Source organism: Glycine max, chromosome 15 (genome assembly GCF_000004515.6).
Source record: "Glycine max cultivar Williams 82 chromosome 15, Glycine_max_v4.0, whole genome shotgun sequence".
NCBI lineage: Eukaryota > Viridiplantae > Streptophyta > Magnoliopsida > Fabales > Fabaceae > Glycine > Glycine max.
Genome location: NC_038251.2, coordinates 44,656,824 through 44,728,912, shown reverse-complemented (window position 1 = coordinate 44,728,912; position 72,089 = coordinate 44,656,824). Strand labels below are relative to the sequence as shown.

The 72,089-nt window shown below is 33.4% G+C and overlaps 5 protein-coding genes and 1 long non-coding RNA gene across 17 annotated transcripts in view; 2 read left to right on the top strand and 4 right to left on the bottom strand.

The window, feature by feature from the left end:
• Positions 1-2,671, top strand: part of LOC100786569 (nudix hydrolase 16, mitochondrial) — a 4,559-nt gene extending 1,888 nt beyond the window's left edge. For both annotated transcript variants that reach the window (XM_041009696.1, XM_041009697.1), the window contains exons 2-4: positions 462-576; positions 1,377-1,460; positions 2,216-2,671. In XM_041009696.1, coding sequence (XP_040865630.1) covers positions 462-576; positions 1,377-1,460; positions 2,216-2,473 — 457 coding nt within the window. In that variant the 3' untranslated portion in view covers positions 2,474-2,671. The remainder of the gene's footprint in view (positions 1-461; positions 577-1,376; positions 1,461-2,215) is intronic.
• A 164-nt stretch (positions 2,672-2,835) lies between these two features.
• LOC100792935 (E3 ubiquitin-protein ligase KEG) lies at positions 2,836-10,827 on the bottom strand. 8 transcript variants are annotated; one of them, XM_041009695.1, is made up of 8 exons: positions 10,300-10,827; positions 9,954-10,115; positions 9,591-9,711; positions 9,330-9,464; positions 8,017-8,120; positions 7,718-7,822; positions 7,009-7,245; positions 5,894-6,034 (listed from the first exon to the last, which is right to left on the bottom strand). In XM_041009695.1, the coding sequence occupies exons 3-8, from the start codon at positions 9,615-9,617 to the stop codon at positions 6,025-6,027; spliced, it is 618 nt and encodes a 205-aa protein (XP_040865629.1). In that variant the 5' UTR covers positions 9,618-9,711; positions 9,954-10,115; positions 10,300-10,827; the 3' UTR covers positions 5,894-6,024. The 8 variants fall into 8 exon arrangements, with proteins under 8 accessions (XP_040865626.1, XP_040865627.1, XP_025981498.1 ...); XM_026125717.2 differs by having other exon boundaries at positions 5,859-6,034; positions 7,164-7,245; positions 9,954-10,827; XM_026125716.2 differs by having other exon boundaries at positions 9,954-10,827.
• Positions 10,828-29,726: 18,899 nt separating this feature from the next.
• LOC121172695 (E3 ubiquitin-protein ligase KEG) lies at positions 29,727-32,540 on the bottom strand. 2 transcript variants are annotated; one of them, XR_005888654.1, is made up of 5 exons: positions 32,403-32,540; positions 32,137-32,241; positions 31,586-31,667; positions 30,127-30,455; positions 29,727-30,040 (listed from the first exon to the last, which is right to left on the bottom strand). XR_005888654.1 is itself a non-coding variant. In XM_041009698.1 (3 exons), exons 2-3 carry the CDS (start codon positions 30,400-30,402, stop codon positions 29,825-29,827), a joined length of 492 nt encoding a protein of 163 aa, XP_040865632.1. In that variant the 5' UTR covers positions 30,403-30,455; positions 31,586-31,792; the 3' UTR covers positions 29,727-29,824. The 2 variants fall into 2 exon arrangements, 1 of the variants encoding a protein (XP_040865632.1); XM_041009698.1 differs by lacking the exons at positions 32,137-32,241; positions 32,403-32,540 and having other exon boundaries at positions 31,586-31,792.
• A 1,204-nt stretch (positions 32,541-33,744) lies between these two features.
• LOC121172683 (uncharacterized) lies at positions 33,745-34,687 on the bottom strand. The gene is made up of 3 exons (XR_005888655.1): positions 34,372-34,687; positions 34,007-34,127; positions 33,745-33,880 (listed from the first exon to the last, which is right to left on the bottom strand). It is a non-coding gene; the product is annotated as an uncharacterized lncRNA (long non-coding RNA).
• Positions 34,688-35,697: 1,010 nt separating this feature from the next.
• On the bottom strand, positions 35,698-37,639 carry LOC102666908 (E3 ubiquitin-protein ligase KEG). The gene is made up of 4 exons (XM_041009621.1): positions 37,473-37,639; positions 37,234-37,383; positions 36,450-36,786; positions 35,698-36,367 (listed from the first exon to the last, which is right to left on the bottom strand). The coding sequence occupies exons 1-4, from the start codon at positions 37,637-37,639 to the stop codon at positions 36,206-36,208; spliced, it is 816 nt and encodes a 271-aa protein (XP_040865555.1). The 3' UTR covers positions 35,698-36,205.
• A 16,735-nt stretch (positions 37,640-54,374) lies between these two features.
• Positions 54,375-58,380, top strand: LOC100792404 (putative disease resistance protein At3g14460). 3 transcript variants are annotated; one of them, XM_006598038.4, is made up of 2 exons: positions 54,376-55,996; positions 56,030-58,380. In XM_006598038.4, the coding sequence occupies exons 1-2, from the start codon at positions 54,539-54,541 to the stop codon at positions 58,151-58,153; spliced, it is 3,582 nt and encodes a 1,193-aa protein (XP_006598101.1). In that variant the 5' UTR covers positions 54,376-54,538; the 3' UTR covers positions 58,154-58,380. The 3 variants fall into 3 exon arrangements, with proteins under 3 accessions (XP_003545830.1, XP_006598101.1, XP_040865623.1); XM_041009689.1 differs by having other exon boundaries at positions 54,651-54,862; positions 54,961-58,380; XM_003545782.5 differs by having other exon boundaries at positions 54,375-58,380.
• Positions 58,381-72,089: the final 13,709 nt, after the last annotated feature.

Here is a 72,089-nt window from a genome sequence, read left to right as displayed (position 1 = left end):
GAAATTTTAATAGGATGCATGCTGTACCATAAGCTTTCTCATATCATCTTCTTTACTTTTGAATGGGAGAAATGTGTGATTTTTGAACAGGAAAAATTATTGTTTAATCCAAATAACTCAATTTTAAAATAATTGAACAATTTTTTGATACAATCTCATATAACAATATGAATCTGGTTTTCGTTAGTGTAATAGCGGAAAAATGGAAGATGTCTGTTGATTGATTGATCATTCATTTGATAGTTATATGAGAGAATGGATGAAATCACTAATCTTCCCCCCTCCCCCCGAGAAGTAATTGTCATGTTGTATGTCATGTTAAGCTTTGTGATATCATCATTTTTACTTGTGAATTGGAGAAATGTGTGATTTTTGAGCAGGCAAAATCATTGTTTAATCCTAATAACTCAATTGTAAAATATTTTTTTGATTTTTGACTCATATTGTTACTACATATGTAGGTGTGTTCCATTTAGATATAAAAGTTCTAATGATTGTGGAGACTCTAGTTCCGAGAAGATTGTTGAAGTGCTTATGATTAATTCACCAAGCGGACCTGGTCTTTTGTTTCCAAAGGTATATGGTTCTGATCAAGTGAATTAGGTCGTGTCTGATACTTAAGCTCTTTGATTGAATTGTCTGATGTAGGTGATAAAGGATTTTCGGTACTCTAGACTTTTTAAGTTCGTTTACGAAGTATTGATGAAATGCATTATGGCCTATTTAGGATCTTCGGTTTGAACAAATTTGTTTGTAGGAAGTAAACCACAAGTTGAAGACTTGAATTCAATGTTATTATATATGCATATATGCAGATGATATAGTCCAATTACAGTTCAACACCAACAAAAGCTATGTTCTAATACATATGAATGTTGGGGACTCTTAGAACTCAGTTGGTCAGTTTCTGTTCCAATTTTAATGTACATTTCATTGTTTATTTAATTAATTTAAATAAAATTTTATTTGTTTTGGACGAAATGGTAAAATCACAGATTCTGTTCTCTATACCGCCATTCTGGATGACAAATTGATTTGCCATTCTTTTCTGAATTTAAGCAATACAAAAATTTGGTACCATTTATTGCACTATAAGACTAACTTTTAGTCCCTTTAGTAAATTAGTTAATTAGACCTTATTGTTAATTTGTTAAATACCTATACTGCTGAATTTATTGACGAGACATTTCTATTAAATTGCATTAAATGCTGTTAAATATATATGTTGCTGCATTAAATGCTGCTAAATACCTATACTTTAGTTTTGAATTGTTTTGTAACTCAATATGCTTGAGATAAGTTGTGCATTGTTTTCTGAAAGGGCACTAAATGATGATGAAATTTTTGATTATTGTGATATTGTTTTTCCATTAAAGGGAGGTTGGGAGAATGACGAAACTGTTGAGCAGGCAGCTGTAAGGGAAGCTGTAGAAGAAGCAGGAGTTCGAGGAGACATAATGGTGAAAAACTTATTCACTCATGAATTTAATTGACTGACTTGAGCTTGTGTAATAGTTATTGTGCTTCTGTAATATCTTAAGAGATTGTCTTATCTATATGCTTTAGTGTCAGTTTGTTTAAACTTATTTGTTGAAAAAAATACTTAATTTAATAAAATTAGCAACTTTATGTTTTTTAGTGTTTATCTAAACTGCCTCTGCTTCTGCTATATGTTTTATCTGCTTATTAAATAAGCGCTTTTTTAAAAAGCACTTGTTTTAAAATTGTTTATTAGTTTAAACATACTGGCCTTAATGGTTTCATAGTAAGAATCTAGGATCACCTAATAAGATAAGGCTTTTGTGATGATTGTGAGTTGGTGTCACGTCATTGATGATAATTGCAATGAAGTTTTCTCCAAATACTTGCTGTGACTTTTGCATCTGAGTGAAAACACAAGAGACACATCATCATTTAAAGTTTGGTGAATATGGCCGTAAAATATGATTGAATTCTTTTATGGTTGCTTGCATTTTTTGTAGAATTTAGCATAAGTCAGTGGTATTGTACATGGTTTTGGTCTCATATATTTGTTTTAACATGCAGTCAATCCTCTAAATCTTCTATTTCTGTCCCTTGAAATTCATATTTTTTATTTATCTTATTTTAATTGTAAACAAGCTGATAAATTATTTACATTGCCTTGTATTCATTCTTGTCATTTGGATGGATACTTGCAAACCGATTGTTGATATTTATGGCTATTGGGTGTCAGGATTTTCTTGGACACTACGAGTTTAGGAGTAAGACCCATCAAGATGAGTTTAGTCCAGAAGGTTTATGTAAAGCAGCAATGTTTGCTTTATTTGTTAAGGAGGAACTTGAGTTATGGCCTGAACAAAGTACCAGAAATAGGAGATGGCTAGCTGTGTCGGAAGCACTTGGAAGCCTCCGGCATGCATGGATGAGGGACGCCCTGGAATGCTTCTGTAAATGGCAAGAGGATAAGTTGGCGAATGGAACGAAAGAATAAGATGGATTTGCTGACTAATTACATTTAGTGAATTGTATCTTTGTGGTAAAAACACTTCTCTTGGGGTTGGTACCATTACTTTAGGACAGTTAACTCTAAATCAGAATTGCATAGTAGTTATTGTTTCAAATCTGGATTGATCTCTGATTTGTTTTTCTTAATTCAGAGTATATAATTCATAACATTGGTTTTAGTTGAGACTTGAGATGCTTATTCTCGTTGTTTGAATTGTTATCTATTCATATTCATGGTTAGTGCTTACTCCGTTACCTTGAAATATTAACAAGAGTAGTTGCATATGTCCAGAAAGTTTACCCCCATTACTTGCTCAATTTCTTTTAGTAAATAATAATGTGACTATGTGAGGTAAAAAGCTTTCGATTCCTTAGTATTTTGTCAAACTGAAAGTCTGACACTGCATAATATAACAAATTTCTTTCAAGAATTATTTAACTGTACAATAAAGTTGTATAATGTTCTGTAAAAACAAATGAATGGAGTAAAATATTTAAAATATATATTATATGCAAAAATATACATACCTCAAGTTATGAATATAAATGGCCTAATCTAAGAATAAATAAATAACTGTCCAAGCCAGCAAGCCGACTCTGCCTTCTAGCTTCACTTCTTTCACTCCTGTATATAAACTTGAAGAACTCTGGTCAAAATAGTATTCCATCTTTCAAAACTAGGCTATAGTTCATAGGACATCTAATTGCAAGGACCGTAAAGCTATTTATTTCTTGGCACAAACTCAGGCTCCGAAAATCTCATGATCAAGTGCGTTTAGAGAATCAAATTATGACACAAGCTTTCATGATCCTCATGTAGTCATATGTAGCACATCAATTTTCATCAAGGACAACATCAGCAGGGTCTCCTACCCAAGGCCTCCCTTTCCCTCCACTGAAACTTTATTCTTACCTTGCCATTTGCATCTACTCCTACCACCCTTCCCTTACTGGAATGTGTCACCATTTCCCATCCCCACCGTGGGGTCACCAATCCATCTTTGATCCTAACATTGTCTCCCACTTCAAATGGCCTAACCTGTTCCATTTCCCATGCTTTACATAATCATAGCCTCTCCATAAAACAGAAAGCCACCCACAGATTCTCATCTTCCATCCGATGTACCACTCCTATGCTTGAATGAGTCACCTCTCCCCAATGGTGGGTTGGGGTTGAAACTAAATGCTTTGACCTTAACCCAATCTCCAATGCAGAACCCCTTCTCTTCCACCATCTCCACTTCTGATGGGTCCAACATCCATGCTTTTGATCCCTCTGGCGTGTATATTCGAAGCTTTCCATCAGCATTGATGGCTTGTATCGTTCCAATGCTCGCATGGGTGTGCCCGGACCACCCAAATCTTGGTTCCTTTATGTTAAGTTTTACTCTAACTTTCTGTTCAACAAAGAGTTTGTGAACTCTTTCAAGATGGGAACTAGGTCCTACCCACCTTTCTTGCTCTCCACAAAAGGCAACATAAACATCTGTTCAATTTCCAGGTCTGCAGGGTCTCCTCTCCACAATCCTGGCAAACCAAAGAATGCCGCCTTCACTTCTCCATCAGCATGAATGCCGGTTAAAACACATTGAGATTCAGGCCGAGATCCTTTCCAACCCCACCTTGGTTCCACCAAACCGGTTCTGAGCCTAACATACTGCCCAACTTTAAAGCAAGGAACCTTTTCAGTTTCAGTATAATGAGTCAAAGGACTTCAATTTACGGAAACAGCAAGCCAACTCCAAGTACCCAGAATCCTGAACACTATGCACAACAGTTATACTACTAACACCATTCAAGTCACTGCTTGATCTGCTTCCCGGGCTCGGTTTTGAGCAAACCCAATCACCAACTTCAAATCCTGGAAGTTGTTCCACATCCCCAGGAGAAACTTTCCACAAGCTTTGCCTACCTACCTGGAACCCTCACCTCCAATGAGACCGTTCAATTTTGAGTTTGGCATCGTTATACTTCACTAGAAACAGAAACCTATTTCTTTCAAACTTAAATTTTAGCCTTATAAGGTGGGATAAACGAATTTGGCTCAGTCCATCACCCGACTTGGGTGGATTGAATCCACACAAGAGTGTACTCTGATGAAGGCTAAATCCTAGGAAATGTCTACATGGTTTTATAAGTTTTCTATCCAAACAAAAAACTCAAGTAGCAACACTGAAAACCGTATTAGGTTCAACTTTGTTAAAAGTGACTATAAGTAAGATATCTTGTGCAAAATTTAGAAAAAATAAAAATTAAATTCATAATCTTACATTGAGTGCACCATCCAAATCAATTCTTGCTGTTTTTCCAAAAGTAGAGGGTGATTCGTTTAACCATCCGAGCCGTGGCTGGTTAACAGATGGCATCACACGAATTTCTTGCCCCACCTCAAAACGTGGAACTTTCTCACCATCAGTGACTGAGAAAGGAAAAAGCTCATTCCTGAAGCAAAAGGCAATACCCATATCGCCATCCTCCTCCAAGTTATGAATTACTCCAATACTGTTTCTTGTAACATCCTCCCACCCATATCTTGGAGCAGACACTGAAGCTTTAACTCTGACCCAATTTCCATCCTGCAGTTGCACAAAATAACAAACTAAATAAAGTTGATCATATAACATCTCAGTATATATGAGAAGAAAACTTAAGGGTTTGTTTTACTTTGACAATATGTTTTCCTTTTTCATTTCCTTTTTTCACTGTTAATTATAAAATTGATGCCTTATTTTCAATTTGTTCCCTGTTCTCAAGATTTGTACAGGAAATAGAGAAAAAAGAAAGTTGTTTTAACTGTTTCCTATACAAATCTTTAAAAACAAAAAAAACAGATTGAAAACAAAGTGGCAGTTTTGTAATCAAAGGTGAAAACAGAAGACATTTTCTTGAGGTAAACAGGCCCTAGATTGTTAGATAAAGGTCAACAACAATAAGAATTACCACCTTAAAATCTTCCACCTTCTCCATGTCTGATGGATCTGCTTGCCATGGAACAACTCGGTTTGGTATATCTATTATTAAGAGACCATCACCCTCAATCTCTCTTATTTTTCCAACACTATGATGTGTCTCACCTCCCCAAGCATATCTAGGTTCTGCAACAGATCTCTTCACGCATATCTGATCACCAATCTGTAAGATAAAAAATTGTTGATGCAACTCATGCAGGAGAAAAATAAACTGTCATAAAAGGGAAACTAGACTAACTTGTTTCTTACCCTAAAAGGAACTACATGCTCAACCTCTTCCGGTTCACAATGCCATGAGGTTGGAAGATAACTCAGTTCTATTAACAGACTACTATCTGGTCTGATACAATATACAATGCCGATGCTTTCCAGTGTCACAGATCCTAATCCGTACTTTGTAGATGTAAGAAAAGGACGAATGCGAACCCAATCTCCAATCTTGAATTCTTGAACACGTTCCATCTCTTCTGGATCAGCTTTCCATCCTCTGGATTGTCCAGGAAATCCAACTCGGATGATCATCATCAACACATAATACTGTTCCAATGCTGTCACGAGACTGCCCAGGTCAACCAAACCTGACATAGATAATTAGTCATTAATATCACTGAAAAATGAGTGCAAGAAATGCAAGCATATGTCATGCACAAGGCACAGATAATAAAATCTATATAGTAGATAGTCAACCATAGGTTCTTCTCTATTCTCTTTTTCTTTTGCACAACATCCGTTACTCCTGTGTTTAAAAAAATTGAAAAAGAAATTACATATCAGAGTGTTAAGACATCCACCCAAAAAAGGGAAAAAAAATACGAAGATTCCACCCAATGAATTGGCTCTCCAGTCAAGTCCAATATCCTGTAAGAACCATCACAGGGGCATGGATTCTTCAAGGAATGCTATATATCCTAACAAATGAAATATAGTCTACACGGATTAAGCACCCGACTTGCTCACTAGAGTACTCTATCAGAACATTTTATTTCAAATTTTTTTTCTTTCATAATCTGATTTGGTCCCCCACTAGCCAGAGTTTACAATTCATGATCACTATCTGGAAAGTAAAGACTGCCTGCAATACATGTTGGACTAACACAAATGATCTGCAATAAGAACAAAGGCCAAATATACATCATTTCCAGACATCATATGATGTTTTAGGAAGTGCTTGGCCTAATTTATTTTGGGTTTCTCTTCTCCTTAATAAGAGAAGCTGGACTCAAACAGAATTCTAATCCCACACTTCCACTGTGGGACTCAAGTCTCGTACCTTGCAATTGGATCCAAATATGACCTCTCCAATCTATTTAGATATTTTAAAGGATCATAGAAATCCCTCCAACAGAGGCATGGACACAAAGAAGCCATTATATTATATAATGCTTAGAATTGGATGTTACTGACTCATGGATGATTGGTGCTAGGGCTAATTAGTTCTGATTTAGAAGATGGTTCCTCTTGTAATTCATACTGTACATAATATAAACATATGCATGTACTGATGAAAATTCACACATACTTTTCCTCACTTATATTTCATATAAGATTTAACCTTGGCTTTTTTACATCCTCTTTAAGCTGCACATGTTGTCCCCTGTCTAATAGAACGACTTTTACAACTTCATTGGCCAAAACACTATAATACTCTCCAGAACAAAATGAAACAATGAGATTATCTTTGTCTGGAACTCTCTGCACAAAGCCCACCTGCTTCTGCCGATCACCTTCCCACCCATTTGTTGGAGTTATGGAAGTTTTTCTAAACTTCACCCAGTCTCCCAATTCAAATCTAAAACAACAAACAAAAATTATAAAAAAATAGTTGGATGTGGTTAGAAAATAAATATGATATCACATCTATTGAATTTATGGAGCTTAAGGTAGGAAAGGAGGGAAAGAGAAAAAGAAGGAGCTAAATTGTATTGTTTTCTCGGTGAAGGTTCTTGATAGTATTCCATTAGATTACAGACACTGGCACTTATTTTAACTATGAATTAGGTCACTTACAGGTGTAGTTCTATTCTACTAGTGCAAAAAGCACACTAAGACAATAAACTCCTAACCCTAATTAAATAAGGAAAATAATTACAAAACATAATGAAGTTAGGAAACAGCTAAAATTTCTTCCTATATTCGAGAGGTAATTGATATGACAAAATTCAAAGATTTCCTACGATATTCTAAAATATTTTAAGACATACACTGAAGATATTTCGAGAACAGTAAATAAATAAAAAAATAATAAAATGTTGTTGCCTTACATTGTAGGAGAGAGACAAACTCCTTTCTTCATGAGTGCCTCCATCATATCTTCTGATATCCATTCTCGGGGAAGGACATCCAAGATGTCACCTAGAGTCTTGCCACTGTAATAAAACATAACTCTATAAGTCATAGGAGGGACTTTCTTTTGGAATGGAAAAATGAAAGTTGCCAAAGTTTTCTAAAAGGATGGACAAAAGTTTTTCAGATGGTTAAAAGATGAAAAAAAAAATGTAATCAAAATCTAATGAGAATGAGTGCACAGAGCTGCAACTTGGCAGTAGTTTCTGACTAATACATCAGCATTAGGATTCCCAAGCATACAATGAGCCAATCAAGATTTTCACGTATCATTTTTGCTGTTTCTGCTGCTATATGGAGAGCAGTGTTACCATCATCATCCTGAGACAAAATAAACAGCTTAGAACTTTAAATTAGAAACATAATAGCAAAACTTATTTCAGACAATAGGCGGACACTGGAATGTCAACTTTCAAATATTTATAGCATGTAACAATTTTTTGTTAAAAAAACATATTCCACCCTGTTTATCCTTGTGCATGTACACAAGCCAGCCTAAAATGTAAAAGATAGATGTGATAAAGACAACAGTAAATCAAAACTAATGCATACTTACTGTTTAGGATAAAAGGTAGATTTAAAGTTTATGCACTTTTCAATGTTGGTACAGAAGTTACGCTAGTAACACTTTAACAACCCCTGAACTCTGGCTCACTATTGAGGAGTTAAAATTAATGGTGAGGTTTCATTTGTAAAACTTCATCCTCCAAAAGTTCGGTGCAATCTAAAAACTGTCATCGAGAAGATTTTAGTTCCAGTCAGGAGCTACTTGTAACTGCCTAGTTGTCAATTTTAGAGTTCACCATAAAATGTTATGAACCAACTCTTAGTTTGAGATATTATGTACTGACTTTTATAAGAGGATACACCTCAAATTGTTAAATTGCAATTTGTCTGACAGATTAAATGCCTGCAATGGAAGCAAACACTAAACTTTCAAGTTTCATCTATATCATTAGATCTCAAATATTCCCAAACAGATGACAATTGTATAAACTTAGAGAGACTTCAATATTCCATTCTACATTTTCAACAGCATATGTAACTTTTTGAGTTCTAATAAGAATCATGTCCCTTAGATTAGTCAGTCCCCCAACCATTTATAACCATATAAATTATCATTAGGCTTAATTTACTCTGTGACGAAGAGGCTGACTACAGTGAACTGGAGACTGAACTCAGAAATCAATCAGTCATATGATGAAGTTCAATTCCCAATCTACTATAATCAAATAGAAAAATCATTTTATAATGTATCAGAGAGATCAAAAAGAGGAAAAAAGAAATCAGATCAAAGCACCATATCTTCGTTTTGAAACAATACAATAATAAGAGATATGAAACTTTGTCTTTATATTTACTTTTGGAATAAAATTTTAATTTATGACATTATTAATTAAAATTAACTAAACTACTTTGATTGGTCTTGATGAATTAATTATTTGTTTCTTATATAAAGAACCAACAGTAGTATAACACTTCGTGTAATGCTGTAGTTAAACAGAGTAAATTCGGAACTTGAATTAAAACCTGCAAATTACAATCTGCCCCAGTACATAGAAGTAGTTCAACACATGACTTAGCACCCCTAGCTAAGGCTATGTGAAGAGGAATGCCATTGTGCACATTACGAATGTTCACATCAACACCAGCAGCAAGAATAACCTACTCAACACCAAAAAACAGAAGTTAGTTAACATCAGATACAAAAGGCACATACTTCAGATACCAACATGATATTGAATATTGATGGATATTTAATCATTCTAATCAAGAATCTGGTTTACTCACCTTAACCAATTCAACATCGTCAGTCATAACAGCTGTATGCAAAGCTGTCCACCCGTGCTGTGAATGTTGAGCATATGGATCTGCTCCGCAGCAAGCAAAATTTGCACCAATTCTCTCTCCTCTATATTTTGCATGAGCAAACAAAATCAGATGATTTAACTATTTTAGAAAACAGAAGCATTATTAATTATTAGCATAAATTAGGAATACCTACTAGAAGAAAATGTGCACTGAACTTTTTTTGGAATAAAAAAACAGCAATAACAACAGGTATGAATAGAAAACTATAATAGCCCAATCAACAGACAAGATGAATTTTTAAATCATTATCAAGTATCAACCAATCATCCCAGATATTCATACCACTTTCATGATCTTTCTTGGAGGCAGCAGCCATGCACAAAGCAGTGCTCATAGGGCTTGGGATGTCAATTGATTCAGCAATCTCATCAGAAGTTGCAACTTCAGCAGTCCCATGTTTGAATTTAGATATCATTCCAAGTTGTCACACACAAGTGCAGCGGGCTGCAACATCAAAAGTGTAAAACTAGATGATCACAGATGCATGTGAGGCGAAATGATATCTATATTCAAACACCCACACAGAAGCAAGAATGCATTTAAAATGTTGCAATCCCATATAGAATTTCCAACATAAATTCCAACAAATATGAGAAGAAATAAAACACCCAAGAACTAAAAAACTAACCCCAAGAATTATGATAAAAAAGAAGCAATTTCCTTTAAAATTAGCTAAAATACCAGCTTCAGTGGTATTTAACTTGCTATTATATGATTGACCTACAGCATATGCTTTCAGTTTCCTAGAAGCAGTAGTAACGAACGGATTCATAAAATATTTTATTATCTTTACAACTTAAATAAGGACAAAGAAGAGGTGACCATGGTTGATTCAGACAGGAATAATTGATTTTTTTTTTTTCCAGTTTTCCCATCAGCAATATCACAGTGCAGAAATCTTCTACTGTGGTTTATTCAAAGTAAAAGAATAGACTACCATCTTTTACATCTAAGAAACCATTCCTTTGCCCTAGATATATTACGACCAGACCCAACTTACTCATCAGGAAAAACAAAACAACTGATACAGGTATAAAAACTCAAGCTTCACAAAGACATTTGTCAAAGTATCCTGATGATATCTATAATCTATCAGTATAGTCTAGCATGAGAGCAAAAACAAATGGAATATAACGCCAACAACTTAATAATTACTCTATCCAAAATAAAAATAGTACTAGTGATAAGAAATAAGAACCATATGTAGATCTATTCTCTATACAAAGGTCGTCAAATAAAACAATGATCATATCATCATACTATTGTAAGTATTCATATATTATGTAATTTATAAATAAATAAAAAATCTGTATTTACAAATATGGTTATTCTGAAACTTGATTACTAAATTATTGTAATATAAAGCATTACAATATGATTTTTTTTCCTTTTGCTCACAAAAGCTCACACTAAAAATATTGGCTTTTTATATTTTATAACCTTTGTAACCGCTCTTTTAATGGCTAATAATCATATTTATTATTAGAATATATGTTACAACTATTAGGTTTATCTCTTTTATGATAATTTGATGTAATGTTTGCCTATAAAAGACATCATATTATTCAGAATAGAATTATTCATTCTTCATATCTCTATCTTCTCTTTATGCTACCGTGGTATCAAGAGCTAGGTTAAGAGAAAGACAGCAGTCCAAGGGAGTGAGAGAGACAGTAGTCCAAAAGTGTGAGAAAAAAAAGAGAGAAAGAGAGAAGAAAATAATTGTCTCCCCAATGTCTTCTGAAAATTTTGTTCAACAGGCCATTCCACGTTTTGAAGGTCACTATGATCATTGGAGCATGTTGATGGAGAATCTCTTGTGATCCAAGGAGTTCTGGCAGGTTGTTGCAAATGGTGTGGCAACACCAAGTGATGATGTAGCTCTTACATAGGCACAACAAAAAGAGTATGGAGTGATGAAATTGAAAGACTTAAAAGCCAAAAAATATTTGTTTCAAGCCATTGATTGTTCTATCCTTGAAACAATTCTTTGCAAAGATACTTCCAAGGACATTTGGGATTCAATGAAGAAAAAATATCAAGGCTCCTCACAAGTGAAACGTGCTCACCTTCAAGCGTTGAGAAGAGACTTTGTAGTCCTTCAAATGAAAGAAGGTGAGTCAGTAACTGATTATTGTTCAAGAACCACGGGTATTGCTAACAACATGCAATTTCATGGTGAGGAAATGACTGACGCATCCATTGTAGAAAAAATTCTATGCTCATTAACACCAAAATTTGATTATGTTGTATGCTCAATTGAAGAGTCAAATGATATTGATGATCTTTCTCTTGATGAGCTTCAAAGTTCTTTATTAGTGCATGAACAAAAGATGAATAGAAGATCAACAATGGAGGAGCATGCATTGAAGGCTTCTACCAATACTCATTCCAACATCTCTAGAGGAAGGGGTAGAGGAAGAGGGTGTGGAGATCGAGGAAATAGAGATTTCAACAATAATTCTAAAGACAATAATGATCAATCTCAAGGCAATGATAGAGGAAGAGATCATGATAAATCAAAGGTATAATGTTATAGATGTCAAAAATTTGGTCATAATGCCTCTAATTCTTATACTAGATTGCCTAATCTTAAGGAAAAAGGGGAAAGTTCAAATTTTATCAAGGAGAAACAAGTGGAAACCATATTGATGGCTGTTGAAGATGCAAAAGACAGTGAGGCAGAAATCCGATATGTAGACACTGGTTGTAGTAATCACATAAGTGGAAGTAAGTCCTCTTTCTCATATTTAAATGAAGATTTTCATTCTACTGTTATCTTTAGTGATTGTTCTATTGTAAAAGTGATGGGAAAATGTGATATTAAAATAAAAACCAGGAATGGTTTTGTAGAAACAATTTCTAATGTGCTCTATGTCCTTGACTTGAAAAGCAACTTGTTAAGTGCTGGTCAATTGCAAGAAAAAGGTTATGGAATTTTTATTAGCAAAGGTACTTGTGAAATTTTTGATCCTGTTCGAGGTGCCATTGCAATTATAAAAATGAATTCAAATAGGTTATTCCCACTAAAAATTGAAAGCATTCATTCTAGTTTAATGGTTAAATATACTGTTTCTACTTGGTTGTGGCATTATCGTTATGGTCATTTGAGTTTTAGTGGATTGAAGACCCTTGAACAAAAAAACATGGTGATAGACCTTCCACAAATTATTACTCCTTCTCAGGTTTGTGAAGAATATGTTGTTAGCAAACAACATCGTTCTCAGTTCCCTAATGGAAAGTCATGGAGAGCAAAATGTGTTTTGGAATTGATTCATTCAAATATATGTGGTCTAATAAATCCTTCTTTCAATGGAGGTAAAAAAATAGTTCATTACTTTCACAGATGATTTTTCTAGAAAAACTTGGGTCTATTTTTTGCAGGAAAAATTTGAAGCTCTCTCTTCACTTAAAAGCTTGAAAGCTTGAGTTGAAATAGAATCCCAAAAGACTATTAAGTCTCTTTGAACAGACCGTGGTGAAGAGTATTGCTCAGATGAATTTTCTACTTTCTGTGTAAATCATGGAATCCGGAAGGAGTTGACATGGTACGGTGCCTCTTGACTAAGAGTGGCGTTTCAAAATAATTTTGGCCTGAAGCTGTGTTAATTGGAGCATGCACATCCTAAATAGAAGTCCTACATTTGCTGTGAGAAATATGACACCAAAGGAGGCATGGAGCGGAAGAAAACCAATAGTGGACCACTTTAGGATATTTGGATGCATTGCTTATGCCCATATTCCAAATAGGAGAAGATCAAAGCTTGATGATAAAGGTGAAAAATGTATCTTTCTTGGTGTTAGTGATCAGTCAAAAGCCTATAAATTGTATAATCCTACCACTAAAAAGGTCATTATTAGTAGTGATGTTATTTTTGATGAAGACAAATTTTGGGAAAATAACATAGATGAAACAAAGCAAATTCTTGCAAACTTTGATGAAGATAATGAAAATGAAGAGTTGTAGACAAGGGAGCCAGAAGAACAACGAATTCCAGCAATCAGAGTTGAAGATGAAAGACCTCAAAGAGCAAGAAGAAAGCCTGCATGGATGTTTGATTATGAGGTAACTGGAATTGAAGATCCCATTACTCATTTTGCTTTGTTTTTAGATTGTGACCCTACAACCTTTGAAAGTGCTGTCAAAGAACAAAAATGGAGAAAAGCGATGGATGATGAAATTGATTCCATTGAAAAAATGATACTTGAGAGTTGTGTGATCTTGCAAATGGACATAATACCATAGGAGTAAAATGGGTTTTCAAAATAAAACTGAAAGAAAATGGTGAAGTGGATAAATATAAGGCACGCTTGGTGGCCAAGGGTTACAAGCAACAGTATGGGGTTGATTACAGAGAAGTGTTTTCACCAGTTGCAAGACATGATACAATCAGGTTAGTAGTTGAAACGCACCGTTTAAATAAAAAGGAAAGAGAAAAAAATAAAATAATAATAATAATAATAATAATATAACAATACAAACTCCCCCCCCCCTCGGCTAAAACTCCCGAGACCCTTCTCCCCCTTTCCCGAAACTTCCATTTTCTTTTTTGTGCAGCAACCCACCCCCTCTCAAAGCTAACACTTTTGCCCCAAAATTTAATCTTTCGATCCTTCACTCATCTCCTCCCATGGTTCCGAAATTTGCAAGCTTTTTACATCTTTGGGTTTTTCCAAGCACGAGGAGGTGACAGGAAAAAGGGGAAAACACTATGCATTTCCTAGGTTTTTCTATTTCATCTCTTTAAGCTAAATGTTTATGACCCATTATGTTAGATGAGTATGTTATAGCACTGATTAGTCATATGTGTGAGAAAAAGAGTTAGAAACTAAGTATTAGAGATTATTGTGATTTTCTCAAAACCCTATGATGAGAATCCTGAAACTAGCCAAATACAGGCTAAAGGCCCAAGTGGAGAAGGATAAAGCCCCCGAGTGGAGAAGGATGAAGACCCATTGGCAGAGACACTATCAAGACTATTAATTGTTGCTGAAGGCCCAAACTAATTTAAAGGCCCAAGTTAAATATGTTTTTAGTTATAATTTTTATTTATTGTAATTTTGGCCCAAACTGTTTAGAAGGCCCATGTCTATTTTTATCTTTTTGTTCAGATACACTATAAGTATTGGTTTTTATTTTCAATAAAAAAACTTTTGGCATTTTGATAAAATTTGGTGAGAGTTTCTCTCTGGGTTACTTGTTGAACCAATCTCAGACTTATCAAGGTAATCCTTGTGGCGTCTACCCTGACTTATCTTCCTTCACCGGAAGTGACGTCTACCCTGACTTATCTTCCTTCATTGGAAGTGGCGTCTACCCTGACTTATCTTCTCTCTCCGGAACTGACGTCATCCAAAATCTCCGTAGCCTGTATCAAACGTTCCGCTCCATAAGGTTCACATGACCCTAGGTTTGCTAAAATTTGGGGATTTTGTCTAATCCCTTGTTCTATTATTTAAATGCTTAGGTTCTGTGGAAAATACAGTGGTTGACCTTCCTAACAGCGGTAGGAGTCAGTGATTGCGTTATTTAGGTGAGTAGCTAATATACTTAGCGATTTTCTTAAAGTTCATTTATGGTGAAGCAAGTATACTTCTAAACACATATATTTTTGGTAAGCTTTAAAATTTATTTTGAGATCTTGATAATATATAAGGATGAATGTTGAACTGTTTGTTTAATTTTATTTATGTTGAGTTCATGAATGATATATGTTGTTTGCTACAACGAAGAGATAATGTAGCCTATGAGTTGAATTCTTATAGTATAATTATATTCCGTTTGCTACAACGAAGAGATAATGTAGCCTATGAGTTGAATTCTCATAGTATAATCATATTTCCGTTTGCTACAACGAAGAGATAATGTAGCCTATAAGTTAAATTCTCATAGTATATTTATATGTCCCGTTCACTGCAACGAAGAGATAATGCAGCCTACGAGCTAAATGCCATAGTTATATAATTACCGTTCACCACAACGAAGAGATAATGTGGTCTATGTGCACATAGTAGAATAAATACTTGATTTTAAAGTAATTGTTTTGGATATCAGGTTAAGAGGAGTGTTGAAATTTATATTCTTTGCGTGTATTGATTTCCAAAAGCAAGTGTATTTTCGTTCATTATTTATTTAAATGTCATTTTAATATCTTTTGGAATGGAAAGATTCATGTTAAATGGTACTCTTTTTCTTGTTCGCTTTGTGTATTATGCTCTCACTAAGTCCTTGTGATTTACTCCTTATTTTACTTCTTTTCTCAGATACCCAGTAGTGGAGTAACCGATTTCTTGGGATTTGCTGACACACCCAGGAACTTGATTATCTTTTTGGTAGGTCCACATTGTGTCTGATGGATATTTTGGTTGTAACTCTAGTATAATGCAGCTATAGGGGCCAAGGTAGTAAGAGATTTAGAGAGAATTCTTGTATTTTGAAATGTAAATGATTCTCTCTTATAGATATGATGATGATGAATTTATGATATTTTGAGACACTTGGTGATTAGTAATTATAATCCACTTTGTTATTAAATGGATGAGATGAGATACCAGCATATGGATTTGTCTAGATATATATATTGTGTTCTTTTACAGGTTATGTTGTATAGGATAGGCTGACCAGACTAAGGAAGTCATAGTCTGTGCGCCGGTCATGTCCCAAGAGTGAGTCGTGACAGTAGTTGCACTAGCAGCACAAAATGTGTGGCCTATATTCCAACTAGATGTAAAGTCAGCATTCTTACATGGCTACTTGGAGGAACAAGTATTTATTGATTAACCCCGTGGTTATGTGAAAATTGGAAATGAGCACAAAGTTTACAAATTAAAAAAGGCTCTTTATGGACTAAAATAAGCCCCTCGAGCTTGGTATAGTCGCATTGAGTCTTATTTCATAAAAGCTGGTTTTACAAAATGCCCCTATGAGCATTCATTGTTTATTAAATTTAATGAAAAATGAAAAATGCTCATAGTATGTTTATATGTTGATGATCTTATATTTACTGGAAATTGTACTCTCATGTTTGATGAATTCAAGAAGTCTATGATGAATGAGTTTGAAATGACTGATTTTGGCATGATGCATTACTTTCTGGGTATAGAAATAGTGCAATCAGATGTTGGAATTTTTCTTTCTCAAAAGAAATATGTGAGATATTTTTGACAGATTTCAGATGCATGATTGCAATTTTGTAAACACCCCAGTTGAGTGTGATTTGAAGTTGCACAAAGATCCTGAAGGGAAGAAAATAAACAGTACATTGTATAAACAAATTGTGGGAAGCTTAATGTATCTTGTGACACCCTCTACCCCTCACATATATATTAATAAAGGAATAAAAATTCAAATATTAATTAAAATTATTTTTAAAACATTTTTAAATACAAGCCTTTCAAATGGGTAAAAGGCTCACATTCACTTTCTTCTACATCATATTCAAACTTGTCCAAATAAATAATAAAGTCATCTCGGCTCAAAGAAGACCATCTAAGTTTCATACAATTAATATAGAACCTATATCCTAATGTCACATCCTATCAGAGCGTGGTGTTCCCGTGTCCTCTAGCATGAGGTTCTTCATAGTCATTCACCTATTCATCTGCTCCCCCGAACACAAAGTTCAAGATCATCACAGGATCCAAACACAAACAGCAAACCGGGAGTGAGTTATCACATTTCTAACTACTAGAGAGAAACAACACAACATATAGTAGCCAAATACAATTTACTTAGCATATCTCACATTATTTCCTCACAACATATAGGACACCTTTCAATCATCAATCACTATACACAGGAATCACACACTCTGATCAAGACATAATAACACATCAATTTCATAATAAACAATTAGCAAGCGTATGTGACAGTTATGCTAAGACTCAAGCCTATATGCAATATGGTACCATGTCAGTGAAAAACCTCGTCGGGCGCCTAGGAGTACATGACAAGACAAACCACACAATAATAAGTCAAGTCACTCTCACTAGGTAATATCATAGGGAGACCAGTCATGGTCACAGTGTTTTGCGAGAATGTTCCAACCATATGGGATCAACATAGGCTTAAAGGAGCACTCAAATTGTGTGACCCCCAAGGCCTACACTCCGAAGAGTCCGTCAGGGCCTCTCCCTCCTGATTTAGGTCCAACCCAAAAAACATTTTAGCACATAGACTCTATCTATGAACTGTACAAAACAAACGACTACTCAATTGTTCTCAAAATAATTTTAACTCGTCGCCCTTTAAGGGTCTTATCATTAACTCGTCGCCCTTAAAGGGACTTAACATCAACTCGTCGCCCTAAAAGGGACTTAGCATTAACTCGTCGTCCTAAAAGGGACTTATGATCGTGTGATTGTACAATTCATAGTTCACAACTCAATGCACACAACACTTCAATGCACATATATATATCTCAATCATATACATACTCAATTTATCACATACACTTAATCCCAATCACAATGGTATAATCTCAATTTAACATGTTATCACACCTTATGAATCATATACACTTTATCTATGAACTATGCAATACACACATTTACTCAATTGTTTTCAAAATCATTTTAACTCGTCGGGTTCCCACAGTGGATCCCATCACAATACTCGTCGCCCTTAAAGGGTCTTACAATTGTGTGATTGCACAATTCATAGTTCACAACTCAATACACACATCTCATCTCAATACACATGTATTTCATCATCCGTCACATGTTCAATTTATCACATACTCACAGTTTGAATCATCATTTCATAACCTCAACATAACAATTTATACAAAAGATTTTATCACAACATAGGATGTAAAGCCTCTAAAATAGTTTCTCACAATTGTATCAAAATCAATTAATCAAAATCATGGGTTAAACACAAAGACATCAAGAGCACTCAAGTTTATCAATCAATTCTCATCAGGACATCAATTGATACATAGAACACAATAATATTGCATTTGTGACACCCTCTACCCTTACAATTATAACTAACTAATTAAATAAATCATACAAAATTTAATTAAAAGATTATAAACACATAATAATAAAAGAAGAAAAAAAACATGCAAAATTAATTAATAATTTTTCTTTTTAAACACATTTAATTTAAATCAATTCAAAAGGATAAAGGTTCACATCCACTTAGTGAAAACATAATAGAATTTATTTTTTTAATAAAAGGTAAGATTATCCCGGCTCAAAACAAGGTCGTTCACTCTAAATAAATAATAGAAAGAAACTAAAGTAGAAAAGTATAACGCAATTATATCATTCAGTAAATCATAACATGTGCAAATCATAATATGCGAAGTAAAATCCTATGCCCCAATGTCACACTTATCAGAGCATATCCCTATCACAGACTAAGTCTCTCCATCTCTAGCATGTGACTCATCATATGAAGCCTCACCTGAAACAAAGTGGCAATCAGCCCAAACACAAACACACACCAGGAGTGAGTTATCACATTCGTATATAATAAAACATTAGAGCATGTGAAACATATAATACTTAAATATGAATGTATATAAATAACATTACTGCACAAAATCGAACACATTATTCACACCCATTCAAGTTTATACACTCCATAAAATAACATCAACCACAATTGTTAACTCAATGAAATTCAAACACAAGCGTTATGCAACAATTATACTAAGACTCAAGCCTATATGTAATGTGGTACCATGTCAGTGAAAAACAACACTGGGGCGCTTAGGAGTACATGACAAAGCACACCACACAATGGGTACACTCGGTCACTCTCACTAAGTAACATCATAAGGTGACCAGTCATGGTTACTCTGTTTTGCGAGAATGCCCCAACCACATGGGATCAACATGGGCTTAAAGGAGCACTCAAACCGAGTATCTTTACCCCCAAGGTCTAGACTTCGAAGAATCCGTTTGGGCCTCACCTTCCTGATTCAGGTCCAACCACTAAAATATTTTTTTTACGCGCAGACACTATTTATGAGTTATATAATACCCACGACCTCACTCTTATATTTCAAACATATTTAACAAATTGCGCTATAGTTTAACCCTTCAGGATCCTAACTAGGAATCCTATAATTTCCTTTAACACTGCGCATAAAATTTCTCTCAAGGTAAACATTAGTCGGGTTATTGTATAACTCATAACTCACATGACAAGTAATATAACTACAAATATCAATCACACACTCATTCACAACCATATTTCATGTCTAAAGTTTAACATTTCACACTTTAACTAATTACAAAATATACTCAACAATTAAATAACAATGTATCATAATGATAATAACATACAATATTTAACTTCAAGGCTTATAAACAAATAACTATAAAATACACATAAAATATATATATAAGTATATTATATTCAATATATATATATATATATATATATATATATATATATATATAATAATCACAATAATATCAAATATATCATTAAGTAAATACAAATTATATATAATAATAAAATATGTATACTCATATTGATTTCTATGAACAACATGTATACCTATATTCTAAATATATTTCAACTAAGTTACCAACATCAAGAAAATGCCTAATTACAATGTGAATACAACTTTAGTTAATTTCTTTAAATGATTTTAGCCAATTCAATTATCCAACAATCCATACACATATGAATTTCATGACGAGAAATCACCCACGTGAAATAAAATATAAAGTTTGTAAAAAGAAAACAGTATCAATATATATGTACACGTATACACTGCGGTGTGAAAAAAATAAATAAAAAAAAATAAAAAGAACAAGATTGGAAGGCCAACATATCTGGTATAAACAAAATCACCACCACACAATTTTTATGCTAATTATAAAAAATTCTAATTCCTAAGGTACACACCTAACACAGGAACACATCAATCCTACAATAAACTCGCAACAGAACATTAATTGGTTCATCAAACACACTCAATCCGCGATTAAACATGAAAACATAATTAAATTCATAAACACCCCAAAATAACCCAAAAATTGACCCTCTAGGGATCCCTACACATGTTCATTCTAATTCCCAAGCGTGAGTAACTCATCCCTTATCTCGAGGTAGTCGCTTAAATGTTCTCTGTTAGCAATGGTGGCGTCTCTGGTGCTCTCTAGAGCTCCTCCTCTGATTGCTCTGTTAGGGTTCTTGTGCGTCAGAAAAGAGAAAGGGACAGAAGTGTTTTGTAAAAGCTACTCTAGGTTAACATTTGGTTTATATAGTGGAGATTTATGACCTAATTATATTTTTATTTATTTATTTAATTATTTATTAACTTATTACTGTATTATTTTTTTTTATTAACAATTACGGCTGTTAGAATTCCATCCCCTTAAAAAAAAAGTTTTGTCCCCGAAACTTACTAGTATCGAATAAGGTAGGATATGCATCACGCATCTGACCCTCTAGTTCCCAGGTGGCATCCTCACCCGAAGCACTTCCCCATACTACTTTGACCAAGGGAATCTCTTTCCCCCTTAGCTACTTAACCATACGATCGTCGATCCTCAGTGGTTGTGTTTCATATGTCAAGTTCTCTTTCACTTGGACATTGTCCAACTCGATCACGTGCGACGGATCATGGACATATTTTATGAGTTGAGAGATATGGAAGACACTATGGAGATTTGAGAGAGATGGTGGCAAAGCCACCTGATACACAACTGGGCCGACACGCTTTAGGATTTCAAAGGGACCAATGAATCTAGGTGTGAGCTTACGGGACTTCAACGCCCTACCAACCCCAGTCCACGGAGTGACTCTCAAAAATACATGATCACCTACAGCAAATTCAAGATCCTTTCTTCTCTTATCATAGTAGCTCTTCTGCCTACTTTGGGCTGCTCTCATCCTTTCTTGGATCAACTTGACCTTTTCTGTGGTCTGCTGAACTACCTCAGGTCCTAAGGCAATGCTCTCACTGGAATCTACCCAACATAGAGGTGTCCTACATCTTCTACCATACAATGCCTCGTAAGGCGCCATACCTATACTGGAGTGAACACTATTGTTGTAGGTAAACTCTATCAAGGGTAAGAAACTATCCCAACTACCCCTCTGTTCTAACACACAGGCTCTCAAGAGGTCCTCTAAGGATTGGATGGTGCGCTCAGTTTGACTGTCAGTCTGTGGGTGGTAAGCAGAACTCAACCTAAGCTTGGTCCCCAAGGCTTTATGAAGACTCTCCCAAAATTTAGAGGTAAATCTGGGATCTATATCAGAAACTATGCTAGAAGGAACACCGTGTAGTCTAACTATCTCACTGACGTATAAGCTAGTCAACCTCTCTAAAGAATATCTGATGTTTATTGGGATGAAGTGAGCAGATTTGGTCAACCTGTCTAAAATAACCCAAATGGAATCTAAACCTTTGGGGGTTCTAGGTAACCCCACCACAAAATCCATGGAGATGCTATCCCACTTCCACTCAGGTATCTCTAAAGGTTGCAACTTCCCTGAAGGCTTCTGATGTTCTATTTTAGCTTTTTGACACACTAGGCATGCAAGGACAAACTCATAAACTTCTTTCTTCATACTCGGCCACCAAAACATCTGCCTAAGGTCCTGGTACATCTTAGTCGCTCCCAGGTGGATACTCAGACTACTTCTATGGCCCTTTTCCAAGATCGTTCTCCTAAGCTTGGGTACACTAGGCACACACACCCTATCTTGAAACCTCAAGACTCCATCAATTCCCACTCTAAAACTACTTTTTCTCCCTGTGACTATGGACTCTAACTGAGCTGACAAGAATGGGTCAGACTTCAGACCCTCACGGATCTTGCTTAAGAGTTCGTTGGTGACTCTCAACATACCCAACTTAATGCTACTAGAGGTGATCTCACATGCAAACTCATGTCTCTAAACTGCTCTAAGAGATCCAACTCTCTAACCATCAAAGCAGACATTTGAAGGGATTTTCTACTTAAGGCATCAGCTACTACATTGGCTTTACCTGGGTGATAGCTAAGTTCAAAATTGTAATCCTTAAGGAACTCTAACCATCTCCTCTACCTCATGTTAAGATCTTTTTGATCAAACAAATATCTAAGGCTCTTATGATCACTAAACACCTCAAATTTAGATCCATAAAGGTAATGCCTCCAAAGCTTAAGAGAAAAAACTACGACTGCTAACTCAAGATCGTGTGTGGGATAATTCCTTTCATGTATCTTAAGCTGTCGAGAAGCATAGGCCACTACCTGTCCCCGTTGCATAAGCACTCCACCCAAACCCATCTTGGATGCATCACAATACACCACAAAAGATTCACTCGGGTTAGGTAACACTAAAACTGGTGCAGTGGTCAACCTTTCCTTAAGGGTACGGAAACTACTCTCACATTGGGCATCCCACACAAAAACTTGACCCTTATGAGTAAGCTTAGTCAAAGGCAAGGCTAGCTTAGAAAAACCCTCTATGAATCTACGGTAGTATCCTGCTAAGCCAAGAAAGCTCCTAATCTCAAACACTGACTTAGGACTCTCCCAACTCATCACCGCCTCTACCTTGGAAGGATCTACTGTTATCCCTCCCTTAGATATAACGTGCCCTAAGAAGCTCACCTACTCTAGCCAAAAATCACACTTGGACAACTTAGCATACAGCCTATTGTCTTTGAGGGTTTGCAACACAACTCTCAGATGCTCCTCATGTTCCTCTCTAGTCTTAGAATACACCAAGATATCATCTATAAAGACCACTACAAAACTATCTAGGTAGGGGTGAAAGATCCTATTCATATAATCCATGAACACACCAGGGGCGTTGGTCACACCAAAAGGCATAACCAAGTACTCATAATGACCGTAACGGGTCCTAAAGGCAGTCTTCGAGACATCTTCAGGCTTCACTCTAATCTGGTGGTAACCTGACCTAAGATCTATCTTACTGAACACACAAGCCCCTACTAATTGGTCCATCAGGTCATCTATCCTAGGCAAAGGGTACCTATTCTTAATCGTTACTTTATTCAACTGACGGTAATCTACACATAGCCTCATAGTCCCATCCTTCTTCTTAACTAACAACATCGGTGCTCCCCAGGGTGACACACTAGGCCTCACAAATTGTTTCTCTAAAAGTTCCTTTAACTGTTTCTTAAGCTCATTCAACTCCACAGGGGACATCCTATAAGGTGCTATGGATATGGGTCCAGTACCGGGCACTAGGTCTATAGAGAACTCAACCTCTCTCTCTGGTGGTAATCCTAACACCTCCTCAAACACCTCTGGAAACTCTCTCACCAATGGTATATCACTCACAGGGTTTGTAGTCTCAACACTCATACTAGCTAAGATCATGTATATCCATGCATCCTCCCTCAATGATGCCTCAACTTGGTTAGCAGACAAAAACATATCACCTTCACTCACACCAGACTCCGGAAAGACAATAGATTTCTCAAAACAATTTAATACGACATGATTGGAAGATAACCAATCCATACCAAGAATAACATCAATCTGACTCAAAGGTAAGACAACTAAATCAATTTGAAACTGTCTATCAGAAATTAAGACAGGACATTGCAAGCACACATCAGAAGTTAAAACAGACCCACTAGTAGGTGTATTCACAATCAAGTCAAATTTCAAGGAAGACACAGGCAAGGCAAGTTTTTCGACACCGACACGAGAAATAAATGAATGGGTCGCACCTGAATCATACAATACAACCAAGGGAACTTGACTTATGAAACACATAACTTGGATGAGTTCATCAGACTGTGCGGCATCAGCACCACTTAGAGCAAACACTCTCCCTGTGGTCCTTGGTCGTCCACTCTGATTATTCAGGCTTCCACTCCTCTTCTCCCTCCTCGGATATGAGCAACTGGTACTGAGGTGGCCCTTACCTTGGCAGTTAAAGCAAGTCACCTCTCTATTTGTGCACTCACGAGCAATATGCCCAAGCCAACCACACTTCCCACACCTGAGTGGTGTAGTAACAATAGCAGGAGCACCACTACCACCACTACCTCTACCCGCAGACTGAGACACCCTGTTAATTGGCTGAGAACTCCCACCAACTGGTTGAAGTCCTCCACTGGTCCTCTGTCCTCCAGAATGGTTTCCATATTTCCCGGGAGGGGCAGAATAAGGCTTAGCACGACTGTGAGTCACATGCTTCTTCTCTTTCCCATGACTAGCATTGGCATTCCTGTAAAAAGCAGTCTTCTCCCTCTGATCTTCATCAAAGATTCTACACATATTGGTCAACTGTGCAAAGTTATGAATACCGTGATAATTTGCCATCATCTTTACTTCTGGTCGAAGGCCATTGACAAATTTCACGCATTTGGACCTCCCCCCTGATAATGAGGAAAATACCTTACAAGGTTCTCAAACCTCGCTGCATACTCTGCCACCGTCATACTTTCCTGTTTCAGCTCGAGAAACTCCATCTCCTTCCTATTCTTCACATCTTCTGGAAAATACTTCTCCAGAAAAGTTTGTCTGAAAGTCTCCCATTGGACAACAACACCACCTGCTCCCTCTAAACGTGGGCGAGTGTTCTCCCACCAGTACTCCGCCTCATCTGCTAGCATGTGAGTAGCAAACAACACCTTCTGATGGTCCTGACACTCCATCACCCGGAAGATCTTCTCAATCTCCCTCAGCCAAGCCTCAACACCCTCAGGATCATAACCCCCTTTGAAAGTAGATGGGTTGTTCCTCTGAAAGCGATCTAACCCATGGTACATAGTTGCTCCTCCACTGCCTCCCTGATTGGCCATAACTTGCGCCAAGTTGTTTAAGGCCTCGGTAAGAAGTCGTTCTCGCTCATTTCTCGCAGCCATTACTTCCTATGTCACGCAAGAAACAAAACTTTGAAAAAAATAAAATAAAATATACCAACACAATAGAGTACACCTCTAATCAAACAAAACAAATACAACACATCAGAGTACACAAGGAAACACAGAAAGCTCATAACACACATGGCCGAAAGGTTCGACCTGCTCTGATACCACTAAATGTGACACCCTCTACCCTTACAATTATAACTAACTAATTAAATAAATCATACAAAATTTAATTAAAAGATTATAAACACATAATAATAAAAGAAGAAAAAAAACATGCAAAATTAATTAATAATTTTTCTTTTTAAACACATTTAATTTAAATCAATTCAAAAGGATAAAGGTTCACATCCACTTAGTGAAAATATAATAGAATTTATTTTTTTAATAAAAGGTAAGATTATCCCGACTCAAAACAAGGTCGTTCACTCTAAATAAATAATAGAAAGAAACTAAAGTAGAAAAGTATAACGCAATTATATCATTCAGTAAATCATAACATGTGAAAATCATAATATGCGAAGTAAAATCCTATGCCCCAATGTCACACTTATCAGAGCATATCCCTATCACAGACTAAGTCTCTCCATCTCTAGCATGTGACTCATCATATGAAGCCTCACCTGAAACAAAGTGGCAATCAGCCCAAACACAAACACACACCGGGAGTGAGTTATCACATTCGTATATAATAAAACATTAGAGCATGTGAAACATATATAACTTAAATCTGAATGTATATAAATAACATTACTGCACAAAATCGCACACATTATTCACACCCATTCAAGTTTATACACTCCAAAAATAACATCAACCACAATTGTTAACTCAATAAAATTCAAACACAAGCGTTATGCAACAATTATACTAAGACTCAAGCCTATATGTAATGTGGTACCATGTCAGTGAAAAACAACACTGTGGCGCTTAGGAGTACATGACAAAGCACACCACACAATGGGTATACTCGGTCACTCTCACTAAGTAACATCATAAGGTAACTAGTCAGGGTTACTCTGTTTTGCGAGAATGCCCCAACCACATGGGATCAACATGGGCTTAAAGGAGCACTCAAACAGAGTATCTTTACCCCCAAGGCCTAGACTTCGAAGAATCCATTTGGGCCTCACCTTCCTGATTCAGGTCCAACCCCTAAAATGTTTTTTTTTACACGCAGACACTATTTATGAGTTATATAATACCCACGACCTCACTCTTATATTTCAAACATATTTAACAAATTGCGCTATAGTTTAACCCTTCAGGATCCTAACTAGGAATCCTACAATTTCCTTTAAACACTGGTTGGGTTACTGTATAACTCATAACTCACATGATAAGTAATATCACTACAAATATCAATCACACACTCATTCACAACCATATTTCATGTCTAAAGTTTAACATTTCACACTTTAACTAATTACAAAATATACTCAACAATTAAATAACAATGTATCATAATAATAATAACATATAATATTTAACTTCAAGGCTTATAAACAAATAACTATAAAATACACATAAAATATATATATATATATATATATATATATATATATAAGTATATTATATTCAATATATATATATAACATATAAAAAGTATTAAATATATATTAATATAAAATAGTCACAATAGTATTAAATATATCATTAAGTAAATACAAATTATATATAACAATAAAATATATATACTCATATTGATTTCTATGAACAACATGTATACTTATATTCTAAATATATTTCAACTAAGTTACCAACATCAAGAAAATGCCTAATTACAATGTGAATACAACTTTAGTTAATTTCTTTAAATGATTTTAGCCAATTCAATTATCCAACAATCCCTACACATATGAATTTCATGACGAGAAATCACCCACGTGAAATAAAATATAAAGTTTGTAAAAAGAAAACAGTATCAATATATATGTACACGTATACACTGCGGTGTGAAAAAAATAAAAAGAACAAGATTGAAAGGCCAACATTTCTGGTATAAACAAAATCACCACCACACAATTTTTATGCTAATTATAAAGAATTCTAATTCCTAAGGTACACACCTAACACAGGAACACATCAATCCTACAACAAACTCGCAACAAAACACTAATTGGTTCATCAAACACACTCAATCCGCGATTAAACATGAAAACATAATTAAATTCACAAACACCCCAAAATAACCCAAAAATTGACCCTCTAGGGATCCCTACACATGTTCATTCTAATTCCCAAGCGTGAGTAACTCACCCCTTACCTCGAGGTAGTCGCTTAAATGTTCTCTCTTAGCAATGGTGGCGTCTCTGGTGCTCTCTAGAGCTCCTCCTCTGATTACTCTGTTAGGGTTCTTGTGCGTCAGAAAAGAAAAAGGGACAAAAGTGTTTTGTTAAAGCTGCTCTAGGTTAACATTTGGTTTATATAGTGGAGATTTATGACCTAATTATATTTTTATTTATTTATTTATTTATTAACTTATTACTGTATTATTTATTTATTAACAATTACGGCTGTTACAGCATTCATAATCATAAAGAAAAATTATAATTCAATAAACATCCTAAAATAAACCCAAATTTAGTTCTATAAGGATCCCTACACATATTCTCACTAACTCCCAATTGTGAATAACTCATCCCTTACCTCTGAGCGGACTCGCATGTCTTCAATTAGCGATAGTAACATCTCTAGCGGTTTCCTGAGGTTCCTTCCGTTATTCCTCCAACTGCTCCGATAGAATTCTCAAACGTCAGAGAGACGGAGAAGAGATTGAAACCTCCACTTGTACTGTCTTCATGCGATTCCTTTTTCTCCCTCCACGAGTATTATCTCGAAAATCCCACCGGTGTAAGTGTGCGCAATTGAACTTCGAACAACATATCCAAATTTCATGAAAATCCAACGGTCAACAAAACCGGGATCATAGTTTTACCGAGACAGTTTTGGGTTTCTATGGGAAAATAAAAGGCTACAATGCGAAGGGTTTTCCTCTGAGCTCATACATAATATCGAAATTCCTAACGGTGAGAATGCTCGGAATTGAGTTGCGAACGTGGTGCTCAAATTTCACAACGATCCAACGGTGAATGAACTCGAGATCGACGTTTTTCTAAGATAGGTTTGGTGGGTTGCGGGAAAAAGAAAGGGTTTTGAGAGGAGAAGGGGGAAAAACGAAAATGAGGCCAAAAAGAGACACCTGACTTAACATAACTATTTATACCTATGGTACTCAGCCTATTATTTGTTCTATATTTATTTATTTATTTATTTATTTTATAAAAAACAAACTCTATTTTATTTTCTATCAAACAAATAAATGAAATATCCTTTTTATTTTCTCTCAAATAATTATTTTAATTAATAATTATATCTCCTTATTTATTTATTTATAAAATCTCATCATTTTTCTAAAACTTTATTTATTTATAAATAACAATCCTTTTTAATCTAGATTACAAAAATTGGGATGTTACATATCTAACTGCAACTAGGCCTGATATGATGTATTTTGTAAGTTTGATTAGCAGGTGTATGGAGAATCCTACATAAATGCATTTACTTGCTGCTAAAAGAATCCTTCGTTACTTGCAAGGAACAAGAGAATTTGACCTATTCTATAAAAGAAGTGAAAAGTTCAATTTATTGGGATTCACTGATAGTGATTATGCTGGAGATTCAGATGACAGAAAAAGTACTTCTGACTATGTTTTTATGATGGGTCAGCAACGATCTCTTGGTCATCACGGAAGCAGCCCATTGTCACTTTATCCACAATAGAAGCAAAATTTGTAGCAGCTATGGAATTTGGCTAAGTCATATTCTTGAAGAAGTTCACTTCAAGCAACAAGGTCCAACTTTCATCTATTGTGATAATAGTTCCACCATAAAATTGTCAAAGAATCCTATTATGCATGGAAGAAACAAGCACATAGATGTTAGATTTCATTTTTTAAGGGACCTATCAAATGAAGGAGTTTTTGATCTTATCTACTGCAAGAGTGAAGAGCAGATTGCTGACATCATGACCAAACCATTAAAGTTGTCTGCATTTCAGAAGTTAAGGAATTTGCTTGGAGTCTGCATGCTTAATGAATCTCATTAAACTGATAGTTTATAAACTTTCAGTTTAAGGGAGGGTTTGTTGACTTTTTATATTCTATAACCTTTGTAACCGCTCTTTTAATGACTAATAATCATATTTATTATTAGAATATATATTACAACTGTTGGGTTTCTCTCTTTTATGATAATTTGATGTAATGCTTGCCTATAAAAGGTATCATATTATTCAGAATAAAATTATTCACTCTTCATATCTCTATCTTCTCTTTATTCTACAAAAACTCTCAATAGAATAAGGAACCAGAATGACAAGGGACTGTTGATTAAACCTAGATAATGCACAGAAGATGAAAAAAAAATCAATAAAGAGGTCTGCCCATCACCCTCAATCTCTCTTATTTTTCCAACACTATGATGTGTCTCACCTCCCCAAGCATATCTAGGTTCTGCAACAGATCGCTTCACGCATATCCGATCACCAATCTGTAAGATAAAAAATTGTTAATGCAACTCATGCAGGAGAAAAATAAACTGTCATAAAAGGGAAATTAGACTAACTTGTTTCTTACCATAAAAGGAACTACATGCTCAACCTCTTCCGGTTCACAATGCCATGAGGTTGGAAGATAACTCAGTTCTATTAACAGACTACTATCTGGTCTGATACAATATACAATGCCGATGCTTCCCAGTGTCACAGATCCTAATCCATACTTTGTAGATGTAAGAAAAGGACGAATGCAAGCCCAATCTCCAATCTTGAATTCTTGAACACGTTCCATCTCTTCTGGATCAGCATTCCATCCTCTGGATTGTCCAGGAAATCCAACTCGGATGATCATCATCAACACATAATACTGTTCCAATGCTGTCACGAGACTGCCCAGGTCAACCAAACCTGACATAGATAATTAGTCATTAATATCACTGAAAAATGAGTGCAAGAAATGCAAGCATATGTCATGCACAAGGCACAGATAATAAAATCTATATAGTAGATAGTCAACCATAGGTTCTTCTCTATCCTCTTTTTCTTTTGCACAACATCCGTTACTCCTGTGTTTAAAGAAAATTGAGAAGAAAATACATATCAGAGTGTTAAGACATCCACCCAAAAATGGGAAAAAACATACAAAGATTCCACCCAATGAATTGGCTCTCCAGCCAAATCCAATATCCTGTAAGAACCATCACAGGGGCATGGATTCTTCAAGGAATGCCATATATCCTAACAAATGAAATGTAGTCTACACGGATTAAGCACGCGACTTGCTCACTAGAGTACTCTATCTGAACGTTTTATTTCAAAAAATTTTTTCTTTCATAATCTGATTTGATCCCCTTCTAGCCAGAGTTTACAACTCATGATCACTATCTGGAAAGTAAAGACTGCCTGCAATACATGTTGGACTAACACAAATGATCTGCAATAAGAACAAAGGCCAAATATACATCATTTCCAGACATCATATGATGTTTTAGGAAGTGCTTGGCCTAATTTATTTTGGGTTTCTCTTCTCCTTATTAAGAGAAGCTGGACTCAAACAGAATTCTAATCCCACACTTCCACTGTGGGACTCAAGTCTCGTACCTTGCAATTGGATCCAAATATGACCTCTCCAATCTATTTAGATATTTTAAAGGATCATAGAAATCCCTCCAACAGAGGCATGGACACAAAGAAGCCATTATATTATATAATGCTTAGAATTGGATGTTACTGACGAATGGATGATTGGTGCTAGGGCTAATTAGTTCTGATTTAGAAGATGGTTCCTCTTGTAATTCATACTGTACATAATATAAACATATGCATGTACTGATGAAAATTCACACATACTTTTCCTCACTTATATTTGATATAAGATTTAACCTTGGCTTTTTTGCATCCTCTTTAAGCTGCACATGTTGTCCCCTGTCTAATAGAACGACTTTTACAACTTCATTGGCCAAAACACTATAATACTCTCCAGAACAAAATGAAACAATGAGATTATCTTTGTCTGGAACTCTCTGCACAAAGCTCACCTGCTTCTGCCGATCACCTTCCCACCCATTTGTTGGAGTTATGGAAGTTTTTCTAAACTTCACCCAGTCTCCCAATTCAAATCTAAAACAACAAACAAAAATTATAAAAAAATAGTTGGATGTGGTTAGAAAATAAATATGATATCACATCTATTGAATTTATGGGGCTTAAGGTAGGAAAGGAGGGAAAGAGAAAAAGGAGCTAAATTGTATTGTTTTCTCCGTGAAGGTTCTTGATAGTATTCCATTAGATTACAGACACTGGCACTTATTTATACTATGAATTAGGTCACTTACATGTGTAGTTCTATTCTACAAGTGCAAAAAGCACACTAAGACAATAAACTCCTAACCCTAATTAAATAAGGAAAATAATTACAAAACATAATGAAGTTAGGAAACAGCTAAAATTTCTTCCTATATTCGAGAGGTAATTGATATGACAAAATTAAAAAATTTCCTACGATATTCTAAAATATTTTAAGACATACAATGAAGATATTTCAAGAACAGTAAATAATAATAATAATAATAAAATGTCGTTGCCTTACATTGCAGGAGAGAGACAAACTCCTTTCTTCATGAGTGCCTCCATCAGATCTTCTGATATCCATTCTCGGGGAAGGACATCCAAGATGTCACCTAGAGTCTTGCCACTGAAATAAAACATAACTCTATAAGTCATAGGAGAGACTTTCTTTTGGAATGGAAAAATGAAAGTTGCCAAAGTTTTCTAAAAGGATGGACAAAAGTTTTTCAGATGGTTAAAAGATGAAAAAAAAAATGTAATCAAAATCTAATGAGAATGAGTGCACACAGCTGCAACTTGGCAGTAGTTTCTGACTAATACATTAGCATTAGGATTCCCAAGCATACAATGAGCCAATCAAGATTTTCACGTATCATTTTTGCTGTTCCTGCTTCTATATGGAGAGCAGTGTTACCATCATCATCCTGAGACAAAATAAACAGCTTAGAACTTTTAATTAGAAACATAATAGCAAAACTTATTTCAGACAATAGGCGGACACTGGAATGTCAACTTTCAAATATTTATAGCATGTAACAATTTTTTGTTAAAAAAACATATTCCACCCTGCTTATCCTTGTGCATGTACACAAGCCAGCCTAAAATGTAAAAGATAGATATGATAAAGACAACAATAAATCAAAACTAATGCATACTTGCTGTTTAGGATAAAAGGTAGATTTAAAGTTTATGCACTTTTCAATGTTGGTACAGAAGTTACGCTAGTAACACTTTAACAACCCCTGAACTCTGGCTCACTATTGAGGAGTTAAAATGAATGGTGAGGTTTCATTTGTAAAACTTCATCCTCCAGAAGTTCGGTGCAATCTAAAAACTGTCATTGAGAAGATTTTAGTTCCAGTCAGGTGCTACTTGTAACTGCCTAGTTGTCAATTTTAGAGTGCACCATAAAATGTTATGAACCAACTCTTAGTTTGAGATATTATGTACTAACTTTTTGAAGAGGATAAACCTCAAATTGTTAAATTGCAATTTGTCTGACAGATTAAATGCCTGCAATGGAAGCAAACACTAAACTTTCAAGTTTCAACTATATCATTAGATCTCAAATATTCCCAAACAGATGACAATTGTATAAACTTAGAGAGACTTCAATATTCCATTCTACATTTTCAACAGCATATGTAACTTTTTGAGTTCTAATAAGAATCATGTCCCTTAGATTAGTCAGTCCCCCAACCATTTATAACCATATAAATTATCATTAGGCTTAATTTACTCTGTCACGAAGAGGCTGACTACAGTGAACTGGAGACTGAACTCAGCAATCAATCAGTCATATGATGAAGTTCAATTCCAAATCTACTATAATCAAATAGAAAAATCATTTTATAATGTATCAGAGAGATCAAGAGGAAAAAAGAAAAAAGATCAAAGCACCATATATTCGTTTTGAAACAATACAATAATAAGAGATATGAAACTTTGCCTTTATATTTACTTTTGGAATCAAATTTTAATTTATGACATTATTAATTAAAATTAACTAAACTACTTTGATTGGTCTTGATGAATTAATTATTTGTTTCTTATATAAAGAACCAACAGTAGTATAACACTTAGTGTAATGCTGTAGTTAAACAGAGTAAATTCAGAACTTGAATTAAAACCTGCAAATTACAATCTGCCCCAATACATAGAAGTAGTTCAACACATGACTTAGCACCCCTAGCTAAGGCTATGTGAAGAGGAATGCCATTGTGCACATTATGAATGTTCACATCAACACCAGCAGCAAGAATAACCTACTCAACACCAAAAAACAGAAGTTAGTTAACATCAGATACAAAAGGCACATACTTCAGATTCCAACATGATATTGAATATTGATGGATATTTAATCATTCTAATCAAGAATCTGGTTTACTCACCTTAACCAATTTAACATCGTCAGTCTTAACAGCTGTATGCAAAGCTGTCCGCCCATGCTGTGAATGTTGAGCAGATGGATCTGCTCCGCAGAAAGCAAAATTTGAACCAATTCTCTCTCCTCTATATTTTGCATGAGCAAACAAAATCAGATGACTTAACTATTTTAGAAAACAGAAGCTTTATTAATTATTAGCATAAATTAGGAATACCTACTAGAAGCAAATATGCACTGAACTTTGTTTGGAATAAAAAAAAACAGCAATAACAACAGGTATGAATAGAAAACTATAATAGCCCAATCAACAGACAAGATGAATTCTAAAATCATTATCAAGTATCAACCAATAATCCCAGATATTCATACCACTTTCATGATCTTTCTTGGAGGCAGCAGCCATCCACAAAGCAGTGCTCATAGGGCTTGGGATGTCATGTCAATTGATTCAGCAATCTCATCAGAAGTTGCAACTTCAGCAATCCCATGTTTGAATTTAGATATCATTCCAAGTTGTCACACACAAGTGCAGCAGTCTGCAACATCAAAAGTGTAAAACTAGATGATCACAGATGCATGTGAGGCGAAATGATATCTATATTCAAACACCCACACAGAAACAAGAATGCATTTAAAATGTTGCAATCCCATATAGAAATTCCAACATAAATTCCAACAAATATGAGAAGAAATAAAACACCCAAGAACTAAAAAACTAACCCCCAGAATTATGATAAAAAGAAGCAATTTCCTTTAAAATTAGCTAAAATACCAGCTTCAGTGGTATTTAACTTGCTATTATATGATTGACCTACAGCATATGCTTTCAGTTTCCTACGGATTCATAAAATATTTTATTATCTTTACTACTTAAATAAGGACAAAGAGGTGGCCATGGTTGATTCAGACAGGAATAATTGATTTTTTTCTTTCCAGTTTTCCCATCAGCAATATCACAGTGCAGAAATCTTCTACTGTGGTTTATTCAAAGTAAAAGAATAGACTACCCTCTTTTACATCTAAGAAACCATTCCTTTGCCCTAGATATATTACGACCAGACCCAACTTACTCATGAGGAAAAACAAAACAACGGATACAGGTATAAAAACCCAAGCTTCACAAAGACATTTGTCAAAGTATCCTGATGATATCTATAATCTATCAGTATAGTCTAGCATGAGAGCAAAAACAAATGGAATATAACACCAACAACTTAATAATTACTCTATCCAAAGTAAAAATAGTACTAGTGATAAGAAATAAGAACCATGTAGATCTATTCTCTATACAAAGGTCGCCAAATAAAACAATGATCATATCATCATACTATTGTAAGTATTCATATATTATGTAATTTCTAAATAAATAAAAAATTTCTATTTACAAATATGGTTATTCTGAAACTTGATTACTAAAATTATTGTAATATAAAGCATTACAATATGATTTTTTTTCCTTTTGCTGACAAAAGCTCACACTAAAAACTCAATAGAATAAGGAACCAGAATGACAAGGGACTGTTGATTAAACCTAGATAATGCACAGAAGATGAAAAAAAATCAGTAAAGAGGTCTGCCAGTGTTAGGGGGAAACCAACAACCTGTTTGTTTAGCCCGCAGACAACATACATCAATAAAGAACTATCTATTGAAAAGGTAAGATCCATGACCTCTAAATTTGGAGAGAACTATGGAAGACCACAAACAAAATTTGGCATCAATAAGATAGTGTCCACCAGCAAATTAGAAAGTTTTTCAGTGGAATCAAAATTCAGAAGGAACGCACCATAATGAAGAGATAATAAGAATAAATGTCACTTATGTAAGATATTGAGCATTAGCAGCAATTATTCATTATACATTAAAGGATTTTAGAGAAATATATTGTCATTCTGTTCCAATTCCTATCCTAAATTGTACTCAATTGTACAAGCAGCTAAGAAATTACAGAAGTAGTCTGTATCAATTTTATCCAGCTAAGGTGCATGTTTCGACATGAGTTTGCTGCTCCATGCTACAGAAAAGCCATGCTGTCATTGCAGTGGACTGAGACAGCTAAAGTGCATGTTTCACATTGATCATAGGATATGCAAAATTGATGAGTAAGATCCATTTCTTTCTGTACCTCTGGAGTCCTAGACTGATTGACAAGTTTGGCAAACACATTTTAAGCTTAAGAAGAAAATTGATGGGAAATCTATACTTAAGACATATTCTTTGGATTCAAGATGGCAATTGATCCATTTCCCCCATTTTCCAGTATCACAAGGGCACAGTCAGCGGACTTCTTGGCAACTGCTCTATGCAGGATAGATTCACCTTCATCATCCACTGCATTAGGATCAGCTCCAGCTAATAGTAATTCCTGTTATTTTACCATATATTTATATGAATATAGCTCTAGTAAATGCAAAGACGAACATGAATATGATTAAAGTAAAACATACTCGCATGCATTCTGGTTGGCCATGATGTGCACAAACATGAGCAACAGATGGGCCAAAGCCATCTCTTAATTGTGGCCTCACATTAGCACCTCTTTTGATAAGACTGCGAACGCATTCTGGGGATCCAGCAGCTAATGCATAAACAAGAGGAGGATCTCCATCTTTGTCCAAGACGTCAACATTTGCCTCTTCATACTCCAAAATTGCCTCAACAAGTTCTGCACTGCCACATCTACAAGCTAAGTGGAGAGCAGTTTGTTCATCAGCATTTTGAGCTTCCAGCAGAGAAGATAGGCTGTTGCTGCCATAGTCTGATGCAGCCTTGAAAAGAAGATCACTGTACGGAAAGTACAAAGAAAAAGAATGAATTGCAAAATGAAAATGAAAGCAAGCTCAAGGAAGATTGTTTGTGACTTTGATGCACCAACTGACCTAACACTTCTAACATCCCCGAGACACACATTGATGAAGATGGAATGGGTTTTTCTGAGAAACTTCTAATTCTTTCACAGGGGACAACTCTATCACTGTATTTACAGAAATATAAAACATGTACAAGTCAATTGTTTGGCATCTATGACAACTGCAAATTTGGCTCATTTCCACACCACATATCAAAAACTATAAATAGGCTACATTTTGACTGCTCAATCAGATGTCATAAAACCAGCATAGAAGATACAAGTCATGGATAATTATAATGGGCTTACTTATCTGGGGAAGGCTGCGCGGCCATCCCTGCGAATAACGGAGAAATATTGCCAACATTGCAGTAAAACTAGACCTTTTAGATGGCTTGAACTGCAAGCACTCTCCAATCATCCTCCACAAATCACTAGGTATTCCACCACCAACCACACTGGCATAGTGTGGAAGCAGTTTCTTTGCCTTGACAACTGCTTGATAAATTTCCTCCGAACTTAAACCAGCCCAACTACACAAGCATAGAATTTGCGATATGCAACTTTAGAAAACCAGAATGTAAAGAAAAAGAAAAATTGAATGATGAGTTGATCCATGTACGGAACAAAACCCGTGCCCATCTCTACCAGTCTACAAGCAAAACTCCAGGCATCAGACTCTGCTGATATACCTATTGCATCATCCCAGAACAAATTTAATGATTTCTTCAGAAGTTGCCCCCAAGCCTCTGGAGCTGTATAATGTGGACTAAGCACGGTACATTCCATATACATGAGTGGGTGTTTGAGGAGTCATGCTCAGGTTGGCCCTTCCAACAGGAATGCTTCTTCAGAATAGCAGTAATCAGAAATCACAGCAAGGCCAGTTGAATCAAGAAGAAGATTGGATGTTTTTATATTCATGCAAACAATGCCTGCAGCATGTAACTCAACAATCCCTCGTGCAAGGTCTGCCCCATATCTACATTCGGGCAAAATTTGATGACACTATTCATACTTCATAGTTATCACAGGCAATTGATATGCAGTAAGGCAGAACTCGAACTTCATGGAAATGGCTTTTAAACTGCCCATATTGCATAAATAAGAATTAAGAAAAGCAAACCATCAAGTCATAGATAAAACGGTTCTGGTGAGAGTGAGACGTTTCAAATTTCAACATAATTTTAACCAAATAATTCAATCTTCTCTTTGTTTATGATTTATTTGCATGAAAACAGAAAAGGCAGCGGCAGAACACAGTTAACTGATAAAGTTGTATCAAGTTCCGGCAATAAATTTCTTGCCACAACCTTACCAAAGAAACCACATAGAAAAAGGAAATAAATTGCTGCAACCAGGAATTTGATTAGAGAATAAAAACAATAAAACAATGTTTGTTAGTACAACATCAGAATGCTTGAGTACGTTAAACATATCTATTGCCTTAATTTCATAATTTTTAATCAAATACATAGTCTGTAATATGTTAACACAGAAAGGGGTCTAACGTGAATCTTATTTAGCAAGATACTTAAAAACTGAAGTTTATAATATCTATTTACTTACTTTTTATAAACCCAACTGTATATTTAGAATTTCAAACCGTATTCAAGGTTTGTCATACAAAGATTAAAATAAATTTTTACCACACAACATATCTACAAATTATATTTTATTTCTATTTATAACTAATAATCATATCCATAGTTATCAAGCAATAAAACAACAATTAAAAGACAAAAAATCACTTGCAGAAAACTCCAACAGCTTGTCTCCTTAAAATAAGATAAATGTAAGCCAACTGTAAATGCTGGATTTTCCTACCATAGTAAAAAAATCTTTTACATTTATTTGCACAAAGATTTTAAACTCTAAAACTGAAAGTATATATCTTATTTTGATAATTGAATATGCATGAGATACTTTTACTTGAGATGGAGAAGAGATATGAGATACCTCCATCTGGAATGACAATGATGTGACACTCTCTATCTTACACATATATATACTAATAATAAAAGGAATAAAAAAGCATAACTAATTAATAGTTTTCAAAAACATTTAAATAAAAGTATTTCAAAAGGGTAAAAGGCTCACATTCGCTTTAATAGTCAAATAAAACTTATACAAATACATATTTAGCTCGGAGCAAGACTGTTAAAGTTTACAAAAGAAATTTTGTTAAATAAGTGAGATAAAATAAAATAAAATAACATCGTGCAATTAAAATAAAAACTCATTCTCAATGTCACATCCTATCGGAGCATTGCGTTCCAGCGTCCTCTAGCACTGTTATTTAAAGTCATCCACCTAGTCATCTGCTCCCACGAACACAAAGTTTGAGATCATCACAGGATCTAAACACAAATAGCACACAGTAAGTAAGTTATCACATTTAAAAAAAATACAAATAAATAAAGACATAATCCAAATATATTATAAAAATATTTATAACATAGTTCAACTTAATACAACTCACATCACTTCACCACTTGATCATTTAAAATTTCATTCTTCAATCACCTATCACATTATATATGAATCACACATTCAGGTCAAGATGTAATAACACTCTTCAATTTCATGATAAACAATTAGCAAGTGTTATGCAACAATTATACTAAAACTCAAGCCTATATGTAATGTGGTATCATGTCAGTAAAAAACCACCCTGAGACACTTAGAAGTACATAACAAGACACACCATACAATAGGTATGTCAGGTCACTCTCACTAAGTAAAATCATAAGGTGACCAATCAGGTTCACTCTGTTTTACATGAATGCTCCAACCATATGAAATCAACATAGGCTTAAAGGAGCATTCAAACCGAGTGCCTTTACCCCCAAGGCCTAGACTCCGAAGAATTGGTAAGGGTCTCACCTTCCTAATTCAAGTCCCACCCCTAAAACCATTTTTGCACGTAGATACTACTCATGAATTATATAATATCCACGACCCCACACTCGTGTTTCAAACACATTCAACATATTGTGCTATAATTTAACATTGGTTCCTAAATATGAATCCTACATTTTCCCTTTAACACTGTGCATAAACACTTTTCTCAAGGTAAACACTGGTCAGGTTATTGTATAATTCACAGCTCACAGTACAAGTATTGCCTTATCAAGTGTTAACCATATGCTTATTCACAATCAAATCTCATGTCCACAATTTAACGTCTCATAATGTCACAATCCATCATCACATGTTTACGTGTATCTCACAAATTAACACATTCAACTTTGCACTTATACTCAATCTCAATAACAATGTTATAATCTCAAAGCAATGTGTTATCTCACAATTCATCACATATTCAATTTATCACTTATACAAAATTTCAATCACAATTTAATGATCCTAGTGTAACTATTTATCATGCTAATCTTATCCAAAACACAAATAAATCATACAAAAATGTTTCTCACAACACAGAGAGTAAAATCCCTCAAATAGTTCACATAATCATACAGAAAGAATTACAATACAATAAACATCCTAAAATAAACCCCAATTTGATCTCCTAAGAATTCCTACACATATTTATTCTAATCTCAATGGCGATAAACTCAACCTTTACCTCTAAGTGGGCTCATGTATGTAGTCCAGTAATGATAGCGGTGTCTCTGGCAATTCCTTAAGATTCCTCAAGTTTTTCCTCTTTTTGCTCTGTTAGGGTTTCCAAGCATTAGAGATAATGAGAAGATATTATAACCTCCATTTTACTGTCAACGTGCGACACTAATTTCTCTCTGCAAAAACAATATTCCGCACATCCCAATGGTGATTTGCGAAAATGAATTCCAAAGCTTGTGTCCAAATTTTACAATGATCCAACGATTAACGAATACGAGATTGTAGTTTTACTAGGATAGGTTTTGGGTCTCTACGGGAAAAGAGAAAGCTACAATACAAAGGGAATCTTTATCACCTCTGATGACATTGTTTCACAAATTCTAATGGTGAGAATGTTCAGAGATGAGTTCCAAACCTGGTGCTCAAATTTCTTGATGATCCAACGGTTAACAAGTTTGAGATCGTCATTTTACTAGGACAGGTTTAAGTGTATGCGGGAAAAAGAAAGAGGGTTTTGAGAGGAGGAAAAGGGAAAACGAAATTGAGAGGAAGAGAAACCGCAAAGACTATCGTTTGTCTGAAAACTGACATAGCATGTCTCTATTTATAGCTAGGATATTCTCAACCTATTATTTACTCTATTTTCTTTATTTATTATTTTACAAAGAAATACTCTAATTTATTTTTTATCAAATGAATAAATCAAATATCTTTTTTTTATTTTCTTTCAAACCATTATTTTAATTAATAAAGTTATTTCTCCTTATTTATTTAATTATAAAAATCTCATCATTTTTTTTCAATTTTATTTATTTTTAAATAAAAAAAATTTAAATTTATTTACGAAAAATGGAATGTTATAGATGAGATTATAGATACCTTCATATGGGATGAGAAAAAGATTCTTGACACCTTCATCTATGATGGGGATGGTGTAGTGAGACATTATTGCATGAATATGAGCTCATACATCATTTGAAGAGTATGAGATCCACACTGGTTCAGGAACCAAATAGTTGAGGCTAATGATTCTGGGAATCACTATGTTGTGTTGTGATATTTGTTAGTTTGTTCAAGAATTGAATGTAGTGAACTGTTGATGTTTATTGACCGGAGTGTTATTTCATTGTGTGAATAATTTGTGATTGTTTATAAGTATGTATATATTATTTTAAATTTAATTTTGCGGATACAATGATTGGATTTTTAGGTTATTGCGTTGGTTGAGAACATTATTTGCGAAATCTTTTAGAAATTGTTTTATTCAATAGGATTATTATCTCATTAAAAGTGTTGTTTTCAGAGTTCAATGAAGAAACTTTTCAGACGAAGGAGAATTGAATACTTAGTTTATTGTTAGTTCAACTTTGTAGATACCCATATTTGAGGATACAATTGTTTAATTATGTAAGGACTCATTTATTATAATATTTGAAGTATTTTGAACCAATGAAATTTCTAAATCCATATCTTATAGGCATTTTAGAGTATATTTTTATTACGGGTTGTTATTATATCGAAGGACGGTACATCTCACATGATGCTTTATTCATTTGGGAAACTTTTCCATTTCGTGGAAAACTAAAAAAGCAACCCATGATTTCATGCTCATCCACTAAAGTTGAATACCATTTCATGCTAACGATTATTTACGAGTAAAAATGGTTAAAGAAAATTCTTTTCAACCTTAGTATCTCACGTTCTCAACCTATCCATCTTCATTGTGATCACCACCAAAAAGTTAGGGTGTGTTTGGATTGCATTTTCATTTTCTGTTTTTCATTTCCTGTTTTCATTTTCTGAAAACTGTTTTTATTTTCAAAAGATTAGAATTCTGAAAATATGTTTGGTTTGACTTCTTGTTTTCTGTTTTTAGGAAATAAAAACACTGAAAATTTATGATATATTGATTTCTTGTCTTTTTTGTATTTTTAAATTTGCTTAAATTACATTCATTGTCATCTCATTTTCATTTTACCCAAAATGAAGTTCCTGTTTTCAACTGAAAACATTGAAAATGAAATTTTATTGTTTTCATTTTCTGGTTGTTTTCTATTTTCATTTTCACTGAAAATGTTTTCAAAAATCCAACCAAACACATTTTCATCACCATTTTCTGTTTTCAGTGAAAATGAAAACAGAAAACAGGCAAACCAAACACGCCCTTAGTTTTTCATGAACTTACCAAACATATCGAAGTTGACTGTCATTTTATTCATGATGAAATTCAAAATGACAACATTGGACCTACTTATGTCTAGATGTGAAAATGGTTTAGACAGAGTCAAACTTTACCTAAGCATAGTCTAACCCACTTTATATAGCCCAAGCATAAACCTATTATACGTGACCGTCTTATTTTTTATGTTTGGCCCTGACATTATATAAGTACACTGATCCTTAAACCAATTTAAAGGCCAATATAATTTTAAGGTATCTTTTGTGCATAATCACCTCAGCCATATCAAATTTGACTTTTGCCACCATGTTACTCACTCTTCCGATTTATTCTAATCACATGTTTTTAGATTTTTTTTTTTAATAAGAACACTAGTTGCATTACTTCATACTTGCGTAGAGAAAACTTAAGGAAATAGGATTTCTAATTTTATTTTAGATTATAATATTATATATCATATTAATAATAATATTTTTATTTAAAAATATATTATTGCTAAATGGATTAAGCCATCAAATCTCATAAGTTTTTCTTAAGACCATGTCTGGCCTTTTTAACTAAACAAGTTTTTTAAAAAAAACTCAGTTTGATTTTTTTTGCTAAATGAGCCTGACCAAGTTGCCATAGGATCTAACCTACTTCTATCCCTTCTTAAGACCTCAGACTTGATTTATATACTCACCAAAGCACTTGGTCCAACTAAGTACTCGATTTACTTATTGCACAATATGGACATTTGCGATTTGCATACTCCAACTTGAAGGGAGTAATGAGATTATTTGTACATAATCATGTATATCCCTAATTATTTGTCTATCTTTATGTAAGATATCCAGCATAATTGTTCATAATTTGTATATTAGACAGATTTTTAGGACAAATTTCATAGGACATTTGTAGGGATATCACTCATGTATGTGCAAAGAGTACGATGAAAGAACAAGATCATTGAGCTGGTGTACAAGGAAGTGGAGCATCTAGGAAGGTGTACAAGGTGGTACATAGCAATAGTGAGCTGGTGGAGGTAAAGCACCTACAAATGTAGATAAAAGTGTTGGTTTTTGAGGAAGATGATGAATTTGATGTTGAAGTTGAGACGTCAGGGAGGATTAGGCACAAGAATATTGTGAGGTTGTGTTAATGTAGAAAAAAAGAAAATGGTAATTTCATCATTCAACATAAAATTATAACCATTAATTAACACCATTTTATTAAAGGGAGTCAAAGTGATGCCAAAAAAACTAAAAATTGGAGTATTAGGTAAAATTGGAGTAAAATATAGGTAATGCAAGTGCAATTTACTTTTTTTTTTTCATTGGAGTTTAAAGTAAATGCAAAATAATCTTTCCAATAATTTTATTAATATGTAATCAGACTTCTTAAGTATTTTACAACGCCATTTACATATGTATTCTTACTAACAAGTTAATTACAAATAATATAATAAATTTTTTCCATCCAATAATTTATTATATTGCTTTAACAACTTTTGATTTAATTGTAAAGAAAATAATAAACTGTCTAGTTTTAATATGTAAAAGTTTAAACATTTTTTGTTCCTTTGTCATTTTGTTGATATTTTATCTTGTATCATCTTTTTGTTATTATATTTGTACTTTTACTACTATACTATAAATACTATATCTTAATAATAATTTTACTTTTATTTTATATCTTAAATTTACAATATGTATTTTTTGTTTAAGAAAAAAATAATAGGCTTTAATGAGTCTTAATTAGAATATGAAAAATAACACATGATATGATATATGTTAATGGATGTGATGGTGAAATGAAAAGATTGGGTAGGTGCCAAAAAAAAAATTGGTGAGAAAAAAAATGAATGAAGCCAAAATCTAAAAAACATTAAGATCAATAGTAATGAGTGGACATAAAAATGTCATTTGAATCAATAGTCATTTTTTATTAATTGTGTAAATATCAATAGGTACATCAAAAAATTTTATGGTATGTTATGCATGTTATGTTATTTTTTCTTCTAATTAAACAAATGAGACTCTCAACAAAACTTTAATCAAAACATTATTTTTCTTCTATTTAACCTACATCTATTCTTTAATTTTTTTAATAAGACATATTTTCCAATTATTTTGTCTTTTTCATTTCCCACATATAATTGGTTTTATAATTGACTTTAATTGAGCCTTATGGGACGGGCTATAATTTATTAATGATAGAAAATGTTGAATGAAGAATTCAAATCTGCCGGTGGCATGAAAATGCAAGATGACAAGCAAGTTGGGAACTGAATGTGCAATTTATTCCCTAACTTCCTAATAAAGCAGTTTTATTTCTATATATATATATATTACACTTAAATGAGCAAAGTAACTAAAATGTATGTAAATCATCTAGTAAGATAAAATCGTTATGGTATATTTAAATGCATGTTTGGTTAAAGTTGTGAGAGGTCAAAAGTATTTTTATCCTATAAGTAACATTTTTTCTTATTTCATTTGGTGTATTAAATTTTTTTATTGTGTATTAAAATTGAGAAAAATATTTACCAACTCCAATCCTAAGATAACCTAAGTTATATTAAGATTGGATATACTGGTTTTGGTTTTGGTAGTGATAGTTGGTTAAAGTTGTGAGAGGTCAAAAGTATTTTTATTCTATAAGTAACATTTTTTCTTATTTCATTTGGTGTATTAAATTTTTTTATTGTATTAAAATTGAGAAAAATATTTACCAACTCCAATCCTAAGATAACCTAAGTTATATTAAGATTGGATATACTGGTTTTGGTTTTGGTAGTGATAGTTGTAAATTTTCAGGGATCCTTATAAAATACCAATAAAATATAAATATCAGGAACACATTACCTTAGATTATCAGGAAGAGTTTTAGGAATACTTGGGTCCATCATGATTGATGAAAAAAACACAAGGGAAATTGAATCTTTATGTGATTTCTTATCTATGTGCTCTTCATAGGACCTGTTATAGAATGCTAACAATGTAACCGGTGGCTTCATGGTTCTTCTTCAACCGAAACCTTTTTATTCTTTAATAAGACCTTCATAACTCTTCAGGTGGGGAAAAGAGAAACTATATGTGTGTCAGCGGCTCGGTATATTGGGGACCATATGTGTCAGCGGCTCGGTATATTGGGGACCATAGCCTTCTTATAATGTGTTAACCTAATAGGGTTCTCATTATCTTCTAAGTTCATTTAAGTCCATATCATCTGATCACATAAAATTAAAACCCATTATGAATAAATAACTAAAGGAATTGTCTTATTATATTAACCCACATTAATTATTAAATTAGAAAATTTCAACAATCTCCCACTTGGGCTACATATATATTGTACAAATTATATAAAGAATCTTTAAAGCGTGCATATGTATGCTATTTATTTTTAAACTTTCACCTTAACAATCTGGTTCATCTCATGTATCAATAATGGAATCATCGCGGCTTTTGTCACTACAACAAATGTAACTAGACCCCAATGACCACCACATTAATACATTCAATGACATAGGTCAATATGGATAAATAACATGGAAATTACATGTAATGTGATCTTAGTCATGTCTATTTCCAACTGATCCAAACTTTATTCTTTATATAGATCAATCCAAACACAACATGCTTGTAAACTGTAAGATATATAACATAAGTAAGACTCCCACTAAACTAAGGTACTATCAGGAATTACACCCATATGAACAATGTGCTCATGAAAAACTTTAAGTGTCATACCTTTAGTAAGTAAATCAGCTAGAATGAAATGAGTTCCTATATGTTCTATACAAATCTTTATTTTTTGAATTCTTTATTTAAGAACCAAATATTTTATGTCAACAAACTTTGACTTAGTTGAATCTTTAATGATATCATTAAGATATTGTTGCAATAAACATCTGATGGCTAATTAATGTTGGCAACAACAAGCAAGCGAGTTACAATAATTTAGGTATGATGTCTCATAGCTAAATATTAACTCCACCAACACGATTAAATGTGGATCCTTATGTGGAGTGATTACTATTAAGACATTTCGAAAAAATCAAAGTCATAATACTCAATGATCTCTAAACTTCTAGACTTTTGATATGAAAACATGTAATTTCTTGTTCTCTTCAATTAACGCATAATGTGTTTTACTATTTTCTAGTGTTGCATACCAAGATTAATCATATATCACCTTAGGACCCCCATACAAATTATTTTATACATGCATATTTGAGATTTAAATAATGTGAGTAATTTAAATCATAGTAGTAGCAACAACAATTAAAGAAGAGAATATAAACATACAATACAAAAATAATATTTATGGTAAATTTCAAGAGCCAAACATGATACCTAGCGCATCATTAATCCTCAATCTTTGGATCGAAAAAGATTAATTGCAAGTGATACTCTCAACGCATTGATCAAACATTGGTAATAAGTCCTGTCAAACAAAAGTTGTCGTTGGACACTTCATTGCTCACATGAAAAACTTATATGATAATTACCCCGGTCAAATAATGATTGCCTTTGAACATTTCATTATTCACATGGAAAATCACACTATTTATAATCACCACATGTTTACCATCGCAAGCAATAATTATTCTACCAAATTGTGTTTTCCTTTGGGCCGAGCACAATTCGCATGAATAATTTCATGCAACATCCATGTAAATTCAATCAAATCAGCTTATGCAATACTTTGACAACATGTTGTTTCAATCAATTAAACCAAAAAATACAAGACAATTTAATATAATAAATGAGAGGTATTAAAATTACACAACTTTCACATATAATTTAGTTATATAAAAAATATATAATAAAACATGTAAATATTTTACGGAACACACCCATTACAAGATACCTAACACAACATTAATTTCTAGATAAATTAATTTGTAATTGGTACTCTTAATGCAACGATCAAATATTAACAATAAATCTGTCAAATAATAGTCTTTCTTTGGACCGACTATTATTCACATGAAAATACCTTATAATTGTCACACATTTATCATCACAAATATAAAATATTATTTGGTCAAATTGTGTATTCCTTTGGTCTGAACATAATTCACATAAATGATTTTATACAAAAATTTGTAATTTTAATCAAATTAATTTTCACAATAGGGATTACCTTGACAATATATCGTAACAATCAATTTAATTAAAAAAATCACTAGATATGCAAATAAATGGAAAGGATATGTTAAATTAACTTCCATCACGATACCAAAAAAATATAAAACATTAATTACGACAAGTAAATATCATATCCTTAAATTATATTTAATGCTATCATTGATTTACACTTAAAATACCCCAAGTAAATATTGCATCTTTGTTTTGTTTCTTTTGCTAAGGGCACCTTTTGTTTTCCCCTTTTTTAACAAAAAAACAACAACAACAACAACAACAACAACAACAACAACAACAACAACGACAACAACAACAACAACAACAATAATAATAATAATAATAATAAACAAAAACAAAAATTATATGAGCAAAAACTTTTTTATATAACTTTTGCCCTTATACTTCATGGAGATGAGTTTAGCCAAAAGGTTACTCGTTTCCGCCTTTTCGTTTTTGGCAAAGTATTATTCAATTCCCTCAAGAAGAGAAACTATCTATGTGTCGGTGATTCAGTATATTTGGGGGACGATAGCCTTCTTGTAATGTGTTAATCTAATAATGTTCTCATTATTTTCTAGTGAGTCAACACTGACATCTGCTGCTCATTTAAATTCCTATCATCTGATTTAGTTGTTTAACCGAGATTACTTAATTTGATCACATAACATAAAATCCAATAACAATAAATAACTAATATAATTATCTTATAATATTAGCTCATATTAATTATTATTGAAATAAAATCCAAACAATGATTAGATAAAGAACTCATGTTTGTTTTTGAGGAACCTTTCTCCTAAATAAATTCTAAAATATAGTAGGTTCATTATTTTCCGAAAATATCCCAAGTGCCAAGACAGTGAGCAAAATACAGCTGTTGTTAATATCAGTATTGTAGGGAAGACTATGGTAACGGTTGACTGGCCAGCAAAGAAAAAGATGTTCACCAACCCAAATTAAAGCAATCGTACTCAAACGCGTGACACACAGTGATTAAAAAATGTCATGGAAAATATTCCAAACGCTACCCTCTGTAGAATTATAGCCACTGATTCATTCATGGAATAAAGCTCACACTGATATTCCTAACATGTGCTACTGTATTTGCTAGCAAAGATCGTTCATAAAAATAACTTATTACTTATTTCATCACTTCATTAACCCTGCACTGAATCTGGCCAGCCTCAATATATAAACTTAATGGTGTACATTTGAGTTATTTAATTAATTTGATCAGAGTTTGTTATGCTCTGTTGAGCTATTTAAGTTGTTCTTTTTACACATGTTCATTAAATTAAATATGTGTAAGATGTTAGATATCTTGAATTTAATTAGACTAACTATGTTGGTGTTTCTTTATGTATATCTGAGATTTATATTTGTTTTGTAATAAAAAAAATCATTTTTTCTTAATATTTTAATTTTTTTTACTGCTGATGACTTAATACAAACTTTCTTCTTTATCCGAGCTTGGTGGGATCACCTATAATTTATTAATGATAGAAAATATCTTCTTGCAATAATCATGTCTCAGAAAGCTTGTAAAATAATCGGTATTATTTTGCAGACCCGAAAGTTGATTGAAGACTTAAAATTTGCTAATGACATGGAAATGCAAGGTGGCAAAAGCAAACTAGAAACTGATTCCAAAACTCTATTAAGAATATTATGCGAAACAGTACAAAATACCCAGTTCTTCTGCTTAGAGCTTGGAATGTGTATAACAAAAGGGACTGGCAAAATTTTCATGTTGATGTGCTAGCTTTATGTGAATATCAGTTGCTGCCATTTTTTCATTTTTTTGTCAGAATTATTAAAAAATAGCTATTGGTCCGTTGTGTGGATTTATAAATAAGACTTAGAATATATTTTGATTCTTAATAAATATAAAAAAATTATTTTTGTTTTTAGATAAACTTTTCTTTACATTAGATTCTTAATAAAATAATTTTATTTTTGTCCTTGATACTTTCTGTTAGTCTATTATCAATTAGTTAATTTTTTATTTTTTTCCTTAATAAAAAATTTCATTTGTTAATAGTCGGTAATACATTTTTTTTATTTCTCAAACAATAAACACAAAATTTATTAATTCAACTAGGACAAATAAAATATGAAAGACCAAAAAATAAAATTGTTGTTTTACTATAAAATAAACATACATATCAGGTATTTATTAAGAATAAAAACATATTTAAGTCTATAAATAATTTAATTAATATAGTTTTGAGATATATATCTAAATATTTTTAAAAATATTACATTAAATTATGAAAGTAATTCAATGTAAAATGTTTGTTGGAATTACATATAAAAACATGTTTAAAATAACATATATTCATTGTATAAATTATTTTTAAATTAATGTTTGTATGTGATATAATTTGAAATTGTTAAAAGTATTGAAACAAAATAAATATTTTATTAAATTATTTGAATAAAAGTGTAAAAATATTTCTTGAAATTATACTATAAAATAAATATTTCAAAAATAATATTATTTATACAAATTAGAAAACATTAACATGATATATGATATGATTATCTGATGTAACTTTCTCTCTATATATATATATATATAAAGGAAGTAGGTGGAGCAATATCATAAATATATTTGTGGTAAGTAAATGAGAAAAAAGTTTTAATTGAACTTAATTAGAATATGAAAAGAAAATAATTGAGGTTGTTATGATTTGGGAAGGCAAGGTTCAGACCCCTTTTGCAGTTGTGCAGAGAGCTAAAAATGGCTTTGGAGAGTGGAAAACCCTCGTTCTTCATGTTCTTATTCTACTAATTATTCTTAATTAGATTCTAATAAGCAGTTGCAACCGCCTAACAGAGTGCTGTTTTTGGTCCCAAAGGTGAGTTTGGAGTGGAAATCTGCATAAGGGATGAGACTTCACCCGTATGCAATAACTAGTTTGATAAAAAAAACTCAAATTGAATTAATTTTAAATTATTTTAGTTTAATTTTATATTTAAATAATTAAATTAATTTAAAAATTAGTTCAGAATCGAATTAGTTATAAAAAAATTGATTCTAAACTGATTTTTAATTAATTTTAAACTAATTATAAGGATCATATTAATTTTAAACTGATTTTCAAATTTTATTTTTTCAAATGAAATATTCAAATGAAAACTAGTTTAGTTAACCAATTTCGTTTTGTACAAATAATTTTGTTAATTGAATTTGTTTTATAAATCAAAGCATTTCTTTTTTCTTGAATTATTTAAAAAAAAAATCTATTCAATTTATGTTGGTTTATAATGAGAATAGGAATTTTTACTCACCCGCATGCAATAGAGGTGTGTTTTTCAGGGCCAAAACGTTTTGGTCTGATGGAAATATTCTTCCACTAGAGGCTGAAGCTTTGGCCCTTTTTCATTGCCTGGCTGAATGAGCTTGGTCTTCAGGGAGTGCATATCAGTGTTAAAGGTCCTTATTCTGCTCAGTCTCACCCTGCCACAATTCTTAGAACTTGCAAATGCAGGATTAATTTTTACCCAAACTCTAGGGAAGACTATGGTTGACAGCCACAAATAAAAAAATCCCAGGCCATCGTACAGAAACGTGTGACACACAGTGCTTACAAACAAAACCCTTTCTAATCAAGCCATGGAAAATATCCCAAAAGCTACCCTCTCATAATAATAGCCACTCATTCATTCATGGAATACTATTCAAACCGACAATCCTAACATGCTATTTGCTACTGTTTTTAGTAAGGTCCATTCATAAAATAGCTTGTTAGTTTTTACACGTTTCATCAGTACATTAACCCTCCACTGAGTCCGGCCAGCCCTAATCTATAAACTTAATAAGAGTGAACAAAAAATTAAGAAAATGAAAAAAATGGAAAAAATGTGATAAAAATAACAAAATGTTCCAAACGAAAAATGGTCCGAAAATGAAAAAAAATAAATGATTTATTCAATTAGTTTTTTTTATTGAGTTATTTAATCAATTCGGTCAGAGTTTCTATCCTCTGTTGAGTTGCAGTATATACAACGGCATGCTATTATGACTTAAATATACATGTACTCTATTTTAACCACTGAACTTGACTAGACAGACTAAACTTTTCATTAATTAACCAAGATCTGACATAACTTAAGAGCTACCAACTACCAAGAAATTAATACCATATGATATATGTTCATAGATGCCAGGTGAAATGAAAAGGTCAGAAAAATAATTTATTAGAAAAATTGAATAAAACCAAAATATCAGAAACATTAACATCAATAGTAATTAGTGGACATAAAAATATCATTTCAATCAATAATTATTTTTTTGATTAATTGTGTAAATATCAATAAACACATGAAAACTTCTGATTTTATGTTATATTACATTATTTTTTCATCCAAATGAGACCCTATACAAAACTTCAATCAAAACATTATTTTTCATCCAAAATATTTGAAGAAAAATGTTTTTCTATTGTTGTCTTAAAGTTTAATACCTAATAATGGTATTTGAAGAGAAAGATTTTTATTTTTTTTACCAAAATAGATTCATTTAAGGTTAACATGCATACATCTATTCGTCAAATTTTTAATATATAAAGACATATATCATACTATGTCATCATTCCATTTTTGATTTTTATATAAGACATCTCGTAATTTTATTTTCAATTATTTTATCTTTTTCATTTCCCACATATAATTTGCTTTATAATTAGAATATATAACAACTTTTAGGTATGGATCTAAGAGGATACCTAGGTAGATGCGTATGTAACAAAAAATTAAATTGATCGAATTAATAAATATTTTTAAAATTTTCATTTAAATCATTTAACATCTATATATGTTTCTTATTATTTAAATGATAAATTAATTTTGACTTCATTAGAAAGTTTGAATTAAGATCAATTTTATACTTATATGAATAAATATTTTAAAATTTAACTTTATATTCTTTACCATGTTTAAATTTTGAATTAGATAATTGCACTTTTAAAGTTATTATAAAATAATTTTATATAAGTTTATATAAGGGTCAAAATCTTCAATAATTTGTTTTATACTTATTATTCTGATTAAAATTTAAATTTTAATTAAAAATACAAAAAAATGCATCTTGAACAATAAAAATATTTGAATTATTGATTATTTGTTACAGTTTTGATAATGTTTAATATAGAAGATATTTATACTTTTAATAAGAAATTATAACTAAATCAAAATTAAAATAAAAAATTCAATTTTACAATAATAATAATAATAATAATAATAATAATAATAATAATAATTGGGAATAGAATAAAAATCCAATTTTTTAAAAAATTTCTTGGTAGGTACATAAGTTATAAGCATTTCTAATATTTTATTGATTGCAAAATTTTAGTCTAATTTTGTGTCACTAATGCACTTAAATTTAGTATTATTTATGATATGTCTCATTTGTTCATGTAAAAATTATTAAATCCCAACTCAATACACAATTTTATTAAAAAACAACCATGATTTCTAATTTTTCTAAAAAAGTATAATAAAATAGTTATAAAAAATATATTTTACAAATTAAATTTAATGTGTTAAACGGAAAAAATATTTATTTTTAATTTGTAGGATATAAAATTTAAAAGTTTTCAGCATTAGAAACAACAAAATATTACTCTTCAAAATTCATTTATTCAAATTCAATTTAATATTAAAAACTTTCTAATTGGTTTTTATTATCATAAATTAAGTTTGACGTAAATACAATTAGTATAAATTAATTAAAATTTTGAATTAGGATCAATTTTATATTTTCAATAATAAATATTTTAAAAACTGAAATCATGATATTAATAATAGTGTTTTTAATAGAATTTAATGTAACAATAAATTTTATTCATGTAATTTAAATTGTATCATTTGATTGATATTTAATGCTTATTAAGTATCATTAAATCATATTTAAGACAATTTTTTCATTTACTAATTTAATTGGTATTTAAAGATAACCTTAATTTATCTAATAATTACAAAATTTAATTTAAGAATTGAATTAGTGTAGACTGTGAAACGCCATATTAATTTTTTTTATTAAGATAACTCATATTATTGGATTGAAGTATGAATTAAAAATAAAAAATTATAAAATATTTTAATAATTTGTGATGTTCTGGAATATTCTTATCAGAGAAAGAGGTAATTTTTATATAAGAATTAAATTAATATACAATGTGAAACGTTGATTTTTTTTATTATGATAAATCATATTGTTGGATGGAATAATAAATTAAAAATAAATATTTATAAATTATTTTATCAATTTGTAATGTTCTCACAGATTTTTATTAGAGAATCATATATAGGAAAAAGATATTCTTTATAATAATAAGTATATATGTAAGAAAAGTAAATCCTAATTATACATTTGTTATATATATATAAAAGAAAATTAAATTCTAATTATACTAATTATTCTTTAAAAGGTATACTTTATGATTAGGCCATATGATTTTCATTAGATTATAAATTAAGAATTACACACTTTATGTATATAAACATTTCTTTATATTTTACACTAGTAAATATACGAAAGGCAATTAATGAATATGTTGTTATGAGAATAAGAGCTACCTCAGCAGAATCATAGCCACTCAATAGTTGTTAAGGTTTATGTTGTCGGCAAGACTCAATATTTGTTCGTTGACTGACCTTGAAACAAAAAGATCTTGAGGTTGATTTGATGACCACCTCATTGCACTGAGTGATTGGCATAAGCTGCACTTGAAAACACATATTTCCATTCTTCGATTCCACTGCTCCCTTTCCTACCATACAATGGCATTAGAATGCGTTGGTGGTGCTGTTCTTTCTTCTATCCTCGGTGCTCTATTTCAGAAGCTAGCTTCTCCTCAAGTTCTGGATTTCTTTCGTGGAACAAAGATCGATCAGAAGCTGCGGAAGGACTTGGAAAACAAGCTCCTCTCCATCCAAGCTGTGCTTGATGATGCTGAAAAAAAACAGTTTGGAAATATGCAAGTGAGAGACTGGCTTATTAAGCTCAAAGTTGCCATGCTTGACGTTGAAGATGTCTTGGATGAAATACAACACTCCAGACTCCAAGTTCAACCTCAATCTGAATCTCAAACCTGTACTTGCAAGGTACCCAATTTCTTCAAATCTTCCCCTGTTACTTCCTTTAACAAGGAAATTAATTCCAGCATGAAAAATGTCCTTGATGACCTAGATGATCTTGCAAGCCGGATGGATAATCTAGGTTTGAAAAAGCCTAGTGATCTTGTAGTTGGATCAGGATCTGGTGGTAAAGTGCCACAATCAACATCTTTGGTGGTAGAAAGTGATATTTGTGGCAGAGATGGTGATAAAGAAATCATCATTAACTGGCTCACTTCTAACACTGATAACAAGCTGTCAATACTTACTATCGTGGGCATGGGCGGGTTGGGTAAGACCACGCTTGCCCAACTTGTATACAATGACCCAAGAATAGTGAGTAAGTTTGATGTCAAAGCTTGGATCTGTGTTTCAGAGGAATTTGATGTTTTCAACGTATCAAGAGCAATTCTTGACACGATTACTGATTCGACTGATCATGGTAGAGAGCTAGAAATAGTTCAGAGAAGACTAAAAGAAAATTTGGCAGATAAAAAATTTCTCCTCGTTTTGGATGACGTTTGGAACGAAAGCAGGCCTAAATGGGAAGCTGTGCAGAATGCTCTTGTTTGTGGAGCTCAGGGAAGTAGGATCCTTGTCACAACACGCAGTGAGGAAGTTGCTTCTACCATGCGGTCAGAAAAACACAGGCTGGGGCAATTACAAGAAGATTATTGCTGGCAATTGTTCGCTAAACATGCATTCAGAGATGATAATCTTCCACGAGATCCAGTATGCTCAGATATTGGTATGAAGATTCTTAAAAAATGTAAAAGACTTCCTCTGGCCTTGAAGTCAATGGGAAGTCTATTACACAACAAACCAGCCTGGGAATGGGAAAGCGTATTGAAAAGCGAAATATGGGAATTAAAGGACAGTGATATTGTTCCTGCTTTAGCATTGAGCTATCACCACCTTCCTCCCCATCTCAAGACATGCTTTGCTTACTGTGCTTTATTCCCCAAGGATTATGTGTTTGACAAGGAGTGTTTAATTCAGTTGTGGATGGCTGAAAATTTCCTAAACTGCCATCAATGCAGTACGAGTCCTGAGGAAGTTGGCCAACAGTACTTCAATGATCTACTATCAAGGTCCTTCTTTCAACAATCAAGCATATATAAAGAAAGATTTGTCTTTGCTGAGCAAAAAAAGAAGGAAGGATTTGTCATGCATGACCTTCTAAATGATTTGGCAAAATATGTTTGTGGGGACATCTATTTCAGGTTGAGAGTTGATCAAGCAAAATGTACACAGAAAACAACCCGTCATTTTTCGGTTTCAATGATTACCGAACGATATTTTGATGAGTTTGGAACTTCATGTGATACTAAAAAATTGCGTACATTTATGCCAACAAGGCGGAGAATGAATGAAGATCACTGGAGTTGGAATTGCAATATGTTGATACATGAATTGTTCTCCAAGTTTAAGTTCTTACGTGTCTTATCTCTGTCTCATTGTTTAGACATTAAAGAGCTGCCTGACTCTGTTTGCAATTTTAAACATCTTCGTTCGTTAGACCTTTCCCATACTGGCATTAAAAAACTACCTGAATCCACATGTTCACTCTACAACTTGCAAATACTGAAGCTGAATTATTGTAGATGTTTGAAGGAGCTGCCCTCAAATTTGCATGAACTCACCAATTTGCATCGCCTTGAATTTGTAAATACTGAAATTATAAAGGTGCCACCGCATCTGGGAAAGTTGAAGAATCTTCAAGTATCCATGAGTTCTTTTAATGTTGGCAAACGTAGTGAGTTCACCATTCAGAAATTCGGAGAGCTCAATCTTCTTCACGAAATATTATCATTTAGGGAGCTGCAGAATATTGAGAATCCCTCAGATGCATTAGCTGCAGATTTGAAAAATAAAACACGCCTTGTGGAACTAGAGTTTAAATGGAATTTGCACCGGAACCCTGATGATTCTGCCAAAGAAAGGGATGTAATTGTAATTGAGAATCTACAACCTTCCAAACACTTAGAGAAGTTGTCAATCAGGAACTATGGTGGTAAACAATTCCCAAATTGGTTATCCGATAATTCTTTATCAAATGTGGTGTCCTTAGAGTTGAACAACTGTCAATCTTGCCAACATTTGCCTTCCCTTGGACTTTTGCCATTTCTCAAGAACCTTGGGATTTCAAGTCTTGATGGGATAGTGAGCATTGGTGCTGATTTTCATGGTAATAGCTCCTCTTCATTTCCATCGTTGGAAAGATTGAAGTTCTACGATATGGAAGCATGGGAAAAATGGGAATGTGAAGCTGTGACAGGTGCTTTTCCATGTCTTCAATATCTTGATATAAGCAAATGTCCCAAGCTGAAAGGTGACCTCCCAGAGCAACTTCTTCCTTTAAGGAGGCTAGGAATTAGAAAGTGCAAACAACTTGAGGCTTCAGCTCCCAGGGCTCTAGAACTAGAACTACAAGACTTTGGAAAGCTGCAACTTGACTGGGCTACTTTGAAAAAGCTCAGCATGGGCGGACACAGCATGGAAGCATTGTTGCTGGAAAAGTCTGATACTTTGGAAGAACTGGAAATTTTTTGTTGCCCTCTGCTATCTGAAATGTTTGTAATATTTTGCAATTGTAGAATGAGGGATTATGGCTGTGACTCTCTAAAGACTTTTCCGCTAGATTTCTTCCCAACACTCAGGACCCTTCATCTTAGTGGCTTTCGTAATCTACGGATGATTACACAGGATCACACCCATAATCATCTCGAATTTCTGAAAATCAGAAAGTGCCCTCAATTAGAATCACTGCCTGGAAGCATGCATATGCAGCTTCCATCTCTGAAGGAGCTACGAATAGATGATTGTCCTAGAGTTGAGTCGTTCCCTGAAGGAGGTTTGCCATCAAATCTAAAAGAGATGCGACTCTATAAATGCTCGTCCGGACTCATGGCGTCACTGAAAGGGGCTTTGGGAGACAATCCCTCTCTGGAAACCTTGTCGATAAGAGAGCAGGATGCGGAATCTTTTCCTGATGAAGGTTTGCTGCCACTCTCTCTTACTTGTCTAACCATCAGTGGTTTTCGAAATCTAAAAAAACTGGACTACAAGGGGCTCTGTCAGCTCTCCTCTCTCAAGAAATTGATTCTTGAAAACTGTCCCAACCTCCAACAGCTACCAGAGGAGGGTCTTCCCGGATCCATTTCATATTTTACAATTGGTTATTCCTGCCCCAAACTCAAGCAGCGTTGCCAGAACCCAGGAGGCGAAGACTGGCCAAAGATTGCTCACATTCCAACCCTGCATATTAGTACAGGGTGATGATGCTGAATTATTAAATAATTGTTTTCTTACACTTATACTTACATAGTTATATATATGCATTGTGTTGTTACGGAATAAAATATTTCACATTTAAATTTATTTATAATTTCTTACTAGAATTTATTATGTTATTGATAACAAGTTTTTGATATAATGTTTAATAACATGAAGAGTGTACTTCTAAAGAGATAATTGTGTTTCTTATATCATAAATGTGTATTATAATTAAAGGTGCACTCTTTTGTAAATAGTTTCAATTTTGGTTAATTTTGAAATATTCACCAATGAGCTTTTGGGTTAATAAAATGAATGTATTTAAATATATTTAATTTATAATTACTTTTATAACTACTACTTTTATAATTAAAAATATTACTTTTTAAGCTTGTGAGTTTTAACTAATAATTTTTTAAGATATATATTTTTTTCATCCATCGATATAATGAAATATTATATTGACTTTCATAGATCTTTGATTATAATTTTTTTTATTCAAATCAATAAACTCTAATATGGTTACCTATGTAATACACAAATACAAATATGGACTAATATGATAAAAATAAAATAAATAATAGCTTAAAAATAATTTTTTATATAGCCAAATTAAGAAATTTTTTTGATACAAAAAGGTTTAAACATCCCAACTAATTTGTCTTAGTATATGATTACCCAGTGATAGATGAATACAAATATGAATTAATGAAACATAAATAGATTATACAATAATTTTAAAAATATAATTTATACTTTCAATTTGAAAAGAAAATGAAAGGTGTTTTAATATAAAAATAAACAAACTAAAATATGATAAATATCTAAGACACTTATAATAAAGGGTCCAAATAATTTTGTATGATACTCGTGTTGATAGATAAATATAAATATGAATTAGGGTAACATAAATATAATAATTTATAAAATATAATTTTTATAATTTCAAATTAAGAAAAAAAAAAGAATGATGCTTTGATATAAAAAAAATTAGACATCATTCATATAAAAGTTGTATGAATTAATTTAAATATAAATATTTTATACTTTCTTAAAATAAATAAACACAATGATTATTAAGAAAATTAATCATTAAAATGAGTTTGTTCTAATATGGTTATCTGAGTGGATAAAGAATATATAAATGAATTAATGCAACAAAGGAAGAATATATAATTGTTTAAAAAGTATAACTTTTTTTTATAGATTCATATTAATAATATGAAGGATATTTTAATATAAAAAGAAATATAAACATCATTCTTATAAACAGTTTATACATTAATTTAAGTATAAATATCTAAGAGTCTCTTGATATTAAAAAAATCAATGATTATAAAAAAAATCACTCAAATGAATTTGTCCTAATTTGATTACCTAGGCAACCAATGGATAAAAATATGAATTATCAAGATCAATATCTTGTTAATTAAAAAACATTATAACAAAAAATTATAATTAAATATTTGTCATTAAATAAATTTTTCATATTTAACAATAGAAATAAAAACTTTAAATTTATAGACAATTGAAATTTAATTCATTTTTAATAACAACCAATGGTATATCGATTTTTTGAATCATATTTTAACAATTGACGTGTAATTAAAGTTTTCTTTAAAGAAAAGATAAACTTTCCAACCACCCCCAACAAAATATATTGTTTAACAATCCAAAAGTTTACTTCCAACTAGATAATTATTTTTCTTATGTCAAAAAAGTTTGCTATATTTAAAAGTATGTCTCTTAAGTTTTACTTGGGTAATATGGAATTTATTTGATACAACATGGAATTCTATACTCAAGAAATATTTTTTTTTTCACCAATGATGCCATTTAGCTTAATATTGAAATCAAAAAAGCATTTAAAAGTATAATTTTTTATAGAATCATTAAAAATATGAAGGATATTTGATATAAAAAGAAATAAAAACATCATTCTTATAAAAAAAATTATTCATTAATTTAATTATAAATATCTAAGAGTCTCTTTACATTAAAATTTCAATGATTATAAAAACATCACTCAAATAAATTTGTCCTAATCTGATTATCCATGCAGGAAGAATAAAAATATGAATTATCAAAATCAATACCCTGTCAATTAAAAAATTTATAAATAAAATATTTGTCTTTAAGTAAAATTTTCATATGTAACAACAACAAAAAATTTAATTTTATAGACAAATGAAATTTAATTTGTTTTTAATATTAATCAATGCTATATTGATGTTTTGAATCATGTTTAAACAATTGACGTGTAATTTATGAGTGATCAATTAATTTTTTCTAAAAGTTTATTTACTAACTTTGTTTAAAAACTTAGTTTTTTCTCTTTGGATCTTGTATAAAAAACTAATAATTTGCTCAATTTTTTAAGAGTGTTTTCGAATATGTATCTAATTAAAGTTTTCTTTAAAGAAAAGTGAAGTTTCCCAACCCCCACCCACCCTGCCCCCAAAAAGAAAATTGGGGTAAAAATAATAGATCACTAATGTATTAATAATTATTTTTTTAAAATCTTACTTAAAATAAATAAGCAATTTAATTTAAGAATTAAAAAAAATAAGTCTTTCACTCTGCTGTGTCTATCCCCCTTTTTCACTTTACATGTTTTTAAATAACAATTGTCATATTTAAGCTGCTACCAAGCCTAGCCTTTTTGATGATTTTTGAAAGTATATATTGAAAAAGACAATGTTGATTTGATGGAAAATTTCATATTAACTTTCCTAGACCAAATATTTAAGCCGAAAAAGTATAAATAAAGATTAACTTTTATCATGAACACAAAAACTCGATGTTCGAGACTCATATATATAGAAGATTTGCTTTGATTTTGTATCGTTTGTTGACATACTTCAAGAGAGTACAAATGATTTTTATTTGGTTCGTGTAATTAATATTTAATATGATTATTTTATATTATTTGTTTAATTTAATTGTTAAACTTTAAATAAATGTCATAGCTCTTATGTTTAAAGGCTAAATGAGTATATTAAAATACGATAAACTTCACAATTAAAGCATGCATAATCTACCATCATCACACATATAACATAATATGTTAAAATCATACACAAAGCATAAGTCTCATAATTCACATAACAAAGAAAATCATAACAATCACCACCTCATCAATATCATATCAAGATTAAATCATTAAACACCATCATCATTATGTGTAAATCAATCATCATCATCATGATTTATCCACCAAACATCATCATCATGTAATATGCGTTTGAAATAACTAACATCCAACTCTCTTATGACTCCAATTTTATTTTCCCACAACAATTTCATGATTTCCGCATGTTACGCACAAGGTGTGATTTTATATAAAGAAGAAAGTAAAATAAGATGACATTTCACGAGCACTACTTGATAGGAAAATATAAGGTTAAAATATATTTTTCGTCCCTAAAAAGTTATCGTAGTTCGGATTTACTCCTTGCAAAATTTAGTTTTTTTTCGTCCCTCTAAAACTTTAATGTACTACTTTTTGGCTTGGAATTAGGTTTGAATAAATCTGAACCTACGTGAAATTTTTTAATTTAAATTTTAAAATTTAATTTATGGGGGTTAAAAATTGTCATAAATTCCAAAAAAGTACAAGAATCAACACAATACCCCCCCCCCCACAACAAATGCAAGAAAAAAAAATACAAGAATTAAAGAAAAATATAAAAGAAAAAATTGGGACAAATTAGATCTTAAGTTTGAACAATGAAGAATAAAGCTTTGTATGAATCTTCACCACACTTGGCATAGCTGCCTTCGACATTTATTCCCTCTAGTCCCAATTCAACAACTACCCACCCCTAATCAAGAACTTCAACTCATCGATGGCCACTCCGTTAATTTCAACAACCTCTTTTCCTTTCCAACACCACCACTATTTAACTCCCCAAACACTCATCTCCCATCCAACTTGTTTACGTCACCGAGAGAAATGACTTCCCCGCCATATTCTACGATGCCATTTATACACACTCTTCCATAACCCAATCTATGATCTCAAATATAATGCAAATCCCTTTGTTATCAAACCAACTCACTGATGCTTCTTCTCAAGTTTCCAGCAAAGACAAACCCCCGATGGATAATATTTAGTATATGTATATTCACCCATGAGATGTTGAAATATTGATGCAAGCTCCATTGGAGCTTGTAGGCCTAGGATCTTCTTCATCAATGGATTCCTTTGCTTCTTGGAAGATAAATGGCAGCGGAATGGAGAAGGAAGAGAGAGAGGAGACGCCACTTCAAGGAGAAGATGAGTCTAGAAGAAGCTCACCACCATAGGAGGCCATGGATAAGAGCTTGGAGGAAGAAGGAGATGAATGAAGGGAGAGGGAGAGAAGAGCACGAAATTTTGTGCTCAAAAAGAGCTCTGAAATCTGAAGTTAATATTCAAATGATCAAAGTTGAAAAAAATGCACACACATGACCTCTATTTATAGCCTAAGTGTCACACAAAATTGGAGGAAAATTCAAATTTCACTTGAATTTGAAATTGAATTTGTGGAGCCAAACTTTGGAGCCAAAATTTCACTAATTATGATTAGTGAATTTTAGTTATGGTTCAGCCCACTAATCCAAGATCAATTCCAAGATTCTCCACTAAGTGTGCTTAGGTGTCATGAGGCATGAAAAGCATGAAGGACATGCACAAAGTGTGACTATATGATGTGGCAATGGGGTGTAGTAAGCAAATGCTCACCTCCCCCTCTAAAATTTAATTGGATTGGGCTTCTACCAATTCAATTAAATTTATTTCCAACCACACACATCAAATATCAACTTAGTGCATGTGAAATTACAAAACTACCCCTAATACAAAAACTAGTCTAGGTGCCCAAAAATACAAGGGCTGAAAAATCCTATATTTCTAGGGTACCCTACCTACAATATGGAACCCTAAATACAAGGACCAAATATAATGACATCCTAGTCTAATATGTACAAAGATAAATGGACCCAACCTTGGCCCATGGGCTCAGAAATCTACCCTAAGGTTCATGAGAACCCTAGGGCCTTCTTCAGCAGCTCTAGCCCAATCTTCTTGGAGCTTCTTGCTCATGGTTCTAGTGATTGGTCCCTTCCTAGGGAGGATTGCATCATCCCCTTTCCCTTGAAGAGGATTTGACCTCAAATCTGTTAGTTCCTCCTCCTCAATATCAGCTCCACCTGCAAAAGGAGTTAAATCAGAAATGTTAAAAGTGGTGCTGACTCCATACTTTTCTAGGAGGTCCAACCTATAGGCATTGTTATTGATCCTCTCCAAAACCTGAAAAGGTCCATCCCCTCTAGGGCTAAGCTTGGATTTCCTTTTAGTAGGGAATCTATCCTTCCTAAGATGGAGCCAAACCCAATCACCCTCATTAAGAACTAGCTCTTTTCTTCCTCTATTGCCTTTAGTTGAATACACCTTTGTTTGGTTCTCTATTTGGTTCTTAACCCTCTCATGCAACTTCTTTACAAATTCTGACCTAGATTCCCCTTCTTTATGTATAAAAGAAGTGTCCAGTGGGAGGGGAATGAGGTCTAACGGTGTTAGGGGATTGAACCCATAGACAACCTCAAAAGGGGACTGCTTGGTGGTTCTATGAACCCCCCTGTTGTAGGAAAATTCTACATGAGGAAGATACTCATCCCAAGACTTATGGTTGCCTTTCAGAAGAGCCCTTAAAAGGGTGGATAAAGACCTATTCACTACCTCTGTTTGCCCATCAGTTTGTGGATGACAAGTGGTAGAGAAAAGAAGTTTAGTTCCTAGCTTAGCCCATAAGGTTTTCCAAAAGTGGCTAAGGAACTTAGCATCTCTATCTGACACAATGGTCCTAGGCAAACCATGGAGTCTCACAACTTCCTTGAAAAAGAGTTTTGAGATGTGGGAAGCATCATCCACCTTGTGGCATGGTATAAAGTGTGCCATCTTGCTAAACCTATCCACCACCACAAAGATAGAATCTACACCTCTTTGGGTTCTAGGAAGCCCAAGGACAAAGTCCATACTAATGTCTACCCAAGGTGCAGATGGGATGGGTAAGGGTGTGTATAGCCCATGAGGCATCACCCTAGACTTGGCTTGTAAACAAGCCACACACCTAGTGCAATGCTTATGGACATCTTTCTTCATATGGGGCCAATAAAACTTTTCTTTGAGTAAGACAAGGGTCTTGTCTATTCCAAAGTGGCCCATAAGCCCACCCTCATGGCTCTCTTTCACAAGTAATTTCCTAATGGATCCTTGGGGTATGCAAAGCTTTCCCTCTTTGAACAAATACCCCTCAGCCAAATAGAATCCATCTTGGGCCTTTTTCCCACAACTCTCATAAATGGGAGAGAAATGTTCATCTAAAGCATACAAGTCCCTAATATTATCAAATCCTAAAATTTGAGCTCCTAGGGAGCAAAACAATGTGTGTCTCCTAGAGAGGGCATCAGCTACCACATTTGTTTTTCCCTTTTTGTATTTGATAACATATGGAAATTGCTCTAGGTACTCTACCCATTTTGCATGCCTCTTGTTTAACTTGCTTTGCCCTCTAATGTACTTAAGTGATTGATGATCACTATGAATGACAAATTCCTTGGAAACAAGGTAATGTTCCCAAGTTTGGAGGGCTCTTATTAAGGCATAAAGCTCTTTATCATAGGTGGGGTAGTTGAGGGTGGCACTATGAAGTTTTTCACTAAAATAAGCAATAGGGTGCCCACCTTGTAACAATACAGCTCCAACTCCCACTCCAGAGGCATCACATTCTAGCTCAAAAGTTTTAGAAAAGTCAGGAAGAGCTAGAACAGGTGCCTTAGTAAGCTTTTCTTTGAGCAAAGCAAAGGCTTGCTCTTGTTTTTCACCCCAGGTAAATGCCACATTCTTCTTCACCAGCTCATTGAGAGGTGATGCAATTGTAGAGAAATTAGGAACAAACCTTCTATAGAAGCTTGCTAACCCATGGAAGCTCCTAATATCTCCCACACTTTTTGGGGTGGGCCATTCTTGGATGGCCTTGATTTTCTCAGGGTCCACTTGGACCCCATTTCTACCAACTATGAAACCGAAGAAAACTATATTATCTACACAAAAGGTACACTTCTCTATATTTGCATAGAGGGTGTTTTTCCTAAGGACTGAAAGAACTTGCCTGAGATGTCCTAAGTGATCATCTAGGCTCCTACTATACACTAAAATATCATCAAAATAAACAACTACAAATCTACCTATGAAATCCCTTAAGACATGATGCATAAGCCTCATAAAGGTGCTTGGTGCATTAGTGAGCCCAAAAGGCATCACTAGCCATTCATACAAACCAAACTTGGTCTTGAAAGCAGTTTTCCACTCATCACCCTTTTTCATCCTGATTTGGTGATAACCACTTTTAAGATCAATTTTTGAAAAGATATTGGCACCATGCAACTCATCAAGCAAATCATCAAGTCTAGGAATGGGGTGCCTATACTTTACAGTGATGTTGTTGATGGCCCTGCAATCTGTACACATTCTCCACGTACCATCCTTTTTAGGCACCAACAACATTGGCACAGCACATGGGCTTAGGCTCTCTAGGACCCAGCCCTTCTCCAATAATTCTTTAACCTGAGACTCTATCTCCTTAGTCTCCTGAGGGTTAGTCCTATAGGCTGGCCTATTAGGAAGGCTTGCTCCTGGGACTAAATCTATTTGGTGTTCTATTCCCCTTAAAGGAGGTAGCCCAGGGGGTATCTCTTTGGGAAATATATCACCAAATTCATGTAAGAGTTCTTGGACCTTTGGGGGTAAGGTCTCAAATGTAGGAATTGTGGCAGTGCTAAGGGATGTTTCCCTTGATAGGAGAAGGTAGAAAGATTGTTTAAGAAGGAGTGCTCTTTTAATATCACCTTTTGTTGCAAAATGATTTTCCTTCTTAACAATCTTCTTGGAGGAATCCTTTCCCTCTTTTTCCTTCCCCCTGGCCTTTGAAGACAAGGCCTTACTATCCTTCTTTTTCTTTTGTTTTTCTAATTTTTCTTCCTCATCCCTCTTATCTTTCATAGTTAGTTGATCTTTGGCCACCTGTGAAGGTGTTTGAGGATGCAACACAAATTTAGTGCCAAGATGGGTGAGGGTAATCTCATTAGTTAGGCCATTATAAATGATCTTCCTATCAAATTGCCACGGCCTTCCTAAAAGAATATGTCCTGCCTCCATGGGAACTATATCACAATTAACTTCATCCTTATATGTCCCAATGGAGAAAGGTACCTTCACTTGTTGGTTAACTATCATTTCCCCTTGCTCATTGAGCCATTGAAGTTTATAAGGTTTTGGGTGGGGAATGATAGTAAGGTTCAACTTGGAAACTAATCTTGTGCTACAACAATTGCAACAAGATCCACTATCCACAATGAGAGAACAAGTTTTATCTAAAATTTTGCATCTTGTATGAAAGATGTTCTCTCTTTGGGATTGAGATAGATCACAAGATTGACCTCCAAGGAGCCTTCTAACCATTAAGAGGTCACCTTCTTCATGGGGGTAGACTTCCTCACTAGACTCTTCACCCCTTACTTCATCTTCACTTCCACTAGAGGAAGGGCAAGAAGTAGTCTCCTCTTGACTACTATAAATTTCTTGACCCCTCACGATCATGGTTTTCTTTGTGGGGCATTGAGAGGCAATGTGACCTCTCCCAAGACATTTGAAGCATTTAATGTTGCTAGTCCTTTCTTGGGAACTAGTCTTAGGGGTGTATTTTCTATGGTCTTACCCTTACCTTCCTTGGGTTTTGAAGGTGCAGCCCCTAAAATTCCATGGGCTTGGTCCTTCCTTGGATAAGAGTGAGAGCCATAAGATCTTGAAGAAGGCTTTCTTTTAAGTTGTTGCTCCACTCTTATACAAAGTTGGACTAGCTCATCTAGGTCCCTATATGGAAGGAGTTCAACCTTGTCCCTCACTTCCATATTGAGCCCACTAAGGAACCTAGCTATGCTTGTTCTTTCCTCCTCCCTAAGTCCAGCTCTTAAAAGGAGTAGTTCCATTTGTTGTCTATATTCTTCAACACTCATACTCCCTTGTCTAAGCCTTTGGAGCTTGTCCATAAGCTCCCTTTCATAGTAGGAGGGAATGTGCCTCTTCCTAAGGGCACTCTTAAGATCATTCCAATACTCTACTGGAGGATCCCCATGAATCCTTCGTTCTTTAACAAGGGAAGTCCACCAATAGAGGGCATACCCTTGAAAGCTAAGGGTAGCCAATGGAACTTTTCTCTCTTCGCTAATATGATGGCAAGCAAAGAGTTGTTCAACCTTCATTTCCCAATCTAAGTAGGCCTCAACATTATCTTTTCCGTGGAAATATAGGAGGCTAATGTTAACCTCTTGAGGCCTTCTATCCTTTTCTCTTCTTTGGGAGTGATGTTTAGTATGTGAACTATGACGCCCTCTATAATAGTCACTAAGTTCTTCACTTAAACTCTTGCAAGAGTCATGACTACTATAGGAGGCATGTTTTTCTCTTTTCATTTCTTTCATTATTTTTCTTCTTTCTTCCTCTCTTATTTTCTCTCTTTCATCTTGACTTATTTCTTCCACTCTTTTTTTACCTTTTTCTTTTCTCTCTTGTTTTTCTTTCCACAACTTAAGGGATCTCAACTCATCTAATATCTTATACAAGGGGTCCTTAGGAGTAGAACCCTCACCATTAACACTAGATGAAGAATGAAGACTCATGTTGGTTCTAAGTTATGGTTCTTTCTTGTTGGGGGTTTGAAAACAAAAGGTAAAATAAACTATGGTTGAAACTAGCCAAAATAAACACTAAAAGAGGTTGAAAGATAAGGTAAAAACTAATTGGTAAAAGGCAAGCTATCTAGGCGGTTTGACAATGGAGGGTAAAGGAAATAAGCTATGAAAATAAGCAAGAAATTAAAGTGCAAGAAATGCAAACTAGGCGGATCCTAAGAGTGTTTGGATGACCTCATTTAAGGTTCCCAACAAAACACTCACTATCCTAAGGGGAAATTGCCTAAAATTATTACACACAAATGGAAGTAGGGTGACCTAGCGGAGGCTTCCAACTTACTTCCAATGAAAGGCCTTTTTGTTACAAAATTTGAAAGCAAAGCAAATTGCCAATTACAAAATTACAAAGAAAAAAAAAGTCCTCAATTGCGGTGGCTATTCTCTCTTTAGTGTTTCACTCAATTTGAAGTGCTTCTTAGTCCAATAGCTCTTAAGGTGGTTGGCCCCTTTCTTCTTGACTCACATTCTTCAAGATATGGCACCAATCCTCCTTTCCAATTCCCTATATGGCAACTCACAACAAGGAAACAAAGAGACAAGCAATAACCAAAGACCAAAAAAAAATGAAATGAAAGCTAAACCAATAGAGTTTTAACAAGACAAATTTTCAAGGATTATTCAACAATTAAAGCAATGAAAAGCACAAAAAAGCAAGCTAGGACTCAAAGAAAAACCTAGAATGGCTCTAGAGTAGAGTAGAAAAACTCTAAAAAAAAAAAGACTCAAGAAACCTCTAGTTTTGGCACTTGTTTTTCACAATAATTTTCAATTGAAATTTCAGAACTAGGATTGGTATAAAATAGGCACCAATTATAGAACAAATTTTGAGCCAAAACAACAAGTACACTTTCCTTTCACTTTTCTTTTTTTTCCTGGACACTGATTTTTCTGCCAACTTGTGAGATTTTTCTTATTTTTTCCTTTAATCCAAATCGCTTGTTTCTTTTTTTATAATTTTGGTCCAGATGTCTAGAAAATTCAGTAAAAGTTTCAGCTCAAAAAACGTAGTGACCAGTTCCCAGTAATTTATACAAGTTCGTATGTTCAAGCTGCCAGCACCAGCGATTTCAGCCTAGAAATCAAGAGTAATGTTTATGTTGCTTGAGGCTTGGATAGTTACAATTTGTGTTTGCTTATGCTCAATTATCTTGAATAACACAATTAAAGAGAGCTTAAGACTTATTTTGATTCACAAATCCAGCCACAACTCAGCACCACAACTCAACTTCATCATAGGCATCATGTAGGAAACTTAGAAAGCAAAAAAAAAAAGTTCAAGAACAAGACTACTTCTAGGATTTGATTTAGAACATGTTATTAACTAAATAACATGCATGAATTAGACTCAAAATTCAAAAGATAGGCTAAGAATGACAAGAATACATGAACAAATGTATCTAGAATTCAATCAACAAAATAAAATTCAACACAAACTTAGAACATAATGTGACAATTACTATGACTAAACATGACTCTAAGACAACATGGATTAAGTGATTTACACTTAGATTTTTGTGTTTTTTTTTTCTAATCAATATTTTGGAACAAAATTTAGATCTAAAGGTTCAGCACAAGAATATTATGAATGAAAATTGATAGAACCTAAAATCAACACAAAAACAAGATTCAAGAGTAGATCTACAAAATTTGAACCATAGAAATGCAAGAACAAGTGTAGATCTAAGATTTAATCGGTTTATTTTTTTTGAATCTACTCTAAACAGCACCAAACCACAAGACAATGGAGGATATACATGGAGAATAAGATGAAAAACAAGGATTAAAAGAGAATTCACCGAACAAAAAGATAGAGGAAGCAAAAGAACATCACCTAGATGAAGATGCTCTTGATACCACATGATGCAAGCTCCATTGGAGCTTGTAGGCCTAGGATCTTCTTCATCAATGGATTCCTTTGCTTCTTGGAAGATAAATGGCAGCGGAATGGAGAAGGAAGAGAGAGAGGAGACGCCACTTCAAGGAAAAGATGAGTCTAGAAGAAGCTCACCACCATAGGAGGCCATGGATAAGAGCTTGGAGGAAGAAGGAGATGAATGAAGGGAGAAGGAGAGAAGAGCACGGAATTTTGTGCTAAAAAAGAGCTCTGAAATCTGAAGTTAATATTCAAATGATCAAAGTTGAAAAAATGCACACACATGACCTCTATTTATAGCCTAAGTGTCACACAAAATTGGAGGAAAATTCAAATTTCACTTGAATTTGAAATTGAATTTGTGGAGCCAAACTTTGGAGCCAAAATTTCACTAATTATGATTAGTGAATTTTAGTTATGGTTCAGCCCACTAATCCAAGATCAATTCCAAGATTTTCCACTAAGTGTGCTTAGGTGTCATGAGGCATGAAAAGCATGAAGGACATGCACAAAGTGTGACTATATGATGTGGCAATGGGGTGTAGTAAGCAAATGCTCACCTCCCCCTCTAAAATTTAATTGGATTGGGCTTCTACCAATTCAATTAAATTTATTTCCAACCACACACATCAAATATCAACTTAGTGCATGTGAAATTACAAAACTACCCCTAATACAAAAACTAGTCTAGGTGCCCAAAAATACAAGGGCTGAAAAATCCTATATTTCTAGGGTACCCTACCTACAATATGGAGCCCTAAATACAAGGACCAAATATAATGACATCCTAGTATAATATGTACAAAGATAAATGGACCCAACCTTGGCCCATGGGCTCAGAAATCTACCCTAAGGTTCATGAGAACCCTAGGGCCTTCTTCAGCAGCTCTAGCCCAATCTTCTTGGAGCCTCTTGCTCATGGTTCTAGTGATTGGTCCCTTCCTAGGGAGGATTGCATCAAATATAAACTTGATTTTGAGATTTATTAGTCTAAAAGCCCAATTTCTAGAAACATCCTTAGGCCAAATTCTACAAGAATGTTCTAGAGAAATCTATTTTAAAAGATAATTCTAAAGTAGCATATAGAATGATCTATAATTTGTGAGTAAGATTGTATCTACGAAGAAAGCTATAGAGAATCATTTGCAGTCATTAGATTAAGTGTGTGTTGACAAAATCCTAACCATTGGTTTAGGAGGAGCCTCTAATATAAATAGGGGTGATGCATTAGAGTTTGTATCAAATCAAATCAAGCCAAAAATCAAGAATCATTTATACAAATAGTCTCTTCTTCCAAAATTTATAATCTCTCCCATTCTCAAATATTTCCAGCACTACTAAAATTTCATTTCAACAAATAGGCATCAAAGCTAGAAGGTCCTTTATAAGGAGATGGTGGCGAGTAGCGGCTTGGTTCCATTGCAAGTTCTAATGCTCAACATGAGAAACTATGACAATAGGAGCATGAAGATGAAGGCTCTCCTTGGAACACAAGATGTATGTTTGGGAGATAATAGAGAAAGGCCACATCGAGCCAGGGAATAAGGGTAGTCTCTCTCAAAATCAAAGGGATGGTTTGAGAGACTCAAGAAAGAGAGACAAGAAGGCTTTCTATCTAATCTATCAAGGATTAGATGACAATTAATGCTTTTGAGAAGGTTTCAAAAGGAAAGTCGACAAAAGAAGCATAAGAGACGCTTCAAACCATATACAAGGAAGTGAATCCAGTCAAGAAGGTATGTCTTCAAACAATAAGAGCCAAGTTTGAAACATTTCATATGAAATAAAATGAAGTCATCTCCGACTATTTCTCTATAATTTTAACAATCACCGATCAACTTAAGAGAAATGGTGAAAATATTGATTATCTAAAAATTATGGAGAAAATTCTTAGACCATTAGATCCAAAGTTTGAACATATTGTTGCCATCATCAACGAAACAAAAGATTTGTAGGCTATAACCATTGAGCAAATTTTGGGCTCATTACAAGCTTATAAAATAAAGGAAGGGATCATGGAACAACTACTTCAGACACAAGTTTATTCAACCAACGAAGAAAGTAGTCAAAATAATAGAAGCCAACAAGGATAAGGTTGTAGTGAAGATCAAGGAAGAGGACAAGGTCATGGACAAGGACAAGGCCATGAGCAAAGCTCAATAAATTTCAAAGAGGAGAAATCTCAACAAGAGGTCATGGCCAAGGCAACTCAAGATCAACGTACGACAAGTCAAATGTGAAATTTTACAATTGTGGCAAGTTTGGTCCTTATGC

Excerpts from the sequence above, each read along its gene's own strand:
- LOC100792935 (XM_041009692.1), bottom strand. The coding sequence starts at position 5,981 with ATGATGATCATCCGAGTTGGATTTCCTGGACAATCCAGAGGATGGAAA. Across the intron at positions 5,620-5,705 it reads AGCATGTAGTTCCTTTTAGG|ATTGGTGATCAGATATGCGT; the intron begins GTAAGAAACAAG and ends TTTATCTTACAG. Across the intron at positions 4,404-4,757 it reads ATTTGGATGGTGCACTCAAT|GTAGGTAGGCAAAGCTTGTG; the intron begins GTAAGATTATGA and ends TGAGGGTTCCAG.
- LOC100792404 (XM_003545782.5), top strand. The coding sequence starts at position 54,539 with ATGGCATTAGAATGCGTTGGTGGTGCTGTTCTTTCTTCTATCCTCGGT.
- LOC121172695 (XM_041009698.1), bottom strand. The coding sequence starts at position 30,402 with ATGATGATCATCCGAGTTGGATTTCCTGGACAATCCAGAGGATGGAAT. Across the intron at positions 30,041-30,126 it reads AGCATGTAGTTCCTTTTATG|ATTGGTGATCGGATATGCGT; the intron begins GTAAGAAACAAG and ends TTTATCTTACAG.
- LOC102666908 (XM_041009621.1), bottom strand. The coding sequence starts at position 37,639 with ATGGAATGTACCGTGCTTAGTCCACATTATACAGCTCCAGAGGCTTGG. Across the intron at positions 36,787-37,233 it reads CAGTTCAAGCCATCTAAAAG|TGATCTTCTTTTCAAGGCTG; the intron begins GTCTAGTTTTAC and ends CTTTCCGTACAG. Across the intron at positions 36,368-36,449 it reads GCCAACCAGAATGCATGCGA|GAATTACTATTAGCTGGAGC; the intron begins GTATGTTTTACT and ends GTAAAATAACAG.